General features: G+C 48.8%; 2 protein-coding genes across 4 annotated transcripts in view; one reads left to right on the forward strand and one right to left on the reverse strand.

The window, feature by feature from the left end:
* MMP15 (matrix metallopeptidase 15) overlaps positions 1–4,833 on the forward strand; it is a 21,230-nt gene extending 16,397 nt beyond the window's left edge. For all 3 annotated transcript variants that reach the window (XM_036834926.1, XM_036834923.1, XM_036834925.1), the window contains exons 7-10: positions 179–317; positions 1,308–1,458; positions 1,594–1,709; positions 2,855–4,833. In XM_036834926.1, coding sequence (XP_036690821.1) covers positions 179–317; positions 1,308–1,458; positions 1,594–1,709; positions 2,855–3,312 — 864 coding nt within the window. In that variant the 3' untranslated portion in view covers positions 3,313–4,833. The remainder of the gene's footprint in view (positions 1–178; positions 318–1,307; positions 1,459–1,593; positions 1,710–2,854) is intronic.
* A 38,910-nt stretch (positions 4,834–43,743) lies between these two features.
* CFAP20 (cilia and flagella associated protein 20) lies at positions 43,744–55,770 on the reverse strand. The gene is made up of 6 exons (XM_036835199.1): positions 55,420–55,770; positions 46,800–46,879; positions 45,977–46,088; positions 45,173–45,361; positions 44,692–44,802; positions 43,744–44,171 (listed from the first exon to the last, which is right to left on the reverse strand). The coding sequence occupies exons 1-6, from the start codon at positions 55,501–55,503 to the stop codon at positions 44,166–44,168; spliced, it is 582 nt and encodes a 193-aa protein (XP_036691094.1). The 5' UTR covers positions 55,504–55,770; the 3' UTR covers positions 43,744–44,165.
* Positions 55,771–60,948: the final 5,178 nt, after the last annotated feature.

Consider the following 60,948-nt stretch of genomic DNA (forward strand, 5'->3'; position numbering starts at 1 on the left):
CGTACAATAAGCCTAGGAGTCCGCACCCCACCCGGGCTCTCTCCCTGGTGCCGCCCTGGCTTCCTAAGCCACCTCCCCCTGGACCCTCCCTGACCCGGGAAGGGGTGGGTCGAGGGGGGCCTCCCCCAGGCCAAGGCAGCAAGCCTGCCATGCTCGCTCACACCCACGCCCTCCCCAGGGCCGCTGGTTCTGGCGGGTCCGGCACAACCGGGTCCTGGACAACTACCCCATGCCCATCGGGCACTTCTGGCGTGGTCTGCCCAGTGACATCAGTGCCGCCTACGAGCGCCAAGATGGGCGTTTTGTCTTTTTCAAAGGTGAGCTGGGGCAGGTAGGAGGGAGGGGACTGGGCGGCCTTCCTGCCCTTACCTCTGGCCTGACCTCTGACCCAGCCGGGACTGAGGGAGGAGGAGAGGGAAGGACCGTGCACATCTCGTCTTGTTGCCCACTGTGGGCTTACTCGGGGGAGACGAGTCCTCCTGGCAGCAAGGCAGGGGTTGGGGACGTAGACAGAGACCAGAGGACTGGGCGGCAGAGGCTGCTCTGATTGGAGGCAAGTGTCCATCTTCTGCAGCACAGGGGCTCCGCCCCATCGCCCTCCTTCCTTGCATCCTGTGCCCCTTCCTTGCCCCTTCCTCATAAGAATGGGTCCCCGAGCCCACTCTGGGGCAGGATTCCTGAGTCTGTCTATGGAAACAGTGGAGCTCTCTCCCCTCAGCCCTCCCTCTGGGGCCTGCCTTCCTGGGGAGGGCCTCAAGGGCAGCACCCCTGATGGACAAGCTGTGTCCCCAGCCCCGCTGGCCCGAGCCTCAACCAGGCAGGAACTCCCCGAGGACAGGGCTGGGTCCACACTAAAAGTAAGGAGCCCTGGGCCATGCACTGGGGTGCCCCAGGGATGCAGCCCCCAGACCCAGAGGCCAGGCAGGGCTCCCCCTCTTTCCTCTCTCTGTACAGGAACTGTGTGGGGGGGTGGATGTTCAAGTGGGAATGGAGGCCCGTATACGGTGCGACTGTGTGTGGTGTGTGTACAGGTGTGACCCGGCAATGTGTATGTGTGTAAATGGGTGTGTCGCAGGTGTCCATGAGTGTCCACTGTGTGTGATGCGAGGGTGAGTTGCGCTGTATGTTGTCATGGGTGTGTAGGTGTCAGTGCCTGCCCTGTGTATGAGGATGTGTGTGTGTGTGTGTGTGAGCGTGGTAATGGATGTGAACAGATTTGGGAGCCCAGAATATCCCTCCCGGTGCCCCCTTCCTGCACACCCACCACCGGCCCCAGGCCTGTCCTCACCCCCCGGCCCCTCCCACAGGTGACCGCTACTGGCTCTTCCGAGAAGCGAACCTGGAGCCTGGCTACCCACAGCCACTGACCAGCTACGGCCTGGGTATCCCCTACGACCGCATTGACACAGCCATCTGGTGGGAGCCCACGGGTCACACCTTCTTCTTCCAAGAGGACAGGTGAGCACCCCTCCTCGAAAGGGAAAAGGCCCGCACTGGGCCCCCACCCTCAGGCCTGACCAGAAAGAACCCATGGCCCATGCGGACCGGGCTCCAGGCCCCAGCTGGCCCGCAGCCCTGTGCTTTTGGTCACAGGTATTGGCGTTTCAATGAGGACACGCAGCGTGGAGACCCCGGCTATCCCAAGCCCATCAGCGTGTGGCAAGGGATCCCCGCCTCCCCTAAAGGGGCCTTCCTGAGCAACGATGCAGGTACCAGGGCCAGCCCCCTCCCAGTCTACCCAGCACTCACCATTCCCCCTCCTCCATACACAGGAACAGAGCTTGCCTGAGGTCACCAGCATCGAGATGGCATGCATGGGGGACACAGCTGTTACCCCAGGCTACCATTTACCCCATTTACAGAGGACAAAGGGAGCTTGCGTAAAGGGCCCCAAATCCCGCAGTGAGGAAGTTACGGAGTCAAGAGTCCAGCCAGACCTGCCTGTGTCCAGAGCTGGTGCTCAGAGCTGCCCCCATCCCCACAGAGCCTTGAGCCTGGCGGGGGTGGGCGGTGAGCTTGGCTCAGAGCGACGGGAGCAGGAGTCCTCCCGGGGTGCCCCCTTACCCGCTTGGCAGGGAAGCATGATCTCCATCGTTATAACTGAGCAACAGGGAGCTGTGGCTTTTATTTCTCCAGCAGGGTCTCTGGTGAGTTTAAGAAAACCCATCAGCCCTGGTTCTGAGCCTCCGGGTCTCAGGGGAGACCCGGCTGGCTTTGCTAATGCTCGGGTGGGTCACACAGCTGGTTCTGGCAGGTCCGGCACAACCGGGTCCTGGACAACTACCTCCCCCGTGCGTGTCACGCGGCTTCCATGCGTGATGGTTTCACTCTGCAGCTGCTCTGACCTCCTTGTGCTCAGCTGAGTATAGACGCACCTGGTGGTTCAAACCTGGCCCTTCCTGGAGTTAAAGGGATGTGGGTGGAGTGCCCAAGACCAGAGATCTGGTCTGAGGCGGCATCAGTCCCCTCTCCAGGTCTGATGCAGGCTGACTGTGTGGCCTTGAGCAAGACACTGGCCTCTCTGGTGCAGGGAGAAGCCAGGCCTGGGTCCCCTGACTGTAGCCCACAACCCAGCAGGCTACCAGACCCTTCTTTGCGCTGCCCTAGTCAACGTCAGCCCAGCCAGGAAGCACAGGATTCTAGTCGTGCCCCTGACCTAAACCCTGTTCTTCTCTGAGCATGGTCTGGCTCCTATAAGTTGGTAAGGGACAGATTTGAAAATGCCCAGGGAAGCCAGTGAGAAGGATGGTGTTTTAAAGCTGGGGCCCCTTCAGCTCGCCCTGGTCTTCTTTGAGGTCTCTGGCCAGTGGGTGGGCCCCGGCCTGACACCCCTCCGGTCTGCTTGCCCTCGCAGCCTACACCTACTTCTACAAGGGCACCAAATACTGGAAGTTTGACAACGAGCGCCTGCGAATGGAGCCCGGCTACCCCAAGTCCATCCTGCGGGACTTCATGGGCTGCCAAGAGCACGTGGAGCCGGGGCCCCGATGGCCTGACGTGGCCCGTCCGCCCTTCAACCCTGACGGGGGTGCAGAGCCCGGGGCGGGCGGTGACAGTGAGGAGGGCCACGAGGCAGGCCCCGGCGGCAAAGAGGGGGACTTCGGGGAGGGGACAGACGAGGACGGGGGCAGCCGCGTGGTGGTGCAGATGGAGGAGGTCACTCGGACAGTGAACATGGTGATGGTGCTGGTGCCCCCGATGCTGCTGCTGCTCTGCATCCTGGGCCTCACCTACGCCCTGGTGCAGATGCAGCGCAAGGGCGCGCCCCGCATGCTCCTCTACTGCAAGCGCTCCCTGCAGGAGTGGGTCTGACCCTCCGCACCAGCCCCTCCTGCTCCTCACGGTGCTACGGGGCCAGGCTGGCCGCACCTGTGGTTCTGAGACAGCTCCTGGGGCCTTTCATCCAGAGCCTTCAGTGGTTCCCTCAGCCCCTGGGTGGGGGCCCCTCCAGGCCCTCTAACATCCCTGCCAGGCCTGCCCCCTTGTTTATTTATGCCCAGGTATCTTTTTTTTTTTTTTTTTTTTTGCACACTAATTGAGCATTTCTTCCTACTTTCCTGACCAGGGCGGTCCCTCAGGGCAGGGGGTTAGAGTTTTCTAAATGTAGTTCTGCACCAGGCAGGGAATTAGGCTCCCACCCACTTCTGGCTTAGCCAGAGGAGCAGAGGGTCAGAAGGCCCGGCTGGAAGAGTGGCCAAAGGACTGTTGGGCTGTGCTTCAGCCTGAGCACCAGGGCCAGAACCGAGGGCTCTGCTGGCTTTGGAGCCTGGTGGGGCCTAACTGGTCTCAGCCCTCTGAGTCTCTGTGGTCTTAGAAAGAGCTTTCACCCGGTGGCAGCCCCCGGCCAGAGGGGCCAGAGGGGGCAGAGGGGGAGGTGGCCTGCTGATAGAGTCCTGTTGAGGTCTGGTTCCCTCCCACCCACCTCTGACAACTCCAGCAGCCTGGTTCCTTGTGCCTAAGAACCTACCCTGCCCCTGGCCAGCACAGGGCCAACAGCCCCCAGCTGCCCTGTACCCCTTGAGCCCGCACCTCCTTCCCTCTCTGGAGGAGGGGCCCTGGGCCTGCCTTACCAAGGACCAAAGGGGGTCCGCCGAGGCCCCTCCCCCAAGGGTAGCACCAGCCTCGGCCCTGGGCTGGGTCTCCACCCCCGCCCACTTTCTCCTCTCTGAGTCATGACCCAACTGGGCTCTTTCCGTGAGCGTCCTCCCTCCCTCTCTCACCCACACCACCATCCTCAGAGGTCTCAGAACCCCAGCAGCCTCAGGCTCAGCTGCCAGCGTCCTGGCTGTCCCGGGGAGAGAGGGGCGGATGGGCGCCCAGGCTGGCACGGGAGGTGTCCACAGACGCGCGCCCACCAGCCTGGGGGTGTTCCTCCCTGCCATCTCCCTGTCCCCCAGGCGCACTGGTAGGGAGAGGCCAGCAGCTCATCCCCTCACACAGGCTGTGGGACAGGGCTGTGGAGCCCCCAGAAGAGCCCACTAGTGGTAGCCTGGAGATCCTCCCCGTCCTGGGCTCAGCCCTGAGCGTGGAGATGATTCCTCCCTCTTTTCCTTCCCAAAGTAAGCAGGAGGCGAGGCTGCTGTGGGAAATGGTACTGTACAGCCGGCTCTGTCCCCCTCTGCTTCCCTGCAGCCCTGAGCAAGCAGGTCTGCCGCCCAGAATCCCTGAGGCCCCTGCGGGGAGGGGCTCCTCATGGGCTGGCCCCAGTGCGGGTCCAGCAGCTTCCTCCCCCCTCCATCCTCAGAACCACCGGTGAGCCAGCCAAGGGGGGTGGGGAGGGAGGGGGTCAGTGTCCACCCCCATACGTTTCTTTCTGTAAATAATCTGCACTGATTAAATTGTACGGCCGGCGAGTGTGCCTCCTTTGTAAGAGGCCTTGGGCTGGAGCTTACAGCTGGAGGGGCTGCAGGTGACTAGGGTGGGGAGGGCGTGGTCCAGGCTGGGATTAGGGGACTTGCCCCCCACCACGCCAAAGAGACCTCGTTCCCAGTTCTGCGGGGGCTCCTTCCTGATGGCCCTGGAAGGGGCAGAGCTCTGGGGAAGAGTGGGAGGCGGCTGCCCTCAATAGACCAGAAGAGGGTGAGGCAGGGGACCAGGGGTGGCCCTGCTGGGGTCGGGCAGAGAAGGGGTGGGGAATTTACTGGCCATTCCTTCATGGTGAGAAAGGGCACCCAGCTTCCCGCACACCCTGCATGTCTACGAAGGGTGCGATAACCAGTCCAGGCCACCCAGCCTTCCCACCCATCCGGACTGGTTCTAGGCAGCCTGAAGACCCAGCTTGGACGAGAACACATGAGAAACGATGCCACTGTGGAATCCAAAAGTTCCCCTCATCCACATGCTCTGCCCAGAAGGTGAGGGGCCACCCAGGATCTGCCCTCTTTGAAGAAGCAGAAAACCTCGCCCCGGGCAGGGGGCAGCCGATGCCCAGGAGTGCAGGAGACGGGCGTCGCTGCCCTCGGGTCTGAGCTTGGCTGGTGAGCCTTGCGCTCCATGTCCGACCTCTGGGCCCAGCCTGTTGGGCGCCAGCCTGTGCACCCAGGACCGCGACGCTCAGCCACGGAGCAGGCCAGGCCCCCAGAGCTCCTTAGGCAAGGTCCTCCAGCCTGCTCCAGGCCCACCCTCCCCCGCAGCTGCGTGCCCCCTTCATCCCGCCCTTTCCTCTCTTTGTGTTGAAAACTGGCTGAGGAGAGTAGGAAACGCTGGCCCTCGGAAGCCCCAGAGGCCACTCAGGCTCAGCTAGGAAACGCCTGTGTGCTTCCCCCAGCCCAGGGGCCTTGGTGGGCGGCACGGGGGTGCGGGTAGACGCTGCCTCGTCAGCCTTCCTGTGGCAGCAGCCGCGGGGCCCCACCAGGTCTGCCTCCTGCCTGAAGCCTTAGGGTCACCCAGAAGCCCAGAGGTTACCAGGCAGGAGGAGGGCGGTGTGGGGCACGGGGACGAGACAGGACAGGATGAAAGGCCTTCTCGCCCAGCTATTCCGCAGCCGCCGGAGGGGAGACTTAGCAGAGGCCTCACCTCCTCAGGAAACTGCCCGAGGAGCCTTCCAGCCCCAGCTCCCGGCTGGAAGCTCAGGCTAGAAGCTCAAAGAAACCCGGCGGCTCAAGGAACAGCCCATCTCGCGAGCCCAGTTTATGCTTGCTCAGGGGCCCAGGTGTGTGGAAGTCTCTGAGGCACAAGGGGTGGGGGAGCACCTGGGCCCTTTCTCCCCAGCCCCAGACAGCCCGGCAGCCCCAGTGACCCCCTCCTCCCCAGGATTAAACAGAAGCCCACATCTTTAACGTGGCTTGTTTTTTTAAATCAAGCTGTAACCTAAGCTCACCTTGGGCTCCTCCCAGCCCTCCATTCCCTCAGCATCTTTTGTTTCTTTATATTTTGCTAATTCCCAAGTAAAACAGGCAAGACATTACAGATAAACAAAAAGAAGAAAAAGATAGTTGCCATCACTTCCCCAGCCAGTGTGGACAGCTTGGTGTATTTCCTTCTAGCCTCTTTTCCTCTGCTTTTGCACAGCTTGGGGTTTTAGAGTCCAAAACGTGCTGGGCTTCAGCCCTGGTGCTACCGGTACTTAAACCTCAGTGGAGGGGATCACATGACCTACCCCACTGGCTGCTGGGAGGATGATCGGAGGACGCTGACTGTCAAGTGCTGGCGAGTGCTCAGTGTGTGATCACGACTCCAGTCGTCTTGCATGCTCCCTTGCTCACGTTTCACTCCCGAGACGAGCAGGGCTCAGAGAGGTGAAGTGACTTGGCCAAGGTCACGCAGCCGGGAAGTGGACGATTAGAACCCAGACAGAATGACTTGCACAGCAGCCCAGCGCCCCCACCCCCACCCCCATGCTGCTGGAGAATCCAGCAGGGATGAGGAGGCCCCTGACCACCCTGGCCTTCCCTCCTCACACGTTCTAGACATCGAAGACCCCAGGGCCACCAACAGAGCCTCCTTTCAGGCTGGGGCAGGGCTGAGCTGGCTGCTTCCTCCCCTCCGACTTGGCAGAAAAGCCTTTTTGTTGTGGCTCACATAGAGGCCATTCTCCTCCGGCTCACGGGAAGAAATGGCCAGCTTCCTGTCCATCCACAGCCGCCCAGGCGGCAGTGGACTCCTCCGTGTACATTCAAGAGGAGCAGGGCTTCCTGCCCCTCCAGGTCCTCTAGTTCTGCCTCAGGGGCCCGAGGCTGCCGGACTTTGCCCCTCGATCCGTGAAACCACACAAGGGGGTTGGACACAGCCTCCTCTCAGCTTTCCTGGCGAATGCTGGGGATTCCAGGCCTCAAGGCACTCTCAGGACACAGCAGTACCACCCTCGGCCCACTGTTCAAGTGGTCTCATGACCCACAAAGCGCTGGCAGAGCCCCTGCCAGGCTGCTTGCTCTGTCCCAAATGTCCTGGCACTTGCTTGCCTCTATGCCTTTGCTTGTGTTGTTCCCTCCTGCTGGAAAACCTTTCCCTGCACATTTTATCCTATTCAAATTGCACAGATCCTTTAAGGCACAGGTTAAGGCTTGCCTTTTCCAGATTTCCACCCTCCCTCCTCAAGATGATTGTTTCCTTCCACCCCTGGCTCAACCAGCACTTGTATCCTAACCATTCCTTGCCTCTGACTCCAGTCTGCCCATCCTAACAGGCACCCAGATGCTGAGTGTGACTCCATCACTCACAGGCTGTGTGTCCTTGGGCAAGTCACTTCACCTTTCTGAGCCCATCTGTAGAATGCGGCTAATAGCCATGCCTATTTCATTCAGCTGTGAGGCTTGATTGAGCTGATCCATGTAAACACTTAGAACAGCCCACAGCAGGCTCTCAATAGTTTGTTACTCATATCTCTGTTTTAGGTGCAGGTACCTGATGGGCACTAAGGAGGCATCCCTCCTTGCCTTCCTCTCCAGGAGTATTTGTGGGATGGGGTCAAAGGTCAACAAGCCCAAGGACAGGTGCCAGGAAGAGGGACATTCCTCTCCCACCAGCTCCCCCCCTCAGCTGCTGTGGCCTCGCCCTGCCGACCCTGGCGGCCCGGCCCCTCCTCACCCACAGCGCCAGCACTTCTTTCCAGATCTTGAGCATGAGGCCCCGGCTCAGGTTTTCTCCCCAAGTGCTCCTGTCACCTCCCACCCCTACATTTTTCACCCACCTCACTCTTTGCCAGAAATAGCCTCCAAACTCCCCTTCTCTTGCAGCCAATCTAACAGGCCCCTCCTGGAAAAACTATATCATTCCCCTGCCAGCATGGATCACAGCAATAAACTGGATTCCGTTAAGAAATTGAGTCAGTGGAAAGGGAGGGGTGGCTATACCCCAGTAATTTCATCAGAAAATTACACAGCACCATCCTAAAACCTGTTGACTTCAGCCAGATTAAGGTTCCTTTACAGATGGGGACACTGAAGCCTGGACAGGGGGCTGATTTGACCACAGTCACTCACTGAGTCTTTAAACTGGTGCCCAGGCAGGACTCCTCCACCCACACCCTCTCTCACCATGCACCCCACGCCACCTCCCCACCCCTCATGGGGCCTCCCTCTTCTGCACTTTGGAAGAACTGAGGGCAGGGTGTTGTGGTTGATCCAGCTTTCCTGATAAAGGGCATTTCTGTGCTTCATGCGTACATGAAGCACAGCCTTCAACACAGCTAGTGGAGAGGAGATCTGCCCTCTGCAAATAGCCCCCCATTGTCCCGTGAGAAAAAGACCCTGCTTCCTCCCAGTCCGTGGATTCTGGTAGAGCTGGCCCTATTGCCTTGGTGGCCAGATGATCTTGTGACCCAGAATCCAGCCAATCAGAACCCCAGCGCATGATCCAAGGGTGGGTAGAAAACCCAAGCCTGGCCAATCAGGGACTCCCTGCGACTTTTTCTGGAGCCCCGAGGAGAGAGAAGCCCTGTGTCTGCTGGGATTGCTGAGCTCCTGGAGCGTGACTCTGGAGCTGCTGATGGGTCATCTCGCCACCACACAAAGAGAGCCTGCCTCAAAGCAGAGCCAGCAGAGGAATATAGAGCCTTGAAGGTTCTGGAAGGCACCACTTGAGCACCTGGATCCAGCTGTGCCTGAAGCTCTTTCAGTTACATGTACCAATAAACTCCTTTTATTTCTTAAGTCATTGTGTTATTATTTTGTTTGTTTGTTTGTCCTCACTGATGCCCAGGGTGCCCTGAGTTCCAAATTTGTGCTTAGCTTAACACATTCTTCTTGCAAATCTAGGACTCTTCTCAAGAAAGTGCCAAACCCCAGGACCACAAGCCACCCATCTCTTCAACACTTGAATGTTTACTGAGAATGTTTACTGGGGTCCCTGGCACAACTCCCAGCCTCAGTAATGCTGCCTAAGACAACATAGGACACCTGAGTCTTCACAAGAGGCCCTGGGAATCACGTAGCCAAATGGTAGCAGGTGAGGGTAGTGGGGAGGCTCACTTAACTGTTACATGGGCTTTTTCAGATTGCATAAGGTAACAGATAATGAGAAAACCACAGAAAAGCCAAAGCTGTCTATGAAAAATGTCATCAATATCTACTCTTTCACCAAACAACTTTAACAAAAATTTTTTGTTTTTTTGGCTGAGCCATGCGGCTTGCGGGATCTTAGTTCCCCCACCAGGGATCAAACCCGTGCTGGGTCTTAGCCACCGGACCACTAGGGAAGTCCCCAACCTTAACAATTTAAATGTAAACCCTACAGGCTTTCCCTTATGAATACATATTAATATATTTTATTTTCTAAAAGTAAGCTCATACCAGGCATGTTGGTTTTTTTAACCTGCCTTTTTCATTTAATATAGCATGAAATTTGGATGAGAAACTTGACCTGCAGGAGACTTTCACTTTATTTGTTGCTTGAATTTTTCTGAGGAGGCATTGTATGCCCATCATGATGAAATAAGTGAGTAAACAGTATATCTTTAACCCCTTTCATGTCCACAGGTTGATTTCTACAACATGCTTTTGGTGGATACATTCTGCGGACACCCCGGAGGAGATTCCTCAACCCACGTCTGGACAGTTACAGATAATATTTTGGAAACATCCATAATTATCACAAATAGTTTTTGAGGGCTCATAACTGCACCAGACTTTATATGCTTTACTGACATTAATCCTAATAAGAACCCCACAGGGCAGTTCTTCTATTTGTACTTCACACCAGAGGAGCCCAAGGCTCAGAGAGGTGAAGGAACTTGCTCAAGGTCACACAGCTAATCAGTGGCGGGGCCTGAACTGAAGCCGCACCTGCTCTCAATTGTTCATTTGTACAATGAACATCTACTGCTGTCAGGGGGCAGGCCAAGGATCCAGCAGGGAACTAACACAGAGACCCTCCCTCATGGGGCTCACTTTCGAGGGAGATGAGCATCCCAGGCAGAGGAAGTAGCCAGTGCAAAGATCCTGAGGGTGGACCAAGCCTGACAAATTTGAGGAACAGAAAGGAGATAAGGAGGGTGAAAAGGAGAGAGAAAGAGAGCAAGGCCAGGCCATGGGGTCAGGAGTTGGATTTATTCTAAGCTTGACAAGAAGACTTTGGAGTATTTTAAGGAATGGGGAGGGAGGAGGTGGGATCTATGATTTTAGAATATTCCTCTGCCTACTGTATGCTTTGCTAAACTACCTTTGCAAACATCCATGATTCTTGCCTTTAGAGAAAGTTCTAGATATGAAAACAAAGTGGAATCACCAGCCCACAATGTTCTAAGCTTTTATTACATACTGACAAATTACCCTCCAGAAGGAGAGTAGCACCTGTTTCTACTCCTCCCGCAAGTGGCTGAGTGCCCATCCCCCCCACCCCTCACACACCTGGAATGAGATCATCTTTATCAACATGATTGGTGGAAGCAACATTGTTTTGTTGGTTTTACCTGCAGTTCTTTGATTGCTGCTGAGTTTGAACATTTTTCTCATGTTAGTTGTTAACTGTTTAGAGGGGTTTTTTTAGGCGAGGGGAGGAAGGCCTGCTTATGCCCACTGCCCAGTTTTCTTTGGGGGCGTTTCTTCTCATTGATTTGTGGGAACCTTTTATAGTGTGACAAAATTGACCCTTTGTCAATCAGTGAGTTTTAGAGCCAGGAAGTTCCACAAACGGGTAAACTGAGGCCAGGACAAGCATGGGTACTGGTTCTAGTCCACGCTCTCAGCTCTCTGGGGCCCTGCTCGTTCTGGGAAGATGCCTCTGCCAGCTGTGCTCATTGCCTAGAGAGATCCCCTCCCCTCCCGCTGGCCCCTCCTGGTCTTTCCCTGCTTCATCCCCAACTCCCCACCAGAGCCTCTTAAGGGTTCCTGGTGGAGAGGAAGACATTCTGCAGACAATGGCTGTGTGCGCAGATGATGTCACCGATGGGGGAGTGGGTCCCAGAGAACAGAGCTTAGTTTCCTGGGCGGGGTGCCGGTGAGGATGAGGGAATGGTGCCCCTGTCCTCCCCTTGTCCCCAGTTACCAGGAGGGGCCAAGGAGTTTGATTGGGAGACAGGCTGCATACACACCCTGCCCCAGCAATCTTCCCTGGGCAGTGCGGGACTGCAGGAGCATGAAACATGAAAGGGGCATCAGAGAAGGGCAGTGGGGTGAACCAGAAAAAGTCCTAGATCATGGCTCAGAAATCCTGGGTCGGAGACCAGCTCTGTCTGGGCAACTCTTTGAGCTCTCAGCCTTTGCCATGAGATGGGGGTTGTTTCCAGAGTTGGTGCTAAGAATCGGTGAAATGATGGACTTTAAAATGTGCAAACATGAAGCTGTGCTTACTGTGGTGGCATCAGTGCTTTTGCCTGCCCAGCACCCATCTTCCCATCTCTTGGCTCCTCTAGGGAGCCACCCCTCTCCCACTCTGAGTTCATGAATTGCAGAAAGGCTGCTCCTCCCCCCACAACTTCAGGGACAGGTGAGACCCAGGTGGAGGCAGTCCCCTATCCCCTCCTCCATCCCTACCAGGGATGGGCTATGTCCAAGTCATCTCTGGCCTTTGTTCACACATAGAACCACCTGTGTGAAAATGAGCAGCACACAAGGAAACAGAGACGCAAGACAGAAAGATGGTATTGTTTGAACCCCTGGATACAGCCAGACCCGACAGCCATCCCCCTTACTCTTGTGAGCGCCAATAAATACTCTCTTTGGTCAATCCAGCTTGAGTTGGAATTTCTGTGATTTGTAACTCAAAAAAAATACAACCAAACACAATTGTCACTTAATTCAGTCCTTCGTCACCAAAGCCTGGGGCTCAATAAGAATAGATTTGTCCCAGGTCACATACCACTTAGCTGTAGAGTGAGAGCTCTGGAAGCCCAGATGCACTCCTCCTCAGCCACATTCCCCTGCTGGCCTGGTCAGGATGTACAGCCCCGTCACTCTCCCTCACTTCCTTGCGAATTCACAAGTTAACAAAAGGCTTTGTAAACAAGTGATCTTGTTTGTTTTCATAAACAAATCAAGCAGAGTTTGGGTCTGCGTCTAGGGTGGCAATAGCACCCCACTGGGCTAGTCTTGTGCCTCAACTTGCACGGTAGAGTCCAGTGGTCCTGACCACACCTCTGTAAGTCACTAAAACTACATTTTCTTGGTCCTGTGTGAAGTGAATTCTGTATCCTGCCTGGGCTTGAACTAATACAGCAGGAGAGAAGCTGAAATTCCCAGATCCCTGGACATGTGTGTTGTCTATTTTAATACTTGCTTCCACGTTGCCCTTCCAGGTCGCACGACAGCTTGCCTGACTGGGCCACTGGGTAACCTTGCGGAGAGATGCGGATGTGGGGCTCCCCCCATGGGTCCAGGCACCTGCCCCTGAGGTGCAACCTTGGGTTCTGGAGCGAGTGTCCTGGCTGATGAACAGTTGTACACTGGGGCACCCGCGGCCACCTCTGGCTGGACACGTGCCCAAGAGCACGTGAGGGGCCCAGGCCCTGCCAGCCACTAGCGGCCACTGCCAATTGAGACCAGCCTGGAGCGCCTTCCCCTCTCCTGTCCAGAGGCAGGACAGAAACCTGACAGGCGTGTTTTCACCAGCGTGAGAGTTTCGGCCCCTCTTTGGGGACTGTTTGTGTTTCGGGTCACGCTGTTGGCTGCCCCACCCCCTTCTTTCCTCTGCCAAAGTTACACTCCCTGGGCTGTCAGGCCTCCAGGAAGCTGGCAGTTCCTGCCCTGAGCTGCCCAGTGGGAATCTCCTTTTCCTATTCCAGGCACTTGCATATCCTCTGTTACATTTCGTTCTCTCATCACAGTTCAGCAAATGGGAGGTATAGCCTCCACCTTACAGACAGGGAGCTGAGGCCCAGCAAGGGAAGGCAGCTTGCCCAAGGTCACACAGCAAGTTAGGGGCTGAGAACGTGAAAACTGACCCCCAGCCCAGTATCCACTCCCCACCCCCAAACCCAAACTCAACCACCAGACAAGGATCAGGCCTGGTAGCAATCCCCACTCTCCAGTCTGTCCATTCATTTGACAAATACTGAAACTTCCCGGGCACCAACTGCAGAGGGTTGGCCCTGGACCAAACCCCGCCCACCTCCTGTTTTTGTAAATAAAATTTTGTTGGAACACAGCCACTCCCATCCATCTGTGTATGTCTACGGCTCCTTTCTGCTACAGGCAGAGTTCAGTCAAAACAGAGACCATCTGGCCCCCAAGCTTAATATATTTACTATGGGGCCCTTTACAGAAAAAATGTGCCCAGGGCCACATTATGACTTTCTAGGTACTTCTGCACCTTCATGAACCCTTCCTTATAAAAAACTATATATATGCTTATATATATATATATGAATCCGAGTCCCCCTAAAACCAAATTCCCTTACTGAGTTTATGATTAATCTCTCTATCCAAAACTTGATTTCCCTGCTGTCCCCCCTGATCTCAGTCCTATGCTAACTGAACCCTAATCAACCAGCGTCAGATGACTAAGATTGCTGTTGTCCAAAACATCGTTAATGTCCTAAAACTGCTGTTAGAGATTCATCATTAATGTACAAACTCGGGTTCTTTCTCCGGGGCAAGATGAGCTCACAGACCACCTCCTGCCACCCGCCTCAGCCATGGACCACCTGGCTAGAGAATGGTAAGCCAGAGACATCCTGACTCCCAAAAACACAATTAAGAAATGTCACAGAAACGTCATAAGATGATGACTAATTCCAGTTCCTTTGTCCTTAACCTTTAAAACATCCTTAACTCGAAGACCAAGATGGGGTGGATCTGAGACTTGTCTCCCACTCCCTTGCTTGCTGCCCTGCAAATAAACCCTTACTTTGCTGCAGACACCGGCTGTCAGAGTTTGGCTTTCTGCACCGTGGGTACATGAGTCCTTGCTCAGTTACATACACATAAAATTATAGATATAGCTATATATATATAATTATATTTTATGACTGCATTGGTATAAAGACAAATATAATCCAGGCATGACTGTATCCTTTTTCTACTGTTTTAAATCAATTCCAACATTTCTATGAGCCACTAGAACTCTTGTGGACCTCAGGCACTGCACCTGCTACGCCTCACAGAGAAGTCAGCCCTGAGGGTTGGCCACAGGTGGGTCCCATACTGCTGAGAGTAGAGCCCCAAAAGGAGACACCCCAATGTTTAGCGCTCACCTCGGTCCTTATCCCAACAGTAGAGGTTGCAGGGAGAAGTTTTGACAGCTTTGAAGGGAACCATTCAGGACTCAAAGTGATTGCATATATTTCTTAGGATGAAAAATTTTATTCCTTTTCAAATAAATGCACACGGGTTAAAAATATTTTGGGGCTTCCCTGGTGGCGCAGTGGTTGAGAATCTGCCTGCCAATGCAGGGGACACAGGTTCGAGCCCTGGTCTGGGAAAATCCCACATGCCGTGGAGCAGCTGGGCCCGTGAGCCACAATTGCTGAGCCTGCGCGTCTGGAGCCTGTGCTCCGCAACAAGAGAGGCCGTGGTAGTGAGAGGCCCGCGCACCGCGATGAAGAGTGGCCCCCGCTCGCCGCAACTAGAGAAAGCCCTCGCACAGAAACGAAGACCCAACACAGCCAAAAATAAATAAATAAATAAATAATAAAATTAAAAAAAAAAAAAAAAATATTTTGAATGCCCCAAATGATTTGCAAAAGAATATAACGCTCCCTTCCACTCCTGCACCCCCATCCCCTTCCTACCACTAGTGCAATTCCTAACATGCAGACTGCATATTCAAGAAGAGATGTGCGCACACAGTTTAATGCACATGCTGTTCCACTCCTGCCTTTTTTTTGCGCTTAAGTCTACATTCTTATGCATATATTCATCCTGTCTTTGTTGAATAGCTCTTTAGTATTCCACTGAATGAATATACCACAATTAGGATGTGCGGGTATTTCCAATATTTTTCTATTACAGCATTGGAACAGAGATTACTTCTATACAGACTGGCTATGCCTGGATATTAGGCAACTTTTTTTTGCCTCCAAACAAATCTCTCAGAAAAGAGGGGGTCCCCTTTACTGTATATACAAATTCCCATTACCTGATGCTTTCTGATTCCTTTATTTTAAACAAGGAAGTACTACTTGCAGAAGATACAATAGCCTGAAATGACCTCAGTGAATTCTAATTTGGGATGTTTATGGCGGACACCCAACAGAATTGGTTAGAGGGGGAAAAGGAGGCAAAGGCATTGAACACAAGTGCCATAATTTTTCCTGGGGATATGACTTCACAATTGCAAGTGTTAAAATAACACTGTAAACAAACCTTTTAAAGATCACTTTAGAAAGCAATGCTTTAAAATTAAGAATGTCCCTTCATCATACACCATTAAGAAAATGAAGAGGAAGCCACAGATCAGGAAAAGATACTTGCAATCTGTATGGCCAGCAGAAGACTTGTATGCAAACTATATAAAGAACTTCTGGGGGCTTCCCTGGTGGCGCAGTAGTTGAGAATCTGCCTGCCAATGCAGGGGACACAGGTTCGAGCCCTGGTCTGGGAAGATCCCACATGCCGCGGAGCAACTAGACCCGTGAGCCACAACTACTGAGCCTGCGCGTCTGGAGCCTGTGCTCCGCAACAAGAGAGGCCGCGATAGTGAGAGGCCCGCGCACCACGATGAAGAGTGGCCCCCGGGCTTCCCTGGTGGTGCAATGGTTGAGAATCTGCCTGCTAATGCAGCGGACACGGGTTCGAGCCCTGGTCTGGGAAGATCCCACATGCCGCGGAGCAACTAGGCCCGTGAGCCACAACTACTGAGCCTGCACGTCTGGAGCCTGTGCTCCGCAACAGGAGAGGCCGCGATAGTGAGAGGCCCGCACACCACGATGAAGAGTGGCCCCCGCTTGCCGCAACTAGAGAAAGCCCTCGCACAGAAACGAAGACCCAACACAGCCAAAAATAATAAATAAATAAATAAAATTAAAAAAAAAAAGAGTGGCCTCTGCTCGCCACAAATAGAGAAAGCCCTCGCACAGAAATGAAGACCCTTGGGCTTCCCTGGTGGCGCAGTGGTTGAGAGTCTGCCTGCCAATGCAGGGGACACGAGTTCGAGCCCTGGTCTGGGAAGGTCCCACATGCCGTGGAGCAGCTGGGCCCGTGAGCCACAGTTACTGAGCCTGCGCGTCTGGAGCCTGTGGTCCGCAACAAAGTGAGGCCGCGGTGGTGAGAGGCCCGTGCACCGCGATGAAGAGTGGCCCCCGCTTGCCACAACTAGAGAAAGCCCTCACACAGAAACGAGGACCCAACACAGCCATAAATAAATAAATAAAGTAAATTAAAAAAAAAAAAAAAAAGAAATGAAGACCCAACACAGCCAAAAATAAATAAATAAATAAATAAATAAATAAAATTAAAAAAAAAAAGAACTTCTACAAAACAATAAGGAAAAAAAAGCAGATGATACAAAAGAAAAACGGATAAAAGACTCGGTCAGCACTTTATTAAAAAAGGATATCCCAATGACCAATAAACATGAAAACACACTTAACTTCATTAGCCATCAGGGAAATGCAAATTAAAACAACAATGCAATACTACTATCTACCCACCAGAATGGCCAGAATGAAAACAGAAGACAATACCAAGTGTTGACAAGGATGTGGAGCAATCAGAACTCTCATACCCTGTTGGTAGGAATACAAATTGTACAACTTTGGAAGACTGTTTGGCATCATCTGTGAAAGCTGGACATACGTATATTCTCTGATCCAGCAGCTTCGCTCCTAGAAATATACTCAACAAAAATGCTCGCACATATTCATAAAAAGTCATGTATAAGAAAATTCAAAGCAGTAGTACGATATTGTGTGATCGATAATAAAAAACATACCTTTGGTCTTCCTCTGAGTTCCTGGCACATAGCTCCTAAATTCCTTGGAATTTCCTAAGTGATGAGAGCGATAAAGGTATGTTGTTATGCTATTGAAGTGACTTTTGGAAAGCCCCTAGGTAAGGTAAGATTGGGGACAGGTTGCTAAGGGAACCAACCACATGATTGGAGGCTTGGAGTTTTCAGTCCCACCCCAACTTCTGGGGAGGAAAGAGGAGCTAGTGATTAAGGTCAATCACCAATAGCCAATGATTTGATCTATCAAGCCTATGTAACGAAGCCTCCATAAAAACCCCAAAGGGTGGGGTTTGCAGAACTTCCAGGCTGGTGAACACATATAGATGCAGAGAGAGTGGTGTACTCAGAGAGGGCATAGACACTCCGAGTCCCTTCCCACATACCTTGCCCTATGCATCATTTCCATCTGGCTGTTCCTGAGTTATATCCTTTTATAATAAGCTGGTAATCTGGAAAGTAAACTGTTTCTCTGAGTTCTGTGAGCCACTCTAGCAAATTAATTGAACCCAAGTTGGGGGGACGTTAGAACCTCTGATCTATAGTTGGTCAGTCAAAAGCACAGGAGACAACCTGGACTTTTGATTGGCATCTGGAAGTTGGCCAGGGGAGTGGGGTGGGTTAGGGGAGGCATCTTGTAGGACGGGGTCCTTAACCTGTGGGATCTAATGATATCTCCAGGTAGTGTCAGAATTGAGTTGACTGCTTGGTAATGTTGAAAAACGCACATCAGAATTGGTGTCAGAATTTGTAATAGCCAAAGATTGTCATCAACAGTAGAATGGATAGATTGTGGTATATACATACAAATACCAGAGAGCATTGAAAATGAACAAATTATAATAGCATGTAACGGCTTGGAAGAATCTCAGAAACATGAGTGAAGGAAGGTATACATAAAGGAGTATAGGCTGTATGATTCCAGTTATATAAAATTCAAAAATAGGCAAGCTAGCCACGAGGTAGAAAAAAACCTAAGTGTCCATAGACAGATGAACAGATAAACAAAACTGGTGGTATATCCATACAATGCAATATGATTCGGCAACAACATGGATGAACCTTGAAAACACTACGCTAAGTGTAATAAGCCAGACACAAAAGTACAAAGATTGTATGATTGCATTTGTAAGAAATATCTAGAAGAGGCAAATTCATAGAAATAGGAAGTAGATTAGAGGTTACCAGGGGCTGGGGTAATGGAGAAATAAGGAGTTATTGCTTTGTGCTTAGAGTCTGGGGTGATGAAAAAGCTTTGGAAACAGATAGCAGTGATGGTCGCACAACAATGTGGAGGTAATTAATATTACTGAATTCACACCTAAAAATGGTTTAAATGGAAGCTTTCTTCCCTCCCAGTTTTATTGAGATATAGTTGACCTACAGCACTGTATAAGTTTAAGGTGTACAACATAATGATTTGACTTACATACATCATGAAGCAAGTACCACAGTAAGTTTAGTGAACATCCATCATATCATGTAGATACAAAATTAAAGAAATAGAAAAATGTTTTTTTCTTGTGATGAGAACTCAGGATTTACTCTCTTAATAATTTTCATCTATAACGTACAGCCGTGTTAATTATATTTATCATGTTGTACATCACATCCCTAGAACTTATTTATCTTATAATTGGAAGTTTGTACCTTTTGACCACCTTCATCCAATTCCCCTTCTCCCCACTCCCTGCTTCTGGTAACCACAAATCTGATCTCTTTTTCTATTGTTTGTTTTTGAAGTATAATTGACCTACAACACATTAGTTCCTATTATACAGCATAGTGATTCCATATTTCTATACATTTAAAAGTGATCACCATGATAAATCTAGAAACCATCTGTTACCATACAAAGATATTACATAATTACTGACTATATTCCCCACACCGTACATTTCATACCCATGACTAATTTATTTTGCAACAGGAAGTTTGTACCTTTTAATCTCCCTCACCTATTTTTCTCATTCCCCCCAACCTCTGGCAATCACTTATTTGTTATCTGAATCTATGACTCTGTTTCTGTTTTGTTATGTTTGTTCATTTGTTTTGTTTTTTAGATTCCACATATAAGTGAAATCATACCATATTTGTCTTTGTCTGACTTATTTCACTTAGCAAAATACCCTCTGGGTCCAGCCATGTTGTTGCAAAGGGCAAGGTTTCATTCTTTTTTATGGCTGAGTAATATTCCATTGTATATATACACCACACCTTCTTTATCCATTCATCTATTGATGGGCACTGAAGTTGCTTCCATATCTTGGCTATTGTAAATAATGTTGCAGTGAACATAGAGGTGCATATATCTTTTCTAATTAGTGTTTTCGTTTTCTTTGGATAAATACCCAGGAGTGGAATTGCTGGATCCTTCAGTAGTTCTATTTTTAACTTTTTGAAGAACCTTCATAATGTTTTCCATAGTGGCTGCACCAACTTAACATTCCTACTAACAATGCGTAAGTGTTCGCTTTTCTCCACATCCTCGTCAACACTTATTACTTGTTGTCTTTTTTTTTTTTTTTTTTTTAATTTATTTATTTATGGCTGTGTTGGGTCTCAGTTTCTGTGCGAGGGCTTTCTCTAGTTGCAGCAAGCGGGGGCCACTCTTCATTGCGGTGCGCGGGCTTCTCACTATCGCGGCCTCTCTTGTTGCAGAGCACAGGCTCCAGACGCGCAGGCTCAGTAATTGTGGCTCACGGGCCTAGTCGCTCCGTGGCATGTGGGATCTTCCCAGACCAGGGCTCGAACCCATGTCCCCTGCATTGGCAGGCAGATTCTCAACCACTGTGCTACCAGGGAAGGCCCACTCGTTGTCTTTTTGATAATAGCCATTCTGACAGCTGTGAGGTGATATCTCATTGTGGTTTTGATTTGCATTTCCCTGACGATTAGTGACGTTGAGCATCTTTTCATGTGACGATGACAAAAAGGTAACAGAGATGCATCAGCAGAAGTGTAATGCAAAAGTAGAACATAATTGTTTAATGTGATAGAGGGGACAAAGCTGTATTTCTAAAGTGATGTTTTATCTAATATGTGATTTTAAAAATATATGTATAGGGCTTCCCTGGTGGCGCAGTGGTTGAGAATCTGCCTGCCAATGCAGGGGACGTGGGTTCAAGCCCTGGTCTGGGAAGATCCCACATGCCGCGGAGCAACTAGGCCTGTGAGCCACAATTACTGAGCCTGCATGTCTGGAGCCTGTGCTCTGCAACAAGAGAGGCCGCGATAGTGAGAGCCCCGCGCACCGTGATGAAGAGTGGCCCCCGCTTGCCGCAATTGGAGAAAGCCCTCGCACAGAAACGAAGACCCAACGCAGCCATAAAAATTAATTAATTAATTAATTAATTTAAAAAAATATATGTATAAAAATTAATACACTAAATATTTTAAGTATTTGACTACTTAACCTACATACCTAAAAGTTATAAATACAAGCTGGTCCACGAATGTGTTGTTGGTTTTTTAAAAATTATTATTATTTTCAGTTGTGGTAAAAGACGCATAACATAAAATTTACTGTCTTAACCATTTTCAAGTTTACAGTTCAGTGATATTAAATACATTCACACTATTGTGCAAACATCACCACCATCCATCTCCATAACTTTTGATCTTGCAAAACTAAAATTCTGTCCCCCCAAAACAATAACTCCTCATTCTCTAGTTCCTCCCAATCACCATTTTACTCTCTGTCTCTATGATTTTGACTATTTCATGTAAAAGTGGATCATACAGTATTTGTCTTTTTGTGACTGGCTTATTTCACACAGTATAATGTCCTCAAGGTTCATCTACATTACAGCATATGTCAAATTTTCCTTCCTTTTTTCAGGCTGAATAATATTCCGTTGTATGTATAGACCACATTTCGTTCATATATCCATCCATCCATCAGTGGACACTTGGGTTTCTTCAACATTTTGGTTATTGTGAATAATGCTGCTATGAGCATGGGTGTACAAATACCTCTTTGAGACCCTGCTTTCAATTCTTTTGTGTATATAGCTAGAAGTGAAGTTGCTGGATTATATGGTAATTCTATTTTTAATATTTTGAGGAACCACCATACTGTTTTCCACAGTGGTGACACCACTTTCTATTCCCACCAACAGTGCACAAGGTTCCAATTTCTCCACATCCTTGTCAAAACTCATTGTTTTCTGGTTTTTGACAGTAGTCCTCCTAATAGGTGCGATGCTGTTTTTGGTTTTGATCTCTTTGGGAAGTAGAAAATTGTCATATATTTGAGCAATATGCTCCTTTCTAACATATATGCGCAAGTATGCATATGTGTGGAATAACTCCCTAGAAATGAAATTCCTGGCACAAAGGATGTGTGCATTTTATTTTATTTATTAATTTTTAAAAATAAATTTATTTATTGTATTTACATTTTTTATTTTTGGCTGCGTTGGGTCTTCATTGTGGTGTGCAGCCTTCTCATTGCGGTGGCTTCTCTTGTTGTGGAGCACGGGCTCTAGGCGCGAAGGCTTCAGTAGTTGTGGCACGCAGGCTCAGTAGTTGTGGTGCACAGGCTTAGTTGCTCCACAGCATGTGGGATCTTCCCAGGCCAGGGCTCGAACGCGTTTTCCCCTGCATTGGCAGGCAGATTCTTAACCACTGCGCCACCAGGGAAGTCCATGTGCATTTTAAAGTCATCAAATTGCCCCCACTGAGGTTGCCCCAATTCACAATGCCACCAACAGTGTGTCAGAGCGCCCGTTTCCCCACACCCGAGCCATCGCAACACATGATCAATACTTCCATTCGCTAATGCATCTCCTAGTGCCTCTGGTTCTACTGTGGAATGAGGTCCCTCCACCCTTCCTTCTGGGCCACAGCAGTCACCCACACACAGAGCCCTGTTGCATGTCCCAGATGAGACCCGCCTCCTCAGTCTCATTTCCTCCATACCACCCTCCACACAGGCAGCCAAAAAGATTTTTCTCAGGTCCTGTCCTGTCTGCCTCTGGGGAATCCCACACCTTCCCATTCCCACCTGGTCCAGATCAAATATACCCTTTTTGTGAATCCTGCTTGGATAAGACTCCAAACAGAATGATTTATTCCCTCCTCCTGTGCTCCTACTGTTTATAACTTTCTATTTAAAGCAGAGCTTGGTGCTCAATATGATCATTCATTCATTCATTTAACAGTTATTTACTGAGCATCTTCTGTGTTCCCAGCACTGTTTTGTGCATTAGGAATAGAGCAGAGAAAACTCTGTCTTCATGGAGCTTACATTCTAATAGGGGAACAGACAATAAAGATCTACATGTAAAGTAAACTACACATGGTATACCTGCAAGTAAGGACTAGAGAGAAAAATCAAGCAGAGAAGGAGGATTAGGAGAGCTGGAATGGTGTGTGTGTGTGTGTGTGTGTGTAACTTTAAATAATGTGTCCAGGGATGGGAATTTCCTGGCGGTTAGGACTCGGTGTTTTCACTGCCGGGGCCTGGGTTCGATCCCTGGTTGGGGAATTAAGATCCTGCAAGCCGCACGGTGTGGCAATAAATAAATTAATTAATTAATTAATTAAATGTCCAGGGAAAGTCTTTCGGAGAAAGTAAAATTTGAGCAAGGACCTGAAGAAGATTAGGAAGTGCAGTAGGTTGAATGGTAGCCCCAAAAAGATATGTCTATGTCCTAGTCTCCAGAACCTCTGAATGGAAGCTTAATGGGGAAAAAGGTTTTTGCAGAGCTGTTAGAGAATGAATTTATGTTAAGTAACCAAATTTGGGGTAATTTGTTATGGAAGCCCTAGGAAACTAATACAGGAAGCAAATCTTGTGGAAATCTGGGGTGGGGAAGAATGTTCCAGGGAGAGAGACTGTCAAGGACAAAAGCCCTGGGGTGGGGATTTGGTGGCTTATGGACCGCCAAGGAGCTGGAGCTGCTGAAGCAGACTGCACAGGGAAAGTGGTAGGAGTGAGGTCAGAGCCTAGGGAACCAGATCATGTGAGACCATGTAGGGTCTTGCTGGCTTTGACCCTGAGTGAAGTGGAGCCATGGCCGGGTTTTGAGCAGAGAAGTGGCATGATCAGACTTACAAAGACATAAATGAATGCATAGCAGCTACCATATCACATCCTAACTGTGTCCATGACTGCTAAACTCTGAGCAATTTGAGGGCAAGGGACTATAGTAAATTTTTTTGCATCCCTAGGGTCCATCACTAATAATTTAAGAGTTCCTACAAATCAATGAGAAAAAGACCAAAAAATAGGCAAAAGAAAAATTCAAGTGTTTCACAAACATGAAAAGCAACCGGATCAGTTGCATTCCTAGGAATTTATCCAACAGCAATGAAAGCATGTGTTCACAAAATATTTGCATATGAATGTTCATAGCAACTTTATTTATAATAAGGAAAAGTTTAAGCAGCCCAGGTATCCATCAACAAGAGAACTATCCATACAGTGTATCCTTATCCATGTATGAAATGTATCCATACAACTGGCTATCCATTTGTATATCCATACAATATACATTCAATGAATATTGTATGGGTATTTGCATGTCCATACAGTGGAACAGTATTCAACAATAAAAAGTAACTAACTATTGCAATGACATAGATGAATCTCACAAGACATAATGTTGAATGAAAGAAGCCAAACACAAACTAGTATGGGCTCTATGATCCCATTTATAGGAAGTTCCAGAACAGCCAAAATTAATCTCTGATGAAAACATAAGAATGGTGATTGCCTCTGAGGAGTCAGAGCAGAGATTGACTAGGTAGGGACAAGAGAGAGTTTTCTGGGGGTCACGTTCTACAATATATCATAATATAAGGTCTGGGTTACACAAGTGTATGCATTTGTCATAACCAATCAAACGATACACTTAAGAGTTTTGCATCACCATGTGTAAATTTTACATAGAGGTGAGAGGGGAGAGCGATAGACAAAGATTGAACTCTAGTTAATGATATACATGCTTGAGTGTTTAGGATGAAGTATAGTGACGCCTGTAACTTGCTCTGAAATGTATCAAAAAATAAAGACTGATGGATGGATGGGTAGATTGATATGTGCTAAAGCAAGTCCAGTAAAATGTAAATTGCAGAACCTACATGATGGGTAAATGGGTGTTCACTGTACAACTCTTTCTACTTTTCTGTATGTTGAAAATTTTCATAATAAAATGTTTTTTGGGGGAAAGAGGCTCAATAATCAGGGATGTGTAAATTATGAGACTCTATCTTCCACCCCTGGGATCAAATTACAAGACTCTATCTTCCACACTCTGGATTGCCAAAAATGTTAAAGACTAGGGATACACTGGGCACAAAAGTGTGGGGTTTCTCACACTGCAGGTGGGTGGACCCACGGTGGTGCCCCTGCAAAGCCATCGGCCCTGACACCCCGCGTGCTTCCTTCCTGTTCCCTTCCTGCCCTGAGCTTCTTGTCCTTTACATACGTTGTATACAATGTTGTATCCTGTTTTCCCCTCAGCTTGGATTATCAACATTTCCCCACTTCTCTAAAAACTCTTAGTAAACGTTTTACTTAAAAGAAAACAGGTATTGCAGGATTTGAGTGTTTTGTTTTGATTTTTTTTTTAGGGTTACAAAGTTCATAGTAGAAAAATTAGAATGTTCAGAAAAGAACAAGGAAGAAATAAAAATCCCCTGACACCCGTTGACATTCTGTTGGTCCTCTTTCCTGTCTCCTCTGTGCACATGCACGGGCGCGCAAACATACACACGCACACACACACAGATTTTTACGTTTGTGTGCATTTTAACAAAATAGGGATCCTATAGGACATCATGTTTTGTTATTTGCTTTTCTTAATAAAATTCTTCTGGGATGTGGTTTTATAGGCTGCCTGGTTCTCTAATGAGGGACTCATTTTCCTCCATTGTTGGGGTCCAGGTAGGGTCAGCCTGGTGCTTGCTATGCCCTTGCGGAGCCCAGGGCAGAGACAGGCCCACCGACACCGGCTTAGAGACGTGCCGGCTCCTTGGGTCAGAGCGCCTGGCAGAAGTACCTTCTGATCCTGAGGGAGTCCCCCTGGCCTGGCCTCTGGCCCCTGGTCTGGCTGCCCCAGCTGCTCCCATCACCACCACCTGGTTCCAAGCTCAGCTGGGAGCGAGCTGGTCACCCCTCTTCCCTCGGGGTTCCACTGCCAGTCCTGACATGTGCTGGCCTGTCCTGAGCTGCCCTTGGCTGGGCCGGGTCGGGGGAGGGTGGTTCCCAGAGTCCCCCTGAGGACTGTGGGAAAAGTCAGGCATTTGAGGCCAGTGGTCAGGGTGTCTTGCTTCAGCAAGGCCTTTGGCCTAAGAAGCATCCTCGGTCCAGCCCTCAGCCTGGAGGAAACCCCTGTGCCCCAGGCTTCATTGTATTGTCAGGATTTCCTGTTTCCTGGCCACCTAACCTATTTATGGGCCACAATGGCCGCTTCCCTGGGGAGGTCCCTACTGTACTCGGGCCATTCTCCACAGGCCTCTGGGCTTGGCCCACACATCCCATGACGGCCCAGCCTGGCCTCTCTCTGGGGTAGGGACAGTAAATGGGTGTCACCTCACGTGCTAATTCAGTAGATTGATAGAGCCTGCCAGGCACAGCGTGAGGCTTCTGAGGCTCTATCTGGGCTCAGCAAGAGTCTGACAGTCCATCAGCCGTGAGCGCTGTGTGGGGCTGGGTGACGTGAGCATGCAGCATGGTGACGGCAGCCCTCTGCCCAGGCCCTAACTTCCTTTCTTGTCTCATCTCCTACCTCGCTGCCACGCCCCACCCCTCCAGCCACAGGTCCACTCTCTCCTTTGAACATGACCTGACTTTTCCTGCCCCAGGGTCTTTGCTTTTGTTGTGCCTCTGGCCTCTCCTGTCCTGAGCAATTTAATCAGGCAAGGTTTATCAAATGAAGCAGACACTGTTCAGCTCAACAATTCTTACTCAACCTTCAAGGCCCTGATTCTAATGTCACCTCTTCAGGGAGGCTTTCCTGTGCCCCTAAGACTGGCCCCCCATATTCCCCTTCCCCAGCCCTGGTACCATTCTATAGGAGAGGCCACCAGGTCAATTTTGTGGGTATCTGAGATCAAGTTCTCTAGAAGCAGAGCCTGAGATGCAATTTTTATGCAAGTGGTTTACTGAGATCCTCAATCCATGTGAAAGTGAGGGAAGCAGAGAATAGGGCAGAGAAAGACGCCAAACAGGGTGTGGTTTCAGGAGAAATCTTGCCTCAGCCTGATCCCCGAGGACTCCAGATTGTGAACGGTACCAAAGACATTGTGGACTCCAGAGGCCAAGGGACCTGGCTGCTAACCGCCCATGTTGGTCAGTCACTGCTCATAACCTCCCGAGCATCTCCAGGTGATGCTGCTCCCGTCAGCCAAGGGCAGCCTCTGGAGGGGGTGAGCTGAGAGCAGCCAACAGCACAGCAGCTCAGGGATGGGAGCACCAGCCCGGGGATCTGGGCGGACATGAACAGCGCCTGCAGCAGGGAGTATCCCACCAAGTGGGAGCTGCCCACAGCAGGTGTGGCATCTGAGGCACCCCCGAGCCCAGAACTGGGCACCCAAAGACAGACGTGACACGTTGACATACGGCTGAACTCAGGGAGGGCAGCAGCTTCAGGGCTGGTACTGACTCTGTGGCCTGAGCCCGGGTATGTGGGGGTCACCCCCTGCCCCAGTGCCTTCCCAGCAGGCCTGGTGTCTGTGCCCCTGGGCCTCATCTCCTCTGGCTGCGTCCCACCTCCCTCCCCTGGGTCGTGTTGGTCGGCCCGGCTGTGCGTCCAGCAGGCTCTAGGAGGGCCGCAGGCCTCTGTGCCAAGGATGTTCTGGACCTCTCCCCAGCCCTGTCCACCTTCCACTCCTCTCTCTGCCTTGGGCACCATCCCTACACAAGTCACTTCTAGATGGGTAAGCAGCTCCCTAAATCCCTCCTCCTCTTGGAAGCCTCCCCAGACTTGGACTCAGGAAAAAGGTGATACTGGGGAAGGGGCACGGTTCTGGCTGCTTCCTGTCCCCTGATGGTGGTAGTGGCGGTGGTGAGGGTGGTCCCCAGGCTGACCAACCAAGGAGCTGGTCTCAGGGGCCTCAGTCATCCAACCAAAGGCCATGGTGTTTAGGCCATGACGAGGGGGTCAGGGTACAGAGCTGGGGTCTGGAGAAGAGCTGGCTCCCTTTGAGCAGCCTGCGTGAGGAGGAGTTCACGTGCTGGAAAGGGGTGGGACCAGGAAGGGTGTCCAGAAGCTTCACTCAGCATCCCTACCCTGCTGAGCCCTGTGTCTGGGGAGGGCAGGGAAATGTGGTGGGGTTTGGGCCAGGCAGAAGAGAGTGAGGAAGGGGAGTGCGCCTGTGTTGATAACCCCTCCAGGAACCGGTTCATGTTTAAAGGAAGGAAGAGAGAAAAACAGCCCACAGTGGGGACCACCAGGCAGGAAGCTGGAATCCCAGCTCTGTCCCCTGTGCTTTGCAACCTGAAGCTCTGGGCCCCTGGGCCTCAGGCTCCTCAAATTAATGACAACGAGTTGGACCAGGTGGCATGTGGGGATTCTTTGGGCTGGAACAACCTGCCGAAAGTCCCTAAGTCAGGAAGGGCCCCCGGTCCCTGGGGAGAGGCAGCTCTTCAAGGGGTGGGACAAGGAGCCTCAAAGCCCAGGATGGAGGAAGAGGCACCCAGGGACCTTGTCAATAGCTGCATCAGTCAGACCTGGGCTCCAGTCTCAGGGCAGCCACTTGCCCCCTGTGGGCCATTTACATCTCCGAGCCTCAGGCTCCTCACTGGGAAAGGGGGACAGTAATATCAGCACCTGCCTCAAGGGTCGGCATGAGGGCAACGGGTACCCAGGGACCTCAGGGACATGTTCCCGCTACCCCACCGTGGCCCTGTGATCCCTACATCAGCCCTATTAGGGAAGCAGGACAAGGCTAGTGCCCATACTTCAGATGACAAAACTGAGGCTCCAGGTGCTCAGTTCAGGCTGCCTCTCCCTTTGATGCACCCTGCCTCTCCCACCTCCATGGCTGCAGGCGATGCTGGCCAGGCCGTGCGTGTGTGCACACGTGCACACTCACACGCACACACACTCACATGCACCCCCGCCCCCTCTGCAAGGCCACCCTGGCCTCAGCACTGCTGAGGTGGGAGACGGGAGCAGAGCAGGGTGTTTCCCACTGCTGGGCTCCTCCTGCCAGGAGGGGAGGAAGGAAGGAATGGCGCTGGTGGCAGGAGGGGGATAGGATGGGGGTGGAGGGGTGAAGTGGCTGCCTGTTCCATGGAAGGATCCATTTTTCCCTGGAAACACTTCTGCCTTCCACCCCCTCCCCCAGCTGCCTTTTCCTGGAACAAAGGCTGGGGGTGGAAAGGAGACGGTCCCAAGACTCACCTGGACAGATGCATTGTGACTTCACCAGCCCAGCTTGGCCCCAGAGCCTGGCCCCAACCCCATCCGGGAGCCCAGACCCCTGACCACCTCTCTGCCTCATAGAGGGAAACCGAGGCAGACGGTCAGAAAACCACCTTCCTCCACATTGGGTCCTGTCAAGTCAGAATAAAACGGTGCAGCCCACACCCTTTGAGGGGTCATGACGGTCAGTCCTCTGCCTCAGAAAGGCCAGGGCTCCAGTGAGGGGGGCACTTCCCTTGGGGGCCTGTTCTGCTCTTCATCAAAAAGTTCCTGCTTATGTCCAGCCGGATCATCCCCGGTGGAGGACAGACTAGCAACTGCCATGCCCCTGCCTCCCTCCCTGGCCAGCAAGGCCTGGGGTGAGGGTGCAGGGTATGGGCCGGGCAGTGAGAAGGCGAGGCCGGTGAGCACTGGGGAGAAGTTCTCTGGCTTTTCACCTGCTCTGCTCTCTGCTCCGCGTGGCTCTGGCCTAGCTCTCCCTCATCCTTTCTTTCCTCCCTACTCTCCCCCTCCCCCACCCCCGCTTTCCCCCCTCCTGTGTGTCCTCCCTCTCTCTTCCTCTGAATCACTTCTTGTTCTCTCTTTTCTCTCTTGTGTGTGCGTGTCTCTCCCTCTCTGTCCTGGGCGCTCTCTCACTTTCACTTTCCTTGGCTTTCTCCTTTGCCGCTTCTTCCCCTCTCTCTTCTCCTCTCTCCCTCCTTTGCTCCCCCCTCCCCGTCCCTCTCTCCCCTTGACTTTCCAGCACTCCCCTGCCACAGATCCAGCTGTCCTGCAGGCACCTCCCCAAGCTGTTCCACCAGCTCCTCAGCCTGCCCCTCCTCCCCCAGTGCTCCCCCAGGCTCTCACCATACCTGTGCAGCCCCTGCACGCTCCCCACTTCCTGCCTGTCTCCCTCCAAAGGGAGGCCTCTGTCCAGCACAGAATGTCGGAGCTGCAGTGCGAGGGACCTGACATGGGTTAGGGCTGAGAAATCGAGGTAAAGACTAGCCAGGAGCTAACAGACCCAAGACGAGGCCAGTTGAGGCAGCACCCCAGAACAGCAGAGCTCGGGGGCTCTGAAATTACCAGCACAACCCCTGCACTTTACAGCTTGTAAGTCGGGGCTCCCACTGTGGGGTCCTAAGCGGGCAGGCCCAGACTCAGCAGGGCAGGGCTCCCTATGCCAGGCACTCCTGGCTGGTCAGTGCCACCCCAGCAGGCAGCCGTGCAGCCCAGCAGCCCAGCAGACTGTAAATCACCACCATTGTCTGGCCTGGCCCCAGTCTCGCCTGTACTTTAAAAGGAAGACAAGAATCTCCCTGCACGCGGCCCCCCTGCCTGCCAGCCGAGAGAGGGCTGACGCAGCAGAAGAGAAAGGGGGTCTTTATGCCCACGGGCAGGAGGGCACCGCATCCCCTCCCAGTCCCCCTACAATGCCCTCTGGTGAAAGGAGTCTTTGTGATGCTCCCTGAGACTGGCCAGAGCAGACACAGTGCCCTCCCCAAACAGGAGGCAGTAACAGGCAGCTGGGGGGCTCTCTGTCCTGCGGGGAGGAGGGTCACAGGCCATACTGGGGGAGGCCTCTGGGCCCAAGGACCTGAGGAAGAAGCCATGTGATGGCAGGAAAAGAGAGAGGGGACACTCAAACTGCAGCATGCGGAAGCGAGGTTAGAGTTGTCGTGTCCTGTGTCCACATAGGCCCTGACCTTTCGCAGCTGCGGAGGAGTGAATTCCTGTGGAATTGTTCACAGAGGAGGGGCAGCTCTCCTGCCACCCAGTCTCACTGACCACATTCTCACCTACTCTACCTCTCACCCACTCTGCTTTCACTGCTTCTTGAGTCACTTTGCACAGCCCAGGCAGGAACTTTGCAATGCTGTTCCTTCCACCTAGAACACCGTTCCCTGCGTCTGCACTGCTCATCACCTCAGAGACGCCCACTTTGACCTCTCCTCCTCTGCCCCTCTGGGCTAGCTCTACTTCCCCTTATCCCACCTCCTCACCTTCCAGCCTACCACGTCATTTGTTATGTCTGTATTTTTTTTTGTCAGTCTCCCCAGCTGGAATGTGAGTTTGGTGAGGAAACTTACATTCATTTTTCATTTATCTCTTGTCCCAGTGCCTGACACACAGTAAGTGCTCAATGAATATTTCTTTGAATGAAGGTATAGATCATTTCACTTCCTCTTTCTCCTACCCTGAGAGGGAGGCACAATGGTTCTCGATCCGGAACTGAGGGATACTTCTCAAGTTATGTAGTGAAAAAGAAGTGGAACTGAGGGACTTCCCTGGTGGTCCAGTGGGTAAGACTCCACGCTCCCAATGCAGGGGCCCCAGGTTCGATCCCTGGTCGGGGAACTAGATCCCGCATGCCACAACTAAGAGCCCACGTACGGCAACTAAGAAGTCCACATGACGCAGCTGAGTCCGCATGCTGCAACTAAGACACGGTGCAGCCAATACAAATAAATAAATAAATAATATTTTTTTAAAAAGTGGAACTGGGATTCAGATTCAAGGCTATCTGACCCCAAAAGCCACGCCTTTAACCCATAGTTCCCTATCTCCCTGTGACAGCCACCCTCACGCACTGGGACCCTGCCTGGAGGGACCCCAAGGAAAGAAGGGCAGAGAGAAGGGCTCAGCCCTCAGAGAATGTTCGGACGGCCCAATCCCTCCCTTACAGGTCCAACGGGGGCCCAACGCCAGGTCCTCAAGCAGAACTCTGTGCCTGTGAGAACAGGGGAGCAGCTCCACCACTCCCCTGCACCTCACCCCTGCAAGTCTGACCCTGCCCAGATGTGCATCATTAGGCAGGGCTCCTACTGCTTCTGGAAATTTAGTGCCCCCCCACCTCTCCCACCCTGTGTAAAGTGGGGCAGTAACACCTGCTCAGCAGGTGCGTCTGTGAGGACCACAGGTGAAAATGTGCAGAAAGGGCTCCTGGGACCGGACTGTAAAGCCACAGACCCCTCTGCAAAGGCCTGAAGCTGGCAGGAAGCTAGGGGTGGGAAGGACTCCAGAGAAAGGCTTGGTTCCCTCAGTCCCCGGCTGGAGGAAAAGGCTGAGCTCGGGGCTGCCAAAGCCATGAGTCAGCCATCCCTGAAAAGCCAGGCAGCCCAGGGCCCGGCAGGGAGTGGAGGGCCAGGGGGCCTGGGGCCTGGGGCCTGCTCTGTGGATGGGGACAGTCTCCCCAGGGAAGAGCAAAGCCATTGGAATCCATCTCTTTCAATTCTGATCCAAGGACCTGAGTGATGCTAACAGTGGTCCCTGAAAAAGGGACTTCCTTATAAAGGCCAAACGTGGGGCTGCCTGACCCCTCCAGACTGCCTTCATGCCCCCCTTCATCTTACCACTCCATCCCCATGAGCCCACAGTGTCCCCCAAGGCCCCTCCGAGCCAGAGACAGGGCCTTAGGGGACAGCAAGCTGGGTCCTTCACTGTGCAGATGGGGAAATCGTCCCAGGGAGGAGCAGTGAAGGCCTGGGGCAGAAAGAGATGGGGCCCAGCTCTTCCCGCCCCAGGCCTCGCACTTGGCTCTGCTTCGAGGACAAGCCGCTCAGGTGCAGCTGTCCGTCACAGTGCCGGGTCTGATGCTCTGGCACAGGCAGGCTCGGACCCTGGAGTGGAGACCCCATCCAGTGCGCCCTCTTGCCCCATCTCTCACCCCACCCCAGCCACGTGGAACTTCTCGCAGTTCCTCAAACCGGCCAGGCTCTATCCAGTCTTCGCCCATGCTGTCCCTTCTGCCTGGAAGGTCATCTCCCCTTTCTCTTTCCTGGCCAACCTGTGCCCATCCCTCAGCTCTCCGTACAAACAGTAGACACAGCTTCCTCCAAGAAGTGCTCCCTCTCCTTCTGCCCCCATGAAGCCGGGGCTATGAGGCCCTCTCTGTGTTTCTACCCGTCGTAGAAGCCACTCTGTAGGGCTGTGGTTCAGCCCCAGATCCCAGCACTATGGCCAGTACACAGCAGGAGCTCAGTGTTTGCTCAGTGAAGGGGACTGTGAATGAGGGGAATGAGCTCCTCATGATGGAGGGTCTCTAGGATAGGGGGTAGTCCCCAGGGAGCACTGCCTTCTTCTCTTTCGAACTTCCCCGCTCTGGCCACTTAAGGTGGCTGAGGAGATGGAGGAATACCTGGCAGAGGGAGGAGGTACCACTCTCTCCCCAAGGGTCGCCTCCCTCTTGGAAGGGCCGACTCCACCCCTGCTCTGTTGGGCCCACTTCTCACTTCCATTTCCCGAGCCCCTACTGCTAACAGGGGCTCTATTTCCCTGTTCAGATTCCAGACAGAGGGACCTGATGGCCATGTCCTGGGTCACTGACCAGCCCAAGAATTCATCATCCAGTTGCCTTCAGCCAGGGGCCCAGGGTCCACATCCCAGGCAGCCAATAATTCACTAAAAAATCTGTTCATTCCTTTATGCAAAAAATTTGCTCTGAGCACTAAACCTGTGCTCGGCACTATCCTAGGTGCTGAGGATACCGCAGGGAAGAAAACAGATGTGGGCTCTGGCCTCTCGGGCACACAGTCGAATGGGCTCCTCTCTCCTCCCCACATTTCTGGAAGCCTCCGTCTTCCTCCCTGATGAAGATGTTTTCGTTTCTCCTCTCCATGGAACCTCTCTAAGCAGGCAGACACACCTGGGCCAGAAGGAGGCCAGCCACAATGACACCCATGAGGCTGATGAACCGAGGACAAAGACCGTCACCCTGACAACTCCCGCCCGGAGTGCTGGGTCTTGCCCTAAGCACGGTCCCCTCATTCTCTCAGCGAATCCCAGCCACAGCACTATGAGGTGCACATCACTACTGTAATTCCTGTTGCTGTAAAATGGGAAGGCCCAGTGAGGTGAACTATAGCTGAGTTTGCAGGGCCGGTAAGCAATAGAGCCAGGATTCAAGCCCATGCTGGCACACGCTACAGGGGAGGGCTTAATCACTGGCCACTTGGCTTTTCCAGGCCCAGAGTGGGCACATCCATTCATCTCACTGCCCTACAATGACCCCGCAGGCGGGTAGGGCAGATGCCCCAGAGCATCTGGTCTCCACCAGACTTGCTTTCTGCTGGGAGGGCAGTGCTGGAGAGGGCCTGCCTGGAAGAGAGGGGACGGTGACCAGCCAGCCCAGTCCCTTACAGAAAGCTCATTCAGTGGGAGACCTCTCCCCCCACAGCCCCAGTCTCGGTCACAGGGACTCCTGTGGCACAGGGGCCTATTTTGGGGAGGCTGTGTCCACCTTCCCCATCCTCTCCAGCCAAATCCAGAGTACACTCAGGACATGGGCTCCGTTTTTGCATCCCCCGTCTGGGGCCTGCTTCCTCCCTGGTCCATCACTCTCCTCTACGGCCCCCATCTTGGTGGGGACCATGTCCTCCTCCCCAACACCCCCTGTAATTAATCATGGCTCTGGTCCTGCTCACCCACCCCACTGCCAGGGCCGGACAGGGCCATCTACCTCTCCTGGTCAGAAGCCAGTGACCAACTCAAAATAACTATTTCCCTTCCCTCCAGCACAACTGTCTTTCCTGGGGGGGACAACAGCTGCAAGGGATTAGGCGTGGGGAATGGAACCCCACCCACCGAGCTGGAGGCCGGGGCCAGGGGCGTGGTGTGAGGGGCCTGCCCCACCCCGGCATCCAGCATCCAGGGTCGCCTTCCCCCTGGAGTGAAGTCCTCTTCCCCAGGAGCAGGAGGTGAAAGAAGGGAGCTGAAGGACGGCTGCCTCCCCCAGCCCAGCCCACCTGTGGCCAGGACTGGGCCCCCGGCCCAGCCCACCTGTGGCCAGGACTGGGCCCCCAGCCTGAGGTTGCTGCTTGCAAGTCAGGCGTAAAGGAACTGCATGCTCTCATTGCAGCAGGAAGCTGGAGTTCCCACGTCTGGGCCTTTGCTCCCACTGTTCCCTCCGCCTGGACCGCCTTTCCTCCTTTGGCCTCCTGGCCACACAAAGTCCTCCTCCACAGAGCCTTCCTCGATCCCCCCCCCCGCGCCTCCAACAAAACGCAGAGACTGGAAGTTACACCTTTTACCTGCTCACACAACCACCTCTAATGGTACTTCTCCCAGGAACAGACCCCCTGGTGAGGGCGACTCAGTGAGAGGGCAGAGCCACCCTCAGCTGGAGGAGATGGGGGGCTCTCTTGGACCCCGGAGTTGAACTGTGCTGGATAGGCCTCACTCTGAGCAGTGACACCTCAGCCAAGCCCAGCTCAGCCAAAGGACAAGGGGAGGTGTGACTGGGCTGGGGAGGGCCCCGAGAGAGCTCTGAGTCCCCAAGGCAGGGCTGTGTCACATGAGCGCCAGCCTCAGCGCACATTTCCCCACTACTTTTGGGGCTGCTGCTTCTCTCTCTGGACGGCCCCTCTGTACCTGTGCCACTCTGCCCTGGGGCCACTCGAAGTTCACCTCGGCCCCCCACTCCCACCTGCGGCTCCTCCTCCCTCTGCAGACACCCCATTGTCCCTGCGTCCCTTTCCTGAGGCAGCCTGATGGATCGTTGCTTTCTCCCTGCAGGTCTTGGTCACAAGGGCTCTCAAAGCCACGCTTTCAGGCTAGCCCCTCCCTAAGCAAACTCGAGAGAGAGAGCTGGTGTGTCAATACACCGTCGTCTGGCAGGTGGCACTTCGCCCTCCCACGCCCTCCCACGCCCTCCCACCCTCAGCCTTTCATGTCTGAATGAGGTTACACAGTGGCTAAGGTCAGGGACCAAGGTCAGGAGTGAAATGATGCTCATCTCTCATATAATTTTGAACTTGCATCCCACTCCCGAGGCTCATCACCTAACACGCACCCTAAGTGTTTGTAACTAATCCTACAATCCCTTGCAGGTCAAAGGGTGGTCCATGGATCGGAAGCATTAGCACAACCTGTGACCTCATTAGAAATGCTGAACTTGGGGCCTCATACCAGATCTGCCGGATCAGAACCTGCATTTTAACAAAATCCCTAGATGACTCCTATGCACATTAATGTCTGAAAAGCCTGCTCAGATCCATTTTTAAGGAAGTGATTATATTACATTAAACATTTTTTGGTAGTGGTGATAAAATCTTATTTTGTTTAATGCAAGCATTTAAGACAGCACTGTCCAATCAAAACTTCCTGTATCTGCACTGCCCAACATGGTGGCCATTAGTCACATGTAGCTACAGAGCACTTGAAACGTGGCTAGTATGACAGAAGAACCGAATTTTAAATTTATTTAAAATTAATTAACATTTAATTTAAATAGACACAGGTGGCTAGTGGTTACCATATTAGCACGAATTTTCAATCCACTTCACTTTCTACAGGTCTGCCAACCTAGGAAACTGCAGCCTGGCTCCCTTCTCCGTCTCCACGAGGATTCGCACAGCCCTGAACTCCTTCCTTGTTACAGTGCGATACTGCGATATAGGAAGAAATACCTATTTTGGTCTTTATCCCCAGCTCCTGGCCAGAGCTCCTAAAACCTTTGTAATTTCCTAAGCAATAAGGGTGCCAGGAACACCTTTTGTTCTGATATTTGGTCTTTGACCTCAGTTCCTGACACAGAGGTCTAAACTCCTTGGAATTTTCTGGGTGATAGGAATGTCTTTTGTTCTAATGAAGTGACTCTTGGTGGGTTCCTGGATGGGAGCTGTTACCTGAAAGACCAAGCCATAATCAGAAGCTCGGAACTTTCAGCCCCCCTCCCCATCCGCTGGGGAGGAGAGAGGGGGTAGAGACTGAGTTAATCATGAATCACGCCTACACGATGAAGCCTCCATAAAAATCCCTCAAGTACAGGGTTTGGGGCGCTTTTAGACTGGTGAACACATCCAGTGTACTGGGAAGGTGGTGCGCCCCAACTCCACAGGGGTGAGCCATCACAGCAAATTATCAAACCTGAGGAGTGGGTCAGGAGAATTCCCAATTTGTAGCTCAGTCAGACAGAAGTGTGGGTAACCTGAGGACCCACTACTTGCAATTGCCCTCTGAGTTGCGGGGTGGGAAGTCTTGTGGAACTGAGCCCTTAACCTGTGGAATCCGATGCTAACGCCAGGTAGATAGTATCAGAACTGAATGGTAGGACACCCAACTGGTGTTGGAAAATTGGTTGGTGTCAGAAGTATTGTGTGAGTAGAGAAAGAAACAAATTTTTTCTTTTATATGGTTTCAAAATTAAGCAGGAAACTGGTGCCTCTGAGGCCCATGGAGCCACCAATGGGAGGGGAGGGTGGCAGCCACCATGGGTCCCCACACCAGCTGAGCTCAGCCTCCTGGGGAATGGGTGATGCCCTGAAGCACCCTTCAGGCCTCAACAGTTTCCTCGGGCAAGGGGAGTAGAATGGGACAAAGCTAATGTCCAAATCCCACAGGGAAGGCCAGTGGCCCCTCTGAGGCTCAGCTGCCTAAGGAAGCTCCAGCTTCTGCATTTCTCTTACTTGAGGTTGCTGGGATTTCCTGGGCGTGAGGACTGGTGTAGAGCTTTGGGTGTAGAGCATCTCCCCTCCCCCACTCAACTGCCAGCACACGGACCAAAGTGAGCACAACCCTTGGGAATGAATATTTACTCCCTACAAGTAGTGCAGGGATATCAGAAATACCATTCCATAAGAAATAAATAAGATCCACACATGGCCAAAAAAAAAAAAGAAATATCTTTCCACTGGAGAAATGAGTCAATTCCAAAATATGCGACTGAACATTTTACAGGTATCTCTGTCCCCATTAAAATGGGGCATAAGGGCTTCCCTGGTGGCGCAGTGGTTGAGAATCTGCCTGCCAATGCAGGGGACACGGGTTCAAGCCCTGGTTTGGGAAGATCCCATATGCCGCGGAGCAACTAGGCCCGTGAGCCACAACTACTGAGCCTGCGCGTCTGGAGCCTGTGCTCTGCAACGAGAGGCCGCGATAGTGAGAGGCCCGCGCACCGCGATGAAGAGTGGCCCCCACTTGCCGCAACTAGAGAAAGCCCTCGCACAGAAATGAAGACTCAACGCAACCAAAAATAAAAAAAAATTAAATAAATAAAAAAATAATAATAAAATAAAAAAATAAAATAAAATGGGGCATAAGAACTTGGCAAGCCCAGCCACCTAAGACCTTCAGAACGGTATAGTCTGGAACTCAGGACCGGCAGCTCATCCCTCCTCCTGCCCACACACTTAGCAGAGAATCCCCATGTGATCCTACTGTCCACATATCCTCACGTTCCCCACAGAAGTGCACCAAGAGAGAGCAAGCGGACACTTCACCGAGCTTTAGGAACGGGTGCCAGGAGTCTTTTTTGCATGCTCACTTGTCAGTTTTGTACTTGTGTCCTGAGACGTGCTTTCACAGCACACCACGGGGTAGCCAGCTTGGAGGGGAGAGAACTCAGCTTTCCACTACCTCTGATACAGGCTCCCGAGAGTCACCAGGACTGACATGTTGGCTTAGGTCAGTTTCCAACGCCAAGAAGAGAGGCCCCAGGCTTGCAAGGATGCTTTACGCTTCAAGTGAACATGAGGACAGCCCTGGAGGAGGGGAGGCGGCTTTGAGGGTGACTTGGAACCCAAAGGCTAGTGTGTTTGTGTGTATGTGTGTGTGTGTGTGTGTGTGTGTAGTGATTCTACTGTATTTCCTGATTTTACTGTATTTCCTCCCAAATACCAGGAGGATTCACAACTTAAGACTTTATGGAAAAAAGGGTTGGGGGAAACCCATGGGATGAGAGAATTTATGAAAGCCCTTATTAATATTTATTACCCTCATGCAATAAAACAGCAGAGGCTCTCAGTGACATTTTACACCCTTTGCTAAGGGGTTCTGTCCAATGTGTTTCCATATCCCACCCTTGCACACTGTTTTGCTTTGCTTCAGACACCATGGATACCAAGAAGCACAATTTTTCCAAGGCTCATGCTCCGTCCAGATGCTCAATGACTTATGGATTTACAATTTGGAGGGCCTCTATTGCAGCCCAGGGGTGCTCATGATTTGCATTACAGGACTCCATATTTTCAGGTTATGGAAAAGGTACAGAGATGTAAGTTACACACTAGAATTTTGTATAAAGGGAACTTAAGGATTTCAGAGGTAGTGGGGTTGCTATCTGCAAACGTGCCAGGGTGGGTTGCTTTACACTCTCCTTCCCTCCCGGCATCTGGCTTCTCAGCACTCAAGAGGTATCACATCAACTCTTGCTCGCTCCAACTTGGAGCAGCTTCAAGTGACAGAAACACCAAAAATCACCAGGGGACGACGTTAACATGCAGATTTCTGGGCCAGATTTAGATCTCCTGAAAGAGAATCTGCATTTTAATGAGCTGGGCCCCAAGAGCCTGCATTTTAATAGATCAGGGCTAAGTAATCTAAATTTGACTTTTTTTTAAATTGAGAAACATAATCGGAAGAATATATTCAACCGTGTATGCAATTCAAATAGTAATGAAGCAAACGTCCATGTGTAAACACTGCCCAGGTTAAGAAATAAAGCACTGATGGTCCTTGGACGCCCCCAAAGTGCCTCTCCCAACACTTGTATCCCCATCTCCAACCCCACCTCTAGGCAAAAGCGCACTCCTGAGTTTTCAGATACTCCGCCCTCCGCCTGTCACTAGAGTAGTCCCCAAAGGGATACGTTCCAAGACCCCCGGTGGATGCCTGAAACCGCAGATAGTACCAAACCCTATATATACTACTTTTTTCCGATATATACATGCCTATGATAAAGTGTAATTTATAAATTAGGCACAGTAAGAGATTAACAACAGTAACTAATAATAAAATAGAACAATTATAATGATACACTGTAATAAAATTTATGTGAATGTGGTCTCTCTCAAAATATCTTATTGTACTATACTCACCCTTCTTCTTGCAATGTGAGATGATAAAATGCCTACATGATGAGATGAAGTGAGGTGGGTGACATAGCATTAGGCTACTACTGAACTTCTGACAATGTCAGGTGGAGATCATCTGCATCAGGTGATCTTGCGTCATCGAGCCATGACAATGTCAATGGTGGGGTGTTAAGAGCAAACCATGTTGATGGTTGGGGATCCCAGGTAGGGCAGCACGAGATTTCATCATGCTACTCAGAATGCAGCACAATTTTAAACTTATGAATTATTTCTGGAATTTTCCATTTAAAATTATTGGACTGCAGCTGACTACAGGGAACTGAAACCAGGAAAAGCAAAACTGCAGATAAAGGGGGACTACTGTATAGACTGTCGTTTATAAATGCATCCTAAACAATATATTGTTTTGTCTATTTAAAAATTGTACAGAAGTGGAATCATCTCTACTATATTATGCCTTGCTGTTTTCACCGCATTATGGTTGTGTGGTTCCTCTTTTCTTGCACCTAGCTGTAATTTGCCCCTTTTTCATCACTGTACAGTATTCCACTGGGTGAAGATAATACAAATGATCTAATCTATCATTCACAGATGGACATTTCTTCCAGCCCAGCTCTGTGGTAAGTTTCTTGTGTTTTATCATGAGGCTAATTTTGTCGAGGAGGAAACAGCGGGTCAAAGAAGTCACGTGATTTAAGAGCCTAGCACAGGAGTTAAACAGCCTGAGTTTGAAACCTGCTTCTACCACCACTGTGTGAGCTTGGGCACATTAATCTCTGTGCCTTGGTTTTCTCATCAGTAAAATGACAATAATAGTTCTTGTTTCAGTGTTGTGGTAATTCAGTAAAACAAATACATGTAGTTAAAACCTGGCCTGGGGAAACTAAAAATAGAATTACCATATGACCCAGCAATCCCACTACTGGGCATATACCCTGAGAAAACCATAATTCAAGAAGAGTCATGTACCACAATGTTCATTGCAGCACTATTTACAATAGCCAGGTCATGGAAGCAACCTAAATGCCCATCAACAGACGAATGGATAAAGATGTGGTACATATATACAATGGAATATTATTCAGCCATAAAAAGGAACGAAATTGGGTTATCTGTAGAGATGTGGATGGACCGAGAGACTGTCATACAGAGTGCAGTAAGTCAGAAAGAGAAAAACAAATGTTGTATATTAACGCATATATGTGGAATCTAGAAAAATGGTACAGATGAACCGGTTTGCAAGGCAGAAATAGAGACACAGATGTAGAGAACAAACGTATGGACACCAAGGGGGGAAAGCGGGGGTGGTGGGGGGGTGGTGTGATGAATTGGGAGATTGGGATTGACATGTATACACTGATGTGTATAAAATGGATGACTAACAAGAACCTGCTATATAAAAATAAATTTAAAAACAAAACAAAACAAACTTGGCCTGGCCCATTCAAATACTTTCAGTTCAGGAATGGGAACACGGGCTTTATCTTACTTTACATTCTTTGTACAGTTTGAATTTCCCATGAGCCTATGTTACTTTTATGATCCATTAGTTAAACACAAATCTTTGCCCCACAGCTTTCTATCCTCAGCCTCAGGCCCTGAAGTTCAGCTAATGTGCAACCATGAAGGGACAAACCAGGCAAGCCCTCGCTGCAGAGGCAGAGCTGAGTCTAGTCCTCTTGAGCAGCCGCGTCTGGCCTGGCCCAGCCTCCCAGGCAGACATTATCTGCCCTGTCAATGCCTCTACAAAAAGGAAACAGCCACCACATAGGAAGCAGGGGGACGTCAGCACAAGGGAGGACAGGGATGGCATATGACTCCCATCAGGTGGTCCTCATCCTTGTTCTACTCCTGCCACTCTGACAGGGGCCGGCCCGAGTCTCTCTGGGCTATAGCGTCCTCATCAGTAAAATGGAAGAAGGGAGGGCTCAGACAAGAAGGGCTCCAAGATCTTTTCCAGTGAATTCCTGACACTTGAGGCTTTTGGCTAAAGCTGCCAAGGATCTAGGGAAATCAGCTTGGGGGTTGTTCTCTGGCATTCTTGCCTCCTTAAGAAATGCCCCGGGAGGGGGCTGGACTGGCACGGTCAGTCTTATTGGCTTGGTTGCAGGGGAAGCAATCAACGTGCTGGTTGCAAATAAGGGCCATAGTGGATCTGCTCTCCCCCAAGATGGGCCCTGCTGAGAATGACTGCATGCCATGTCCCCTCAAGTTCATGCCAATTAACTAACACTGTCATTTGGAAGACAACGCCTCCTAAAACACACCGTGACTTCTGAGGAGCTGGGTAACCAACTCTGCCTGCTGCAATTTCCTCAATCTAAGGTCACTCTGGCTCCAGCTCCATGAAGGAGGAGGCCTCCAGGCCCTGCAGCCTGACCTTTCCTTCCTCCTTCCCTTGGCCTCATAATTAGTCGTCGTCATCTTCCTGGTGAGCTGGAAAGCTGAGGGCAGGGGCCATGCAGTCGTTGGTACCACAATTCACATTGGCCTGGGTCCAGCTTAGATAATACATCCCACCACCCTCAACGCCCCCTCACTTCCTCTCGGATGGATATGTGAAGCATCTGGGAAGTCAACAGCTGCCGCCTTATACCCCAAAGAGGGTGGTGAGGTAATCCCCATACATAGCCTGACAAGTGCCGCGGGGTGAAAGGGGCTCTGTGTGGAGGAGAGTGCATTACTGTATTGCTCTGGACTTCCAGGAGCACTCCACTGATGTCCTGGCACCGGAGAGAGATGAAAAGTTAACCGGGTTTTCTCGCCTCCACAAAAGCATCTTTCATCCCACAACAGACTCCAGATTGGAGGGAAGATTTCACCACACAGTGGCCAGAGACAAGAAGCTCTGTTGAAGTCCCTGACCATCCACCCCCACCCATTTCTGAGGACCCCTCTGTAACCCAGAAAGCTCGGGAGACAGACACACGGAGTCTCACAACGGGAATGCTAATGTGTTTCAGGATGGAGAAGCGGGCCAATATTCAGATGTGACTGGCGTTGGCCCTGAGAGAGCAGGCTGTCACCTGGGCTGATGGGTGCTCTGCGATGCTGAACGATGGTGACTCTCCAAGGAGAGGGGCGGCACCCACGGCGAAGGCGGCTCCAGTCCAGCTGTTAGCAGGAAGAGAAAGGCAAAGTCGTCTTGACTGAACCCACCTAAGTGCCAGGTCCCGACGACTGTGAGGAGAAACGAGAACTCAGTGAGTGTCTAAGGCAGCAGTGGAGCGGCTTTCCCTCCAGCCCTCCGCCCACTGCAGCCCTGCCCTCCTCAGAGATTCCGTCATGCTTACCCAGAGCACACTCTGGAGGATAAGGATGCGGGAGAACAGTGCTCCTTGCCACTGAACTTCTCAGGAGGCAGCAACAGCAATGACGAATTCAGCACTGTGTTTTTACCTCTAGTCAAAGTCAAAACAGCCAGTGCCCACAATTCCAGCCTCATCCTGTGGGATGAAACCAAATCCAGAGGGAGTGTCGGGGAGAGCACAGTATCCAGGATGACCTTTTGTTCTTTTTTGACTTTGAAATTCTTATCACATAAATATTACCTTTCAAAGAAAACGTCTATAGTACAAAAAAAGTATGTAAATGATACACAACCATTCTCTCCAGAAGTAATCTTATGTGTCCTATGAGATCATCTAGGTGTATCTACATATGCTCTTATCCGCCCCCAAATTGTTTTCCCTCCAGAAATATTACATAGAATTGTATCATGTAAGTGTTTAACTTTTGTAAATTTAACTATTTGTGCCAGGGTCATTTCACTAACCAAGCACATGCCCCAGAATAAGCGTAAGCAGGGAGAGTGGTGCAAGATTTCAGTTCTCTCAAGTGAGTCCAGTGTTTAAAGAAACATTTTTCCTTCAAGTCCCTAAATTCAAGGCATGTACTTCATCTGGAGCTCAAATAGGGAGATGGTGATCTGTTCCAATGCTGAGGAACACTAGATGTGCTGATCGTTACAAAAGGGCAAGTGAGGCTCCAACAAGACACCTTCCTAAGGTGTCTATAAGGTGTCTTCCTAAGGTGTCTAAGAGCAATCTGGAATATATGCCATTTTATCTAACTCCACTTGGGACCCACCCCTCAGTAAGATGATTCTACTGGTGATACACTATTCCGTTTCTTTCCATTTAGTTTATCTTGGAAGTTGTTCTAAATCAGTATCTATAGATGTCTTGTTCTTCAAGTGCTTATTGTAAGCTATTTCACAGCATGAATGTATGGGATGTTCTTTGGAAAGAGTTCTATTTTCATACCATAAAGAAAGAGAAATGTCACCATTAAAAAAGACACAAACTAAGAACAAATTTACAAACCAAGAATATAACATTTTATTCATTTCCGGATTATGAGTATTACACAGCATATACATATATTTAGGTAATATATAAAACAAAGAACAAACCATAGGAAGAAATGTCGGTCTGAAATTGCCTTTACGGGACATCTTTAATTCTGTAAGTTCATGGTAAATGTGTCTCCCCACACACCGAGGCAGGCAGCAAGATAAACTCTGGCATTCATGTATCAAAGGACAGCTTATCCCCCACTGTACTTACAATGCACGGCACGGTCACTGGTAGCCACGACCAGGGACGCCAAGGTGTAGGTAAAAGAACCGCAGCACAGTGAACTAATATAAATATTTGTTTTTTGCATTGTCCTCCAGATAGTTTCCTTTTTAAACTAAGAGTCACATCCAGGGTCTATCCCTTGAGTTGCATTCGAGTTATTGCTGGAGGGGAAAGAAAAAAAAGTAGAATAAAGGCATCAGTTTAAGTTATGAGAAAACAGACGGTCAGTGCCATTGACCCCCTACCTCTAGTGACACTCAAGGGGATGCTGGACTGTGGGGAGATGCATATGTGTCACCAGTGGGCAGGCGTGTAAGCACCCATCGTCGTGTCAGAGGGGACAGATCAGCTGATAGTAATTTGGGGCTGATGAAGAGGTCCAGATGAAGATATTCTGCAAGGAAGGCCTGGGAGCAGGAAGCAGCAGGATGCCCCCCAGGAGGGACAGTATCACTTCATGGAGGTGAGACAGCAGTAACAGAACATTTCATGGGATCATTCCTGATTCAGTGCTGGTGGTGGAAGACCTAAGACCTTATGATGTAAAAGTCCTCCATACTCCATGTCAACAGAGAGAGGCTCTCTGTTCAGAGGCAGCTGAACTTGTAGAACAGAGCACTTTCCAGGGACACAGCTTCTCCAACTCACTGTCTGGCCTTCCTCTGAGGAAAGCTGGCTTACCTTTGCCTTATTCTGAACTGGGAGATACAGTTTGAACTCTGCTGGCAGTTCGTCTTCTGAGTAGAGTCTGTCTGAGAAGTAAACCCGTCGGATGCGACAGTTTGCATGGATCTGTGGATGCAAGACTTAAAATAAGTCTCTTAAAATAAGACACAAAATATGATTGTCCTTCCTCTTTTCCTGATTTTCCTCGAGCCCCCCGCATGGTGTTGTCAAAGCTTCACCTCTTTGGCATCTCCTCAGCGTGGCTTAGAGGTAGATTCTGACAAGAGGGAGATTTTACTTGCTGTATTCTCCCACTGTATCTGAGCAGATTCCTGAGTAGGTCCTGGGCCTCTCTGAGGTGAAAGCCCCCTGGACAGTGACTTGGGAACTTTAGCCTGAAACCCACACTGTTCTGTCACCTGGGTCACAAGCCAGTAACAAACAGAGCCTAGACCCCTCTCCCATTTGGGGCTCCATCTGGAAAAGGAGCCAGTACCTGCACCCTGAGGGTCTCAATGTAATTTGTGCCATATGCCCGCCGAGTGAAGTCTGACAGGTTGAACTGAATCTGGTTCCAGCCGTCATCCAGCCGCATGGGCATGGTACAGATGAAGGGTTTGACCCTGGTGGTGCTCTGGTAGTTACTTGCCCGAAACCGCCGACGCACATTCTTGTCATCTAGTACCTATGAAATATAGAGAAGAATCACATTAACTCCATCTTGGAAGAAGCAAACAACCCTGATAAGACAAGGACCTGAAACTCCCACAGCCTGGTTTCCCAAGGCTGAGACCCAAGGGAGAATAAACAAACCAGATACAGGTCACATTGGATGCAGACGGCCCGGAAGTAGCTAGTTTATCTTGTCTGTTGCCAAGACAACACCAGCTGCTTATGACATATGACACATGCATCAGGCCCCCAGACCATAGCCTGATTCCATAAACATTCTTCCCTTTGAAAAATTAAAAAAGCTAGACTTGAGACCAACAATAGCCCAGTGTTAAATAGTAACTTCCCAAATGGACACTACTCTAACCCTCAAGCTTTGAACTCCTGTAGCTACTGATTAGATTTTCTAGATGCTTACTGCTTCTTTTAAAACTTGGCATTAAACTTTGATTAATAATACCAAAATTATGCCATAATAATAATGGTTGCATCAAGTGTACAGCAGAGGCAGAAAAGAATACATACAAAAGGATAAAGATACTTTCCTGCGGCCACTTTTTTCCTATAAATTGACAGGACACCTCTTTGGTATAGCCAAGAGTGTAGAGATTCATGTGCACATACTTACCTGTACTTCAAAGGTAAAATATTTCTTCAGGTTTTTGATAATCATGACAAGGAAGGGAAGTTTAATTCCCAATGTTTTCTTTGGGTCTGCAGGACATGTGATATATGTGGTGCTGTAGAAAGAGGAAACACCAATAAACACACTACTTGTCTTTTCCTTTGTGGTATGCACAGCAATAACACTCAGTCCAAGAGGATAAATTGGAAGGCAGATCTAAAAGATCCAGATATGTCATCCAATGATCCCTCAACCCTTAAGTTAAGCTAATGCGTTAAAAAAAAATGCTGGACTCTGAAACAAAAGCTTAACATAGCACTAGACATCAACAATAAAATATCTGAAAAACAAAGCCAGACCCGTGGATCTGGAAGTTCTTCCAGTGAAAAAAGATTTAATTCTGGTCTAAGAAACTATCAAATGATAGAAAACCAAAACTAAGACCATTGTAACACTGAAAACTACCCTGGCCACCCACTGGATGATTACTGTAAACCCATACCTCCACATAAACACATCTGAGTTAAAGTAATAACTAAGACTTATACAGCACTGACTAAGTGCTAAGCAGGTTTTAAGTGTTTTATACACATTCACTTATTTAATCTTCACAATAATTCTACAAGGAAGATGTACTGTTATTATCCCTATTTCACAGGTGAGGAAACTAAAGCCTGGGGGATTAAGTAACTTGCCCAAGGTGAGCTCTAAGTAGCAGAGCTGGATTCACACCAGGCAGTCTGACTCTGCAGTCCATGCCATTAACCTCTATGATGTACTACCTCCTGGCATTCCGTGTCTCTGGGAGAACATAGTGGCAACCTACCTGACATTTGTTCCTTCAATCTCTAGCACCAGGGACTGGATGTCATTATCAGTGATTCTTTTGATGTGGCCATTCCGTACCTACAAGGGAGGAAATTAAACTGGTTAGTACTGAAATATCGACAAATAACTCTGTTAAGATTTTGAAGGCTGAATAGGACTATTTAAAGCAGCAGTCCCCAACCTCTTTAGCACCAGGGACCGGTTGTGTGGAAGACAATTTTTCCACGGACCGGGGTTGGGGGTGGGGTGGGATATGACGGCTCAGGCGATAATGCGAGCTATGCAGAGTGGCAGATGAAGCTTCGCCGGCTCGCCCGCCACTTAACTCCTGCTGTGCGGCCCGGTTCCAAACAGGCAGCGGACCAGTACCGGTCTGTGGCCCGGGGGTTGGGGAGCCCTGCTTTAAAGAAAACCACAGTAGCCCAAGGGGCATAACACAGAAGTCTGTGACACCATATGTTAAAGCTTATGTGAAAGTAAGCCATGCTATTACCTCTATACAGGGCCCAATCAACCACCACAGGAATTGCAGGCAATTTGGCAATCTATAAATCAAGACAAATTTCTTCCCAAAGAAATCAACTCAATTTAGATTCAGCCAACGTTTACCAAGTGTCTACTATACACTAGGAACATTCCTAACAACAACGAGCTCAGTCCTAACAACAACAACAAAAATTGCAAGGTCGTTGGTGTTGTTTCCACTTTACAGACGTGGACACTGACACTCAGGGAGTGCAGATGACACACCCTAAGTAAGAGGGGCAGGATTAACGACCAGGCTTTCCACTGCCCTACACTGCCTCACATAGTTCTCTGGCCAGAAAGGCCAAATGCTGAGTGTCACTGAGAGGGAGGGTAGCAACCAAAAAACGAACGTATTACTACCCCAGGTTTACTCCTACTTCATGCTTCCTTATCTTCTTTTCCCCAAGTTTCTACTTTTTCAAGTATGAATTCAAGCCCCATCTGTGCCACACACAGAAGCCTTCTTTAGCATTTTCAGTCTACACTGACCTCTCTTCTCTCTGATTCATTTTTCTTGCTCATGTAGCCTAGACTATATAATTTAGCACTTCATCCTACATTGTTTTGCATTGTTTGCCGCAATATGTAGGAGGAATATGATGGAGAGGAATCAATATTCGATACGGATTCCTCCTCTCAAAACATATTTAGGAAAGCACAATTATCTTGAAGCATTACACCCAAGCACCTTATATGGACAGAGCAGAGACATGCAAAGGCACTTCTGAGACAGGGCTGGACTGTTAGGGCTGAATGTATTAACACGTGAAAAAGATCAACCAGGTTTAGAACCAGATGCATCAGAATGACAAGCATGTGGTCTTTTTCTAGGTATAGTGAAAAGGGCTGCCTGTGCTGTCATATTCAACAACTCATCATGTGGCTTTCCATGAGACTTGCATATGGGGAGAGAATACAGCGTTGAGTCTGATAGTTGTATTGTTCAACACAATTATTAATAATATGGCATTCTGTCTTTAGACATCAGCCTCTGTGTGCTCTGTTCCTGTTAATTTGATCCACTTGTGGTGTGCGTGGTATTCCCCAGGTAACACCTGATATCACTGCCCATCTTTTTCTGCCAGATGCAACTGAGTCTTGTCTCCTCAAAAAAGTATAAGCTGAAGGATAAGGACCAAGTATTAAACATCATTTATATGTTCTATAATGCTTAGTACTCTGCTAGGCATAAACTAAGCATTCAAATATTTGCTGACTTCTGGAATTTGTCACCCTAAGAGTTGGCACATATGAAGAGATTCAAGGATTTTTTTAAAATTCCTGGATAACATATCCACCATGGGCTATTATGGGAAGCCAGAGATCCTAGGGTATATCACAAAGCCAGTGAGGTTACCAGCATAAAGAATGCCTTCCCACAAATCATCCTTTGGTACCCATTGTCAGAGACAGAATGCTGGGTGGATGGGCCCCAGATCTCTGCCAGTGTAGCATTTCTGGATTCTCAAGTCACAAACATCACACTGAAGTGCTTCTCAAACAAAGCTGGCGACATCCAATGCCCTCCTGCTTTGAATTCTGGGCCTCTTTCCAAGGGAGATTAAAAGCACAAAGACTTGGATCACAAAGACTTGTAGCACATGCCAACACTGCCCACCTCATTCCCCATATAAATGCTCCCAAAGTGGCAATATTCCTCCTCTATTTGCTAGCCCACAGCTGCTGTGGAAAATCATGCAGACTTCTTGGTAAAGGAGGAATTCATCAAGAAATTTTTCCATGTAATATGTTGCAGGCACATTGATAAGAGCTGACAGTATCCCAACAAGATGCAAACACTAATTTTATAACATACCACTAATTATTCTCTATAACTTCATTCTTTCTTAAAAAGGTACCAAATGCAACAAACCAGATGGTTAAATTTAAAGGATTAAGTAATTAGGGTCCAAAGACGACTATTGCTAAAAGGCAACACGTTGCAATTTATCCAACATTGTAAGTGGGACCTCAGATCTTACATCCTGGAAGGTCTCTCTGACCACAGTCACAGGAAGCCTCCCTCAGCTCTAGAAAACCCAGCCAGATTTCACAGGGAGGAAATGTTAGGACATTTGCCTTCTGCCCATCTCAAAGTTTATAGCACTCCAGTAAATGTGACTACTCAGGTCTTTACAGAAGAAAACAATGCCTTACACTGCACACAGAAGCCAACAGACTAAAAGCCAAAACAGACTTTGTGTATTCTTACACTTCTGTCCCAGGGGCAAACTAACTTTCAGTTGGACTGTCAGTAACTTCTTAAGAGAAATTTCTTTCACAACAAACTACCACACTCACAAACTTAATTCTTACAAAATTAATTAACATAGCCCGTAAAACACGAGAACCCAGAGGGGGAAAAGGCAGCTTTTTCAAAGGAACGCCCAACAGTCTCTCTAGAGTTTTAACCTGCCTAGTGGCGAGAACAGTCTAAATAGAGCTTTGCCCATGGAGAAAGTTCAGTCCTCAAAGAAGAAAAGTATTCTCATATCACAAGCTGCCAGAGCTTTAAAATCAAATTAAGTTGATTTCTTAGTGAATTATGATTTTTCTTCTTTATTAAGTTCAAAGGGCTGTAAATACAAATTCACTGGAAGAAGAGTGGAGTGAGGCCGGGGGTGCAATTAACCAGAGATATGGGTGGGAAATGTCCCCAAACCTCTCTCTAGGCTCTAAAACTACGATCAAAGGAGAAAGACAGGTGGACAATTTGGGGCAAGGCCTCCCAACCACCCTGGCAATCTGGCTGTCACTGCCTTAAGTTGTAAAGGTCTTCCAGGAAGCAAGCCCCTCCCCAGTCCAGCTTCTGACAAACATGTATAACAAGACACATGGACTCAGAAAGCATCAACTTCCTTTCCTTAGCTTCTTCCAGTTCAGAGGCCACTAGGCAGGCCTGGCTTTGAAATGAAGATAAGATGAACTGGTCAGCATTTATTGCACATGGTGGAAGTAGGTTTTATTTTACTTCCCTCTCTAAATTAGAAAGTGCCTATTGTTTTTGACTTGCTAATTTTTTAAATTTCATGACACATTCCTGTAGTGTGGCCTATGAGTGTTTTATTCCTCCAAAATAATGATAATAAATAAAGCCAATCTTACAATTTTTAATTTCATGAACTCCTCCCCCCACCCCCCACCGGCCCCAACTATGAGGTGGAGTTAATTTAGAAGCTTCAGAACCCAGGCTACTGGCAATTAACAATCAGAATGGTTCTCAGCCCCTGCAGGCACCAAGAAGGGAATCTTCAAGCCCTTTTTTGCAATCACTCTCCCAGGCTTTCCATGGTTGCTGGGACAACTAATAAAGAACACTGATTTTTTTTTTCCCCCAATGGAAGTCCCAGGGAGGAGGGTCAAAGCTGAGGGGGGAAATACTACTGGGATAGGGAGGAAGCTGGCCAATGCTCTATATTTCATCAAGTGCTTTAAAAATAACACGAGTTGTATCCGTTCCCTACTCCCACCTTTCTTTTTTGTGGCTCCACCCACTTATCCTGGCAGACAGCTGAGCCCTCAGCCATCTGGCATCCTAGTCTTAATGACACATGTTCCAATTTACATTAAGCCTTTAGAGCTGTCCATTTCAGCAGGAAAGTTTCTGCCCTGAGCTAGGGGCTGGGCTCTAAGTCAGAAAACAGGCAGAGGGAGACCTCTGTGGGGAGAGCTGGGCATAGCTCTGTCTCAAGGCCTGGGCCTTATAGGCTCCAGTGGGTTAAAGGCTTCTCACCCTTTGCGGCACTTAACAGGGACTATCCAAACAGCAGACAGGCAACTTTGGACATTTACAAACAGCCCTTTAGTTAAAGTAAGGACAATAATATGTATTGCTAACCAGGCTCTTCCTAAGAATGCCTTGAAAGGGCAAGTGTAACTAAAACCCAGGCCTTTGCCCAATTATAGTAAAAGCTATTTTTTGGAAAAAATGAATAACATCCTCAGATTGACCCAGGGATAATCTGAAAAAAATAGTTTTAGTACTTTCATGTCCAAATGCTCTCAATTCTACTACTAGAAATTTAACATGTACCAACAAGGTTTGCTAATTAAAAGTTAGGGTGTGGGAACTTTTTTTCTGGAGAGAGACTTTGTTCATTTTTAAAATTAGGAACTGGGAATGGGAATCTAATATTTTCCAGCAACAACCACAAAAACTCTGGTTCTAATATTTCGTTTGGGAATGGGGAGGATCAGCAGCAGAAAGAAAGAGAAGCTTGTATGAATTAACAGTCTCATGTAGTAGACTTTTAGGGTATTACCAGTAAAGTCTGAAAGTCACATGTTTTACACAGGCATAAGTGGGAAAAGAACCTCCTGGTATTTTCTTTACAAACCAGAAGTAATGTTTACATTAAACATAAAAAGTCCTTTAATAATGTAGTATTTGCTGATCCCAGAAGTTAAGGGAGCATTAAGAAATCCCTAATTTCTGCTAAACTCTTGGTTTGAAAAATTACAAAGGTCTCTATCAGGAAGCTTACCGTCCAGCCAGGAATACAGATCTTGAGAAGCTAATTTCAAGTATGATGAGAAGGAAGTAGAGGTTCTATAAGTGGATATAAATTAACTTAACCTGAGGAAGTACCTTTGCGCTGAGACGTAGAGACTAACGAAGAGGGGTAGGAGTGGGTCCCAGCAGAGGGGCCGGCAAGTACAAAAGCCTAAAGCAGGGAGAGAACAGACTTCTTTCAGTTCAGTAGGAGGTCAATACTAGAAGGGGGATCCTGTGGGACGTCAGCCTGGAGAACTAGTTAAGCAGGTACCAGACCACAGTCTGTGTGGCCTTAGAGCCATGTTAAGGTTTTGGATTGGGAAAGCCATGGTACACTGACTAAATTATTCTCATTTCAGAAGTCTGGAGTTACTGTACTTCCTATTCCTAGGCATCTGAATATCGGGCTCAGTTATAAATTTTTCACTTACTCTTGAGCAAATGCCTCAGTTCCCTGCCCTACTTAATACTGTGTGCCATAACTGTTGCTAAGCATTTATATACATCTTCATTTAATCTCCATAACCATGAGAAGGAGGTGGATTACAAGATGAGAGAACTGAGTAGTTGAGTACTTGCCCAAGGTTACACAGCACAGGATATATGACAGAGCCAGGACGCAAATCCAAGGTGTCTGACCACACTCTGGCACTGGGGTTTCAAGGTAAGATACTATTCTTCCCCCTAAGGAACCTGTAGTCTAGTGGGAGATATACAATAAATAGGCAACTGCCATTCAGCGTGATATAGAGCGCCACAGGAGCACAAAGGAGACATAAACATTATTTCATTGGGAACTTAAGCTGAGATTTGAAGGATGAGATGGGGGGAGGTGCTGAGAACTTCAGAGTGTCAGATAAATGCAGGTATTGCAAATGTAGCCACACCCCCAAAATGAATTTGCAAATTAAATGTTATTATGAATATGGCATTCACTCCTCATATTCATAAGGAGACACAGAGCCTAAATGAAGCCAAACCTAAGTTTTCCAAGACTGCTCTTCACCGTAAACAAATAACAGAAATTCTCTCTCCATAAACTAAGGAAGGAGAATAGTAAAATTTTGTGAAATCAAAATATGTAACAACTAAAAACAGGCACTTATAGCCAGTATGTATCTACTAGCAGAGGGCAGGGTCATTTCTAGATAAATGTGGACAGTCCTTCCCTCCCTCCATCAAACTTTGCCCTTATTACAACTTCTCCTTATTTGGAATCATGGGAGTGGGGAAAATGTCTTCTCTTCCCTAACTTTGTATCTCCCCAAATCTACACAATGCCTGTCACTTAGCTGTTGCTCAATAAATCTTTGATAAGAATATCAGTTCCCAGTGTTTCCCCTTCTGGACTGGATTCCCAACACTTTCTGAGGACTTTATAATACAAATGAGTAAAGGAACACATACACCAAAGCCTATGGATCTGGCCCCAAACTTTCCCTTTTTTCCTCCCTTTCCTTCTCTTGCCTCAAGGGGGAAAAATTCACAGATAAACACTTTTCAATCTAGTCTAAACAAGAAGAGTAGAAACATATAATTCACTTTTACTATTATGAGAATTTTGCTTAAAATGAATGTTCCTCTAAAGGTTTTCTTTGCCAAAATGTCCACTTAATTTACTCCATGTAACCCCGCCAGTTGATCTAACAATGTTTTCACACAGGTTTATGTCATTAGGGTACCATCCGACCTCTAGTGGCGTTGTTAAGGGACACAGTGCACCATGGTTACTTTGCTTTTATATTCCGTGTGCAAACATGTTGACTACTCAAAAAGCTGCATTTGAAAAATAAAACACACTACAAAAGATCAAGCCCGGAAGGGTTAAAATGGGGCAACTCTGATAAAAGTTTCACCGGATAGAAATGCTGAGGCCTCTCTACCACTGGAATTCTTTGTGTTGGTAAGTTCTCTGACCTGCTCTGAAAAACCTCTCCTCCTAGATCAAGCCCCATTCTCTATATCAATTGCCTCATATCGACACTTTGGTTACAATCCCAAGTTCAACTGGCATACAATCCACTCTCTCCTTGCCTTTGGACAGTCCAAAATTAAGTCAAACCACAGCTGAGAAGCCATCATCTTTACAAAGTTCCCAGGTACACTCATTCCGGGTTCTCTTTGTAGAGGTACAATTTCGGAGTTTAAAGTGTTTTTTATTCCAATTTGAACAAAACCATGGAACTGAAAAACTCAGTAAAATGTAGGAAAACAGTTAAGGAGCTGCTCTCTTGGGTAATAAGTAACTCTTGGCATTAGCTCTAGTTTGTGGACAGAATCACTGTGAAAGAGGAGAGCTGGTCAGATTTCTCACACATGCGTAAGGCCAAACTCATTAAATTCAGATCTTTCAACTATCTTATAAAAATGACATTGTGAACACACCATCCCCAAAGCTGCTCTCAGAAAGCAGAATTCCCTAGTGGCAACAGGCAGAAGGCTGTCCATGTTCTCTCCTAATCTCTCTATGTGGCCCCAAACCTTCATCTGTGGATAAGGGAAGACAGGGAATTGTTCTGAGATGATATCCAAAATTCTTGGCCTCATTACCAATGAACTGCTTATTTAGATTATCCTACATTCTTCTCTATAAAAACAGCATTCAACATACCACCTCTCTCCATTTTCCCCGAAGGACTGAAGTACTAAGGTTATACCCTAAATCACCTGTCTTCTCAATGTAGAGTGCTTTATATTAACTTATATTCAAAAAAGGGTACAGATGACTGGGAATTTGCATGAGAAAGGAAATATCAAAGTAATTAAATGCAGACCAACTCATAGATTGCTAGGCACACATGCCCCCAATCAACATCTCCAAAAAGTGGACAGGGTCACCATCTCCCAGTCAGTGAAAGTTATCATCGAGTGGATGCCTGAATAAAGATGATGAGGCTTGTACTTGGCGTTCAGCTTGTTAACACAGACAACACTTTATCACCATTTTGCAATTTCCGTGATGGAGATCAGACACTGAAGGCAGAGTACAGACCCCAAGTCACAGTGAGTGTGGAGCAGGTGCCAAAGGCCACCGAATTCTGGCTTGGTTGGGATCAGTGGGAGGAAGGGAGCAAATGAATGAAACCCAAACATAACTGAGTTCTGGCTGTGCCTCTATAAGGGGGCCTGGAACAAAGGCTCTGTGTCTAGTGCCCAGCACAGTGCCTGGTACAACACAGGATATCAGTAAATATTTGTGAAATCAGTGAACAGCGGTTCCTTTCATCTGCGCGTTCCCGAAGCAACCTCACGTGAGTTTACGCTTTTCATGCCGTGAGACGGGCACTATCGACCCCACCATATAGATGCAGACACTGAGGCTGAAGAACCGACTGGCCCAGTCAAGTCTGCGGCGAGGGACTACTATCCTAACCACACTACTGCCGCAGGACACTTAAACCCCAGGCACGCCCACCCCACAATGCATCCCCCGCTGCTTACACGACGCCCCCACATGGCGCCTCAGTCACGCCAGGCTGGGGACAGGGGATAGCAGAGACCGCCCGGCCTCCCCCAGGCCCTAGTTCGACACAACTACCCGCTACCCCGGGCCCAGCCCCGGGCCCCCGCCCCGCCGCCGCCCCCAGCCCCTGACCTTTTTGTCCCAGATTTGCAGGGGCTTGCTGCCAATGCTGTAGAGGATAGAAAGGAAGCCGCTCTGGAACGTGTTCTTGAACATCTCGCCCGCGGCCTTCTCCTCAGCCGCGCCGAAGCCGACCTAAATATGGGCACCAAGTGGCGAAGGCAAAACAGGGGGCCGGCCCTGGTCCGAAGAAGGGACGCTGCGCTCCTGACCTCCCAATCGGTAGCCACAGACAGCTGGACTTGGACGCGGGACGCTGCGTCCGTGAACTTCAGCTCCTAGAAGAACTACGCCACCTAAACCCAGAAACCACAGCAACTGCCGCCCGCGCCGTTCTCCCCTCCTTAAATGGAGGCGGCGGCCTCCCGCCGCCTGCGATGGATCCCTCCGCCCACTTGAGCCCGCCCCCTGAGAGCGCTGAGCCCAATCCCGCCACAGGGCTCACAGACTTCCTGTTCCTTCCGCTCTTAAGCCCCGCCCTAGTTCCGCCTCCTCGTGAAAAGAACTCCTTTGCCAAGGGACTATTTTCCCATCGTTGTCCCATAGCTGCTTCTAGAAAGCGGAAGGAGACAGGATTATAGAATATGTTGTTAGCAGCTACGTGGTGTCATGGAAACCTGGCGGGGGTGGGGTCAAAGCGCGTGAAGACCAGGCCCCGCCCCCTAAGGGGCTAGGAGGAGTTACAAAGGCAAAAGAAAAGTGAGGAAGGGCACGGAAGGTGGCTTGGATAAGCTTACCTGGTGTCCTGCGAATGACAAATAAATACTTGTTGGCCGAGTACTGGATAAGGTTAAAGCAGCTAACCAGTATTGCGCAGTAACTGTGCTAAATGCCTTACAGGCATCATTGCTTTAATTATTGACAGGATCGTTATGAATACTCCACATAACTTGTGGGATGAAGTCAAAGCAATACTTGGAGGAAAATTTATCGCCTTAAATGCATGATTAGAAAACAAGGCCTGAACATCAGGATAAAAGCAGAAATTAATGCAATTAAAATAAAGTTGAGTTAGTTGAGTTGAATAAACAGCTGGTTTTTTTAAAAAATCAATTCTTAGAATTTTTTTTTTTATAAATTTATTTTTATTTTTGGCTGAGTTGGGTCTTCATTGCTGCTCACGGGCTTTCTCTAGTTGTGGCAAGCAGGGGCTAATCTTCTTCGTCCCGGTGCAGGGACTTATCCTTGTGGGTGGCTTCTCCTGTTGTGGAGCACGGGCTGTAGGCGCACAGGCTCACTAGCTGTGGCACGTGGGCTCAGTAGTTGTGGCTCATAGGCTCTAGAGCGCAGGCTCAGTAGTTGTGGCACACAGTCTTAGTTGCACCGTGGCATGTGGGATCTTCCCAGACCAGGGCTCGAACCCATGTCTCCGGCATTGGCAGGCCAATTCTTAACCACTGCGCCACCAGGGAAGCCCTAGAACATTTTTTAAAAGACATAAAATAAGCTATGGTATTTCAAGTGTGGAAGAAATCCCAAATGTTGGAAACCAGTCACTCACTGAGCATTTACCTGGATATTACTCTGTGTTCAGGCCTGTGTTGGGTATTGTGGCTGACAGAAAAGGAGTTTGCAGCTAACTTCACTGTAACAACTAATGTCATCATTGTAATAACTAATAATTCCTAACATCAACTGAGCATTTATTTTGTGTCAGGCATATAATAGAGTGCCTTAGCCTTTATTAAATCGTTTAATCCTCATGGCAATGCCGTGAACAGTCCAACCAGAATTTCCAGACAGAAGGAAAAATATGGATCTTATTACAGCAGAAAGTCAAAAATGTTTATACAAAGCTGTTATTTTTGGATGATTTCTGAGGACTCTGTATAATTCAGGTCAGTGAACAATTTATCCCTTAAGGTTATTAAATTTTTCAAAATATCCTAGGGGGAAACATAATTACTGTACATTAGATTTTCATGTGCACCTGAGTCTATTGCAGGATTTTAAAATTCTGCTCTCTTGAACGCAGACAACACCAAATGCTGGTTAGGATGTGGAACAACAGGAACAGGAATTCATTGCTGGTGGGAATGCAAATTGTACAGTCACTTTGGAAGACAGCTTGGAGATTTATTACAAAACTAAATATACTCTTAATAGGATTCAGCAACGCCACTCCTTGGTATTTACCCAAAGGAGTTGAAAACTTATGTCCATATCAACACCAGTACACAGATGTTTATAGCGGATTAGTCAAAATTGCCAAAACTTGTAAGTGACCAAGACATCCTTCAGTAGGTGAACAGCTAAATAAACTGGTACACCCAGACAGTGCAATATTATTCAGCACTATAAAAGAAATGAGCTATCGAGCCATGAAAAGACATGGAGGAAACTTAAATGCATGTTACTAAGTGAGAGAAGCCAATACGAAAAGGCTACATGCTGTATAATTTCTACTATATGACATTCTAGAAAAGGCATGGAGTCAATAAAAACATCAGTGCTTTCCAGGGGTAGGGGGGTGGGGAACGATGAATAGTCAGAGCACAGAGGATTTTTAGGGCAGTGAAAACATTCTGTATGATACCATAATGATGGATACATGTCACTATACATTTGTCCAAACCCATAGAACGTAAAACACAAAGAGTGAACTCTAATATAAACTATGGACTTTGGGTGATTATTATGTGTCAGTGTAGGCTCATTAATTGTGACAAATGTACCACTCTAGTGGGGGATGTTGATAATGGAGGCCATGCATGTGTGGGGGCAGGAAACATATAGAAAATGTGTACCTTCCCCTCAATTTTACTGTGAACCTAAAACTGCTCCAAAAATAAGGTCTTAATTTAAAAACAACAACCTTAGAACTATCTTCAAGACCTTGAGGTAGACAAAGATTTCTTAAATAGGACACAAAATGTACTAACATAAAAGAAAATATTAATAAGTTGAATGTCATTATAATTTTAAAAGTCTGTTAATTAAAAGACAAGATTAAGAAAGTGAAAAGGCATATCACGATCTGGGAGGACGTATGTGCAATACATACACCAGACAAAAAAAATCTTTTATCCAGAATATATAAAGAACTCCCACAAATTAATAAGAAAAAGACAGAAAACCCAATTTTGAAAAACAAAAGAAAATATTCAAATGACCAATAAGCATATGGAAAGATGCTCACCATATCTTGTCATCAGGAAAATGCAAATTTAAATCATGAGACACTGCTGCAGATCAACCAGAATGGCTAAAATTAAAAGGACTGACAATACCCACTGATAGGGAGGATGTGGAGCAACTGGAACATTCATACTTTTTTTTTTTAATATAAATTTATTTATTTCTGGCTGCGTTGTGTCTTTGTTGCTGCGCGCGGGCTTCCTCTGGTTGCAGCGAGCAGGGGTTACTCTTCGTTGCAGTGCGTGGGCTTCTCATTGCAGTGGCTTCTCTTGTTGTGGAGCACGGTCTCTAGGCGCGCGGACTTCAGTAGTTGCAGCACGCGGGCTCAGTAGTTGTGGTGTGCAGGCTCAGTAGTTGTGGTGCACGGGCTTATTCGCTCCGCGGCATGTGGGATCTTCCCAGACCAGGGATCGAACCCGTGTCCCCTGCATTGGCAGGCGGATTCTCAACCACTGCACCACCAGGGAAGCCCACATTCATACCTTCTTGATGGAAGTATAAATTGGTTCAGCCACTTTGGAAAACTGTTTGATAATGTCTACTGAATCTAGACATATATATACTCTGTGACTGAGAAATTCTAATGTTGGGTACCAAACAGAAATGCTTGTTTATGTCCATAAAAGACATGTACAGAAATGTTCTTAGCAATGTCATTTATAATAGCCCTAAACTAGAAACAACTCAAATGTCCATCAACAATAGATGGAGACTTTCCGGGTGGCGCAGCGGTTAAGAATCCACCTGCCAATTCAGGGGACACGGGTTCGAGCCCTGGTCTGGGAAGATCCCACATGCTGCAGAGCAACTAAGCCCGTGTGCCACAACTACTGAGCCTGCGCTCTACAGCCCGCGAGCCACAACTACTGAAGCCTGCGCATTCTAGGGCCCGCGTGCTGCAACTACTGAGCCTGCGTGCTGCAACTACAGAAGCCTGAGCGCCTAGAGCCCATGCTCCGCAATAAAAGAAGCCACCGCACCGCAACGAAGAATAGCCCCTGCGTGACACAACGAGAAAGCCCGCGCGCAAAGACCCAACGCAGCCAAGAAAAAAAAAAAGAAGGGGCTTAGTTTGTTAACCTGCAGTTTGGGTAGAACCATTGCAGAAGCAGCAAGCAATTCTGTGCCTGGCCCAGAATCTCTGACCATGAACAAATCACAGTCCTGCGTTTAGATAGAATATCTCACCTTGGTGGGATAAGTGTCAAAATACACACAGAGACTATGGGAAGTAAGTCAAATTCATAATATCAGTAATCCATGTCAAACAGAGGAATAAGTTTGATTATTGTGATATTTTGTTATTTAAGATATTTGAAATAGTTAACTCATTTAAAGGATTAGAGGATATGGTACTTTGAATTTAATTTGAAATGCTTAAAGGAATTTGAAATTAGGTCTGCAATTTTAGTTTTAAAGTGCTAAGAAAATTTAATTAAGTTTGTAAACAACGTTTGATTGATTAAATCTATGAGTTTAGACTTAGATATGTTAGTATATGAATGCTTAGGAAGATTTCAGCAGATTTTAGGTCTTTCATATTAGCTATTGGAAGTGTTTGAGCAAATCAAACAGACTAAAAATGTGGTTTACTTTGAAATTGTCTAAGGAAACTAGATTAAGTATGTGAGCAATGTTTATGGTTTAACCCATTAAGTTTTGAATTAAGTGAGCATCAAAGATTAACCAAAATAAATGTTCAAATTTACGTACAAAACCAACCAGTTTGTAGTTATAACAAGATTTGTAGACACAAGACAAATTAGATTTTTAAACGTACAGCTTCTTTCTTTTTTTAAAAATAAATTTATTTATTTATTTATGGCTGCTTTGGGTCTTCGTTGCTGCATGCAGGCTTTCTCTAGTTGCAGTAAGTGGGGGCTACTCTTCGTTGTGGTGCGTGGGTTTCTCATTGCGGTGGCTTCTCATTGCAGAGCATGGGCTCTAGGCACACGGGCTAAGTAGTTGTGGCTCAAGGGCTTAGTTGCTCCACGGCATGTGGGATCTTCCTGGACCAGTGCTCGAAGCCGTGTCCCCTGCATTGGCAGGCAGATTCTTAACCACTGTGCCACCAGGGAAATCCCAAAACGTACAGCTTTAATAACTAAGATATTATATAAAACACCCAGAACTCCAAGAATCCCTTTTAGAGCACAAAAGCCCTGGTTACTTGCTAAAATCCAGTGGACAGCATCTGTTTATGTCAGTCTGAGACCAGAAACTCCAAGCACCTGGCCACTAAAGGACACAAGGGACTTGCCACACACTGTAAGGCAGAGATTATTCTTCACCCCTCCCTGCTGATGGGAATGGGGAGATATAGGAATGAGGTGAGGGGTTGTGCCTAGAGAATCACCCTTAGCTGGGAACAAAGATGGAAGACTGCCCAAATGACTGGGGTGC

The sequence above is a fragment of the Balaenoptera musculus genome, chromosome 19 (assembly GCF_009873245.2).
Source record: "Balaenoptera musculus isolate JJ_BM4_2016_0621 chromosome 19, mBalMus1.pri.v3, whole genome shotgun sequence".
Taxonomy (NCBI): Eukaryota; Metazoa; Chordata; class Mammalia; order Artiodactyla; family Balaenopteridae; genus Balaenoptera; species Balaenoptera musculus.

Bases quoted from the DNA above. Each gene is read 5' to 3' on its own strand.
- CFAP20 (XM_036835199.1), bottom strand. From the start codon at position 55,503: ATGTTCAAGAACACGTTCCAGAGCGGCTTCCTTTCTATCCTCTACAGC. The intron at 46,089-46,799 runs GTAGGTTGCCAC...CTCTTTCTACAG, and splicing joins ATTGAAGGAACAAATGTCAG to CACCACATATATCACATGTC. The intron at 44,803-45,172 runs GTACTGGCTCCT...TTGCATCCACAG, and splicing joins TTGAGACCCTCAGGGTGCAG to ATCCATGCAAACTGTCGCAT.